The sequence below is a fragment of the Canis lupus genome, chromosome 8, assembly GCF_048164855.1.
Source record: "Canis lupus baileyi chromosome 8, mCanLup2.hap1, whole genome shotgun sequence".
Lineage (NCBI taxonomy): Eukaryota > Metazoa > Chordata > Mammalia > Carnivora > Canidae > Canis > Canis lupus.
Window position 1 is genome coordinate 47,646 of NC_132845.1, and position 70,371 is coordinate 118,016.

The 70,371-nt window shown below is 50.6% G+C and overlaps 4 long non-coding RNA genes across 9 annotated transcripts; 2 read left to right on the top strand and 2 right to left on the bottom strand.

Annotated features, from left to right (window-relative positions):
- The first annotated feature begins 15,954 nt into the window (after positions 1–15,954).
- On the top strand, positions 15,955–19,005 carry LOC140637503 (uncharacterized). Its single transcript, XR_012034594.1, has 3 exons — positions 15,955–16,950; positions 17,036–17,209; positions 17,823–19,005. It is a non-coding gene; the product is annotated as an uncharacterized lncRNA (long non-coding RNA).
- Positions 19,006–39,519: 20,514 nt separating this feature from the next.
- On the bottom strand, positions 39,520–45,588 carry LOC140637745 (uncharacterized). Of its 4 annotated transcripts, none has more exons than XR_012034774.1 (4): positions 45,240–45,582; positions 43,121–44,399; positions 42,404–42,650; positions 39,520–40,881 (listed from the first exon to the last, which is right to left on the bottom strand). It is a non-coding gene; the product is annotated as an uncharacterized lncRNA (long non-coding RNA). The 4 variants fall into 4 exon arrangements; XR_012034771.1 differs by having other exon boundaries at positions 43,204–44,399; positions 45,240–45,579; XR_012034772.1 differs by having other exon boundaries at positions 42,404–44,399; positions 45,168–45,588.
- Positions 45,589–51,129: 5,541 nt separating this feature from the next.
- Positions 51,130–61,712, bottom strand: LOC140637746 (uncharacterized). 2 transcript variants are annotated; one of them, XR_012034776.1, is made up of 4 exons: positions 60,556–61,712; positions 59,266–59,556; positions 58,790–58,956; positions 51,130–52,489 (listed from the first exon to the last, which is right to left on the bottom strand). It is a non-coding gene; the product is annotated as an uncharacterized lncRNA (long non-coding RNA). The 2 variants fall into 2 exon arrangements; XR_012034775.1 differs by lacking the exon at positions 51,130–52,489 and adding an exon at positions 57,650–58,055 and having other exon boundaries at positions 60,556–61,708.
- Positions 57,411–64,635, top strand: LOC140637747 (uncharacterized). Of its 2 annotated transcripts, none has more exons than XR_012034777.1 (3): positions 57,411–57,636; positions 59,751–60,698; positions 64,334–64,635. It is a non-coding gene; the product is annotated as an uncharacterized lncRNA (long non-coding RNA). The 2 variants fall into 2 exon arrangements; XR_012034778.1 differs by having other exon boundaries at positions 60,604–60,698.
- The last annotated feature ends 5,736 nt before the right edge of the window (positions 64,636–70,371 follow it).

The following is a 70,371-nucleotide window of genomic DNA, read 5'->3' on the forward strand; positions in this document are numbered from 1 at the left end:
AAAAAAAAAAAAAAAAAAAAAGCCACATGCAAAGTCACAGTTTGATTTTTATTCCCTTAATTAATTTCTCCCTGCCAGTTATCAATGTCCTCTTTCTCTCTTCAAAAAAATGCTTTATTATGGAATAACTTAAACATAAGCAGAGTAGAGACTAGTGTAATGAATTGCCCAGCTTCAACAATGATTAACTCCTGGCTAAGCTTGCTTCCTCTTTGCCCTCATCAACTCTCCCACCCTGACCCCTTATCACTGAACCAAAACCCAGCCCTCATATCATTTTATCTCTAATTATTTCATTATGAAACTTTGAAAGACACAGACGGCTCCTTTAAAATATAACCTGAAAGAAGTATTCCTTATCATCAAGTATCCAGTCAACGTTCATGTTTCCTTGATGTTTTTCCCTATAGTTTGTTAGTGTGAACTGGGATCAAAACCAGTTTACAACTTGATTCCATATGTCTCCTGATTGCTTTCTAATCTCTAGATTCTCCTTTTTTTTTTTTTACTGAAAAATTTATTAAAGAAATTGTGTTACCCTACAGGATTTTCTTTACATTGAATTTTGCTGATTGTGTTCTCGTGATTGTAATGTTTCCTTGTGTTGCCTGTAAAATGGTAGCTAGATCTAAAGGCCTGATTAGTTTCACTTTTTCTTTTTTCTTTGTTTTTTATTTTTGTTAAAATATTTATTTATTTATTTATTTATTTATTTATTTATCTATTTTAGAGAGAGAGTGAGAGCACACAAGTTCCATGCCAGGTATGGCACCTGCTCAGGACTCTCTCCCTCTCCTTCTGCCCCTCTCCTGCTCTCTCTCTCTTAAAAAAAACAGAAAACAAAACAAAGCAAAAAACCACCTCCCATTTTCCAGTTTCTATTTTTCTCAAGGCATTTTTCATTTGGTTTATTCATTTTTGTATTCCTTCTGGCTTAGCCTTTATTTCCAAAGTGTTTTTTATTTCCAATTCTGTTTTGATGAATTTTTCATTTTTCCTTTCAAGTTTTTCCTTTCAATTCCTTCTGCTTTGGCCTTTGTTTCCAAAGTGATTTTTCTTTTATTCCCAATTCTGTTTTGATTAATTTTTCATTTTTCCTTTCAAACCTTCCTTTTCCTGCACCATTCCATCCTTGAGTCTTTCTCATTCTGATTTATATTGTCTTTTATAGCTTCTATTTTCTTTTTTTAGTTTATTTTGAAATATTATATTTTCCAGTTACATTTATGACATTTCTGTTTTGTGGCATGTCTTTGGTATTCTTTCATTGTAGTGGTATTACTCTGTTTCTTATTCTTTCTTTCATATAATAAAATTGTTGGTATTTGACTGCAATCTTTTCCTATGACTCCTTTCTCAATAAAACAAGTTTTCCTCTACTTTCAGGAGGAAACAATGACAACAGAGAGCTTTTCTAGTTCCACAGTCCTGAGCTTCCCTTCTATTGATTTCATGAAGTAATTTTAAAAAAGACGGCGTCGTATATTCTGAGTTACTCTTCCCTGCCTCACTCCCCACCTTGGATTGGATGTCGACTTTTCTTTGCCCTTCCTGTTTCCATCTTGTTCAGTTTGGATTCTACCTCTAGCATTTTCTCCTGAGAGTAAGGCTTGGTCCTGGAAGAGTGCTTTGGTTTTGCAAGTGGTTTTATTGTTGTTGTTTTTAAGATTTATTTATTTGACAGACAGAGCACGTGGTGGGTGGGGAGGGGCAGAGGAAGAGAGAGAATCGTAAGTGGACTCACGGAGTGTGGAGCCCAAAGCAGAGCTCGACCCCATGACCCTGAGATCGCGACCTGAGCCAGAACCCAGAGTTGGACCCTTAACTGACGGCGCCACCCAGCTGCCCCTGGGTTTAAGAATTCAAAGGGCCCAGACTCCCGGACTCCCCTGCATGGTCAGATCTCCTGTAGTCTCCTCGCACTCACCTGAGCGTCAGAATACTTTCCCTGCACCCCAGCCTTGCCACTGTTCTCCAAATGGCCCACGAAAATTTCCAGTATGTTCCTCTGGTGATTTGGGGATCCTTCACTTCGCAGGAGCATCAGAAGCCCCTTGGCCTTCCTTCCTCTTCCTTTTGCACAGTTTCTGATACTGTGTGAGTCATACAAATATTGGTAGCACGACACTGCTCACTCAACCTTTGGAGTTCAGGGCAGCGCTGGTGGCTCAGCGGTTTAGCGCCGCCTTCAGCCCAGGGCCTGATCCCAGGATCAAGTCCCACATCGGGCTCCCCACATGGAGCCTGATCCTGCCTGTGTCTCTGCCTCTCTCTCTTTCTATCTGTGTGTGTATCTCTCATGAATAAATAAATAAAATATTAAAAAAAAACCTTCGGGAGTTCAAGGAAACACTGGTTGCCAGGTTTTGTTGTAGGTGTTGTTCATGGGTTTTTGGTTTTGATAATCTCGTAGCTGTGAATGAGTTAATAGTGGGATTCAAGAAGATTCAGAAATTGCTCCACCACCTAGTTGCATGACTTGGTGAATTTACTAAAGATCCTTGAATTGTATACCGAAAATGGTTAAACTTTATGATACATAAATTATATATAAATCATTATATTGATTTATATATAAATCAATAAGGTTTAAAAAACCCACAACCTTACACACAACTCTGCACCATTACCATTGACATCTTGCCAGAAGTCCCTTTGTCCCTAATCACGTGGACATCTAGGGATCACCAGATATGAAAGACAAGCCTTGGTGAAGGAGGTCACCAGGGCGCCATGCCCTGTCCCCTGTCCTGCATGAAAATGCTCCCCCAGCCCTTGGGACTAGCTCTAGCCACTGGGACTTGGTCAGGAGTGATGCGTGCTGCTTCGGCGCTGGTGTGCTGTCTCAATAGTCTTCCTCCAGACGGCAACCCTGTAGGCGTGAGTGTGCAGCCCAGGCCGGCCTGTCCAGCTCAACGTCTACCATGTACCATGATCCAGGCAAGCACAGAGATGGGCAGCTTGGAGGAAACATAAGCGATTCCAAGAGAAGAAAAACAGAACTGTCAAAATCTCTTCCACACACGCCCACCTTGAAGCTCAGGATACTTGTAGCTGACATTTGCTTTATAGAAAGTATAAGGACGGGCCCCTGGGTGGCTCAGTGGTGGAGCATCTGCCTTCGGCTCAGGGTGTGACCGCGGGGTCCTGGGATCGCGTCCCACATCGGGCTCCCTCTGCCTGTGTCTCTGCCTCTCTCTCTGTCTCTCTCATGAATAAATAAAATCTTTTTTAAAAAGTACATTGCTATAAACCCAAATAGGAAACTTTTTTTTCCATTTTTAAGACCATTATGCCCTCAGCTGGGTGTGAAAGTCACCTGCACAAACAGCTCCACCAAGTGGCCACCTTCACAGAGCCATCATGACTCTGGTCACCACTGGTTAGGTGGTGGGGACTGATTGTTCCCAGCAGAGCAAGTAGATCCCGAGACCCCACTTCTGAGTTTCTTCATGACCAAGACTTTTCCTTTTCTAATACTGGGTGGATGATTTAAAAACTACACACATTCTTTTTTGGTAAAACAGAGAGTCTGGATGTGAAGAATAGCAAGTGGAAAATAGGACAAAGTGAGCAAGAGGACCAGGGAATAAATGACAGCGATGTTGACTGTGGTCATGTCAGCAGGGAGGTGACGTCCTGCACTGATGGTGGCGGGACAGCGCAGCCTACTGGTTACGCATCGGGAACTGGGGTGAGACGGGTTTGATGGGAATCCTGTCTCTATCTGTTATTCGTTGTGTGGCATTAGGCGAGCGCCTCACCCTCTCTGAGCCTCATTTTCCTTGCGTTATTGTTTAGTTCTGAGGATTAATTTTAATAATACATAGAATTTAGTGTAGGGATAGGCACTCGCAAGCACCCCGTGCTGGGCCGGGTCCCTGCGGTGGTGGGTTCACCCCGAGAACTCCCTGTGGAGACAGAAAACCGTCCGTCCTTGCGATCCGACCTCCCTTGGCTGAGGTAAGGGACTTGGGCAGGACACTTGCTCTAGGCACTTCGTAGCTTTACAGGACTTGGAAAAGGCCAACGGAGTTGGTGCAGAGTAGAATTATGGGCAACGTGCAGGGAGCAGACCCGCCGTGGAGAAGACTCGGCATTAGCGGGAACCCGACCAGCCACGCTAGCAGCTTCACTGCCGTGACTTTTGGTGGAAGAACATGTGCACTCCGGGACCCACTGCTCCCAGGGAGCTTGCTGGCGGCCGGGACCTCGTGCGGCACACGTGCACCTGTCATCTCCCACCAGGTCCAGCAGCTGGGCGAGGCCGGGCTGAGCCTGGGGCTGGGTGCAGAGGGCACGTGGGCCAGGGCCTGGGTGCCGTAGGTCGTTTTCATCTTCCAGGCACAGAGCGTCCACGGGCTCTTTGCAAAACCCTTTTGTGGGACCCTAGGGATGATGCAGCGCCATCCCGCAGAGGCAGTGGACCCAAAGACCCCAGCCGGACACCTGGATGAGCCCGGGCCCCGCCGCTCCTGCATGTCCCTAACCACACCTGCCCACGGCCCGAGCCGGTGCCCCCCACCCTCCCCTTCAGTGACTACTAGTTACTTCGTCTCCATCCGGCCATCTGGGCGGCCTCCAGCCCCCGCCTCCTCCCTCTGTCACCAGGACACTCCTCGAATCCATGGCCACCCGCGAGCAGCCTGGAGCCTGCCTCGCCCGCCACCCACAGGGTGCTCATCGCGACCTTGACAACAGCCTCTCCCAGCTGACACCCGCCCCTTGCCGTGGGCACCGCGCTTCTCCGCAGCTCTCCAGAGCCTTCTGTCCAAAACCAGGTAGTACCCTGCTAACGCTTTGTGCCATTACAGTGGGAAAGAAGGGTGGCGCTGGCAGTCCTTGGCCTAGGTGGTGAGGCCTAGGTGGTGAGGCCCGGAGGTGAGGCCCAGGAGGTGAGGCCCAGAGGTGAGGCCCAGGCAGCGCTCACGGTGCGCACGGCCCCCCTTGGCCCCAGGCGTCCCGCAGCTGCGCGCAGAGCCCCCTGGATGCCCGTCGCCCTCCGGGAAGCCCGCCCGAGCACGACTCCCCCCAGGCGGGGCGGCGGGTCCTGCTCACTGGCTGGCGCAGCTGCCGTGCCGGAGACGCCGCCATTAGCCCGCAGTTAAGGAGAGGGCGGCTCGGAGAGGTCAGGCGAGCGGCCGGAGGCCTCCGGGGCCCCGAGACGGGGCGGACGGTCCTGGGGCTGAGGGGCCGGCGGGCTGCGGAGGGGCCGGGCCGCTCGGGGAGGCCGCTCTGGAGCCCGCGGTCGGCGGCTGTTCCCGCAGCTCGTCCCCGCCCCCCGCCGGGCTGCGCGGCTCACCCCGGGGCGCCGCGCAGGTGGGGGGCGGCCCGGCGAGGGCGGGAGGGGCCGGAGGGCGGGAGGGCGAGCAGGCGGTGACCCCGCGTGACCCGGGCCCGGGTGACCTGACGGGCTCTGCGGGGGGCGGGGCGCCCAGGCCGACGCTCCCCAAGCCGAGGCCGCGGCCGCCCGAAGCGCGCCGTCTCCTGGCCCCGGGGGCCCCGCGCCCTGCCCTCCTCGGCCCCGCTGCCCGCGCCCCGGCTGTGCCACCCCGACCCGCCCAGCCCTGGGTCTCGGGCCGACGTCGGTGCCCCCCGAGGCCGCCGAGGGCGGCTGAGGCGGCTGCAGCTCCCTTGGCCTCCGGGGGACCCCGCGGCTGCCGAGGGCCCGGCGCTGCGGCTTGAAGGGAAAGCGGGGTGACGGCAGGTGAGCTTCGGCGGCGGCCGGGGGCGGAGGTGTGAGGGGCGCAAAGCCAGTGTGTGAAGGGGAGTTTCTGGGCAGCACATGCCTCGTGTCAGGACACAAAACAAGGCGAGAGCCCAGGTGCGAGGAGAGCTGCGGGCCCACGGGCAGAAGACGGACACCTTTGTTGGCCTGGAGCGAGCTCTCTCCTCACGGAGCCCAAAATCATGGAGTTCAACTGAAAACCCCCGAATTGGCGGCGGGCCGAGTGTGGCGGGGCGGGGCGCGGGAGGGCCGGCGGGGCCTGACGGGGCCAAAGGCGGGAAAACGTCAAGCAAGGTTCACTCCCCACAGGGCGCGCGTTGTGTGGTACGTGTGCGTGGTGTGATGCGTGCACGGTGTGTGCGTGGGCATGTGTGTGCTCTGTGTGCTATGGGGGTGATGTGTGTGGTGCATGTGGGCGTGCGTGTGGGGTGTGTAGTGTGTGGTGCGTGTGGGGTGTGGGGGGCGGGCGTGTGGGGGGTGGGGGGCGTGCGTGTGGGGTGTGGGGGGCGGGCGTGTGGGGGGTGGGGGGCGTGCGTGTGGGGTGTGTAGTGTGTGGTGCGTGTGTCAGGTGTGTGGGGTGTGCATGTGGGGTGTGGGGGGCGGGCGTGTGGGGGGTGGGGGGCGTGCGTGTGGGGGGTGTAGTGTGTGGTGCGTGTGTCAGGTGTGTGGGGTGTGCATGTGGGGTGTGGGGGGCGGGCGTGTGGGGGGTGGGGGGCGTGCGTGTGGGGGGTGTAGTGTGTGGTGCGTGTGTCAGGTGTGTGGGGTGTGCATGTGGGGTGTGGGGGGCAGGCGTGTGGGGGGTGGGGGGCGTGCGTGTGGGGGGTGTAGTGTGTGGTGCGTGTGTCAGGTGTGTGGGGTGTGCATGTGGGGTGTGGGGGGCGGGCGTGTGGGGGGTGGGGGGCGTGCGTGTGGGGGGTGTAGTGTGTGGTGCGTGTGTCAGGTGTGTGGGGTGTGCATGTGGGGTGTGGGGGGCGGGCGTGTGGGGGGTGGGGGGCGTGCGTGTGGGGGGTGTAGTGTGTGGTGCGTGTGTCAGGTGTGTGGGGTGTGCATGTGGGGTGTGGGGGGCAGGCGTGTGGGGGGTGGGGGGCGTGCGTGTGGGGTGTGTAGTGTGTGGTGCGTGTGTCAGGTGTGTGGGGTGTGCATGTGGGGTGTGGGGGGCGGGCGTGTGGGGGGTGGGGGGCGTGCGTGTGGGGGGTGTAGTGTGTGGTGCATGTGGGGTGTGGGGGGCGGGCGTGTGGGGGGTGTAGTGTGTGGTGCATGTGGGGTGTGGGGGGCGGGCGTGTGGGGTGTGGGGGGCGTGCGTGTGGGGGGTGTAGTGTGTGGTGCATGTGTCAGGTGTGGGGGGATACGTGTGGAGGGTGTGATGTGTGGGGTGTGATGTGTGTGTGGGGAGAGTAAGGGGGCAGGGACCCTGATGTTGCTTATCAATGAGGAGGCAAGCATTTGAAGTGATTCTTACGGGTGTTTTCTGTTAGGCCATTCCTGTAAAGGTGCTGGTGGGAATAATTATTAGTCTCTTGGGGACCTTATTTTATTCGTATAAACTGAAGTAATCATATGTGTCTGAAGTAGGTCAACAAAAAGGAGTCGTCTGGTTTTGCTGTCTGAGCAACTCTGCGTGTCCAGTCATCAGCATGACTTTCTAATTAGAGCCCCTTCCAAGTTGACAAGTCATAACTTCACCCCCTGCCTGAAACCACGGAATTATTAACTTTAGCAGATGTCTCAAGAATGGCATGTCACAAACACAGGTACACAGAGAAATGACGCATGTTCATGGGACCTAAAGCTTTGATTCAAGTGTTTCTGCAAAGCTGAATGGACCGGAGCCATCAATATCATCTGGGAAATCATATTTCTCAGGGCTGCAAGGGCTCACACAGCTTACTTGAAGCCGAAATTAAAACAGAATGATGCTAAGGGCGAGGCAGCCAGATAGACAAATGTTCCAGTTCTACCTACACTGCATACTAACTGTGTGTCGTGGGCAAGTTTTCTGAGCCTCAGTTTTTTTGTCTGCAAAATGGAGCAAATGATACAGCCCCTCAATGTCTTACCTACCATTCCCGAACCTAAGAGCAATAACAACTGGCGTCCTTTTCTTAAGTCATTTGACAGTGAAATCTAATTGATCTTAATTAATTTGGTGGTAAAACCCTTCCCTGGACTCTTATGCACCGTTTTATGGTCTGAATTTATTTTATTTGATGTGAACATGCACGTTTTGCTACAGAATCATGAATGTGTTAGTTATAGGGTATAGCCTCAGACCACTGGGTACATAATATTAGATGTTTGGTGCACTTGTTGTGATGAGCTCTGAGTGGTCTATGGAATTGTTGAATCGCTATACTGTCCACCTGAAACTAATATTATACTGTATGTTAACCAACTGGAATTAAAATAAAAAAACTTAAAAAGCCAAAAATGTAACATTTAATGCAGTCTATTTGATGATAAAAATATACTGTTTCGATAAATATCATTAGAGTCCAATAAATAATTTTCTAAGTTGATAAATAGCATTATCAATTGGCCTGAGTAAATATATTTTGACAAAATAGATAATAAATAAATGCTTGCAACCTATTATTTCTCTAAAATCTAGAAATGTCTGAATTCCAAAACACACGGGCCCCAGGGAGTTTTGATAATGGGCTGCAGACCCGTATTTTCCTCATAGGACTGTGAGGACTGTATGAAATAATGTATGTAGAGGATCCGGAACACACTATGCTGTGCCATCTCCTTTCCCCTTTCTCCCAGTAGGGCTTTTCCCAGGTGCAGTGTCCTCCAGCAGGTAGCAGCTCAGAGGCCAGGCAGGTTCATCACACTTCTGGCTATTTGCCTACTTGTTTGTTAGTCGGTAGGCTCCTTGCGGGTAGGGGTTGAGTGTTAGTGATTCACTGCACAAAGTTCATGCTCAACAAACATTAAAAAAAAGGGGGGGGCTTAGGAGCGCATAAGTGGCTCAATCAGTTAAGCATTTGACTCTTGAGTTTAGCTCAGGTCATGATCTCGGGGTCATGAGATGGAGCCCCCCGTCGGGTGTACTCAGGTAGAGGTGGCTTGAGATTCTCTCTCTCCCTCCGCCACCCCCGCCTCCCACTTGCATGCGCCCATGTGCTCTCTTTTCTCTCTCAAATAAGTAAATAAAATCTTAAAAAAATAAGTAAGTTCAGCACTCATAGTAGACATCTGCTGCCTTCATGGCCTCCTGATTACCTGTCTTTCTAGCAAAGGTGCACAGGGAGGGAGCTGGCCTCAGGTGTCAGAGAAGAGGTGTGCACCAACGGGAAGGGCCTGCCCTGGGGAGGCAGTGGCAGGGACCCTACATCTAGGGCTACCCAGCACAGTTCTAGTTTGCTTGTTATCATAGGGTAATTGTTAACTCTCACTTTTACTCTTTTATTCTCAAATGTGTCTTCATTTGGATAATATAGATCATGTGGTCGCCTTATGCAATGAGCATCAGCAGAAGTCTCAGGGTGAGGCTTTTTTTCCTTTTTCCTCTTTCTTTCTTTCTTTCTTTCTTTTTTTCTTTTTTCTTTTTTTTTTTGCTTGGTTCTGCCTAAAATGGTAGGGAATAAGGGGTAGAAAAGACACAGAGGTGACAGTCTCTAGCAGCAAACTTGACCTCCCCCAGCAATAATTCAGGCTCTAATTTATCGACTGTGGAACATAAGGCATTGAGTGGAATGGTGCCTTTTCTTCTCTGCCTAAAAATGATATCCACTTTCTAATCCCAGGAATTTGTGAGTGTGACCTTATTTGGAAAAAGGATCTTTATAGACGTAATTAGGTTAAGATCGTGGGATGAGATTACCCTAGATTATCCTGGCAGGCCCTAAATCCAATGACAAATATTATTGTAAGAGAAGCACATGGGGTGCCTGGGTGCTCAATCGGTTAAATGTCTGCCTTCGGCTCAGGTCATGATCGTGGAGTCCGAGGAGGATCAAGCCCCACATCCAGCCCCACACTGGGCTTCCCTGTTCAGCAGAAAGTCTGCTTCTCCCTCTGACCCTCCCCCTTCTTGTGCTTCTCTCACTCTCCCTCTCTCAAATAAATGAATAAAGTCTTTTAAAAAAGAGAGAAGCAGAGGAGAGCCCCAGAGGGAGGAGGAGGCCATATGAAGGCGGAGGCAGAGACTAGAGGGATGGAACCCAGGAATGCCTGGAGCCACCAGGAGCTGGAAGAGGCAAGGAAGAGTTCTTCCCAAGAGCTTTTGGAAGCAACATGGCCCAGCCAACACCTTGATTTCGGATTTGTGTCCTTCATAACTGTGAGAGAATTAATTCCTACTGTCTTCAGCCGTCAGATCGTTTGGTACAGTGACCCTAGGGAACTAGTACACATAAGGGGGGTTGCCTAATCTCAGTTGCCTCATCTTAAAATGGGGTTAAGACTTGGGCCTACTTTATAGGGCTGCTTGGAGGAGGAAAAGGAATTATTCATGTGAATTGCATGGCACTGAGCAAGCCTTTAATAGATGGAAACTGTTAAATAGATGGAAACTGTTAAAATGGCTCATAAATGGCAGTGATGAAATGCTGCTTTCACCCAGCAGATGGCAGGAGATGGATTTGCAAACGAGAGGATTCCATAAAGCTTACAACCCAGCAATGCAGTCAGCGCCTGATCTAAAGTAGCCTAACTGGCTCACAAGCTGAAAGGGAATTAACCCTCCCTGCCTCAAAAGGAGCTTTCAGCTGTGCTGAAATTAAATAGATTGTTTGCTTTTGACATTGTACACAGCCAGACTGGCATGGGGGCAACAAAAAATATTTGGGTTGTAGCCCCCGCTCTGTGACCTCACCAGGACTCAGTTTCCCCATCTGTAAAATAATGATAAAATGAAATACAAAGGGTAACATAAATTGGAGGGTGTTGTGAGAACAAAATGACCTAATGTGTGAAAGTGCTGGGAAAGCAACATGCCATACAGCCCAGCAGGGGCCCAGCAGGGATTAATTCTGCAGGAATCGCGGGGTCATGGTCGATTTGTTCATTCGGTTATTCACTCGGCAAACATTTATTTGTGCCAGGCATTGTGTTAGGGCCTGGGAACACTGCTTCGAGAAGCTCACACTCTAGCTGGGGAGGCCAAACGCACGACAAAGGTGTGCACAGGGCATGATTTTTCTCTCAGATGCTAGGATAACATTTCCACTCTGCTTTAGCTTAAGAAACACATTTGAATGAACATTGATATTCTAGAACATTTCTATTTTCTTCTTAATTTCTTTAAAAATTTCTGCCCTTTAAAAAAACACTACCATTTATGCTTAAATGAAAGCAGAGAATTGTAGGACAGTCTGCGCAGAAAGCTGCATACATCTGTCTTAATAGCAGCTCTGAGAAGGGGAGCAGGAGGTATGTGGGAAAAGAGGGTTTCCCCTTTTATTTTCTATTCCTCTGTATCGTTTACATTTTTAAAAATCGAGCACACATTGTTTTGCCCATTTTAAAAAAAAGAACAGTAATAATATTTTTAGTAACTGTCCCCAGAAAACTCTTCTTTACTCACTTCACTAGTTCAAGCACTGTCATGTGCACTAATGATGGAGTGAATTGTCTTCCTCTTTAACAGAAAATTAAAAGGAAGAGAAAAAGCTCATGTTTGCTCTTTGCACACTGTGGGGCATCTAACCGGAAGTGACCCAGCTGTTTTAAAGCCCTTCTCCTCATCTAAGCGGTTTGCTAACATTAGCTCAGTGACCCACAGGGCCTCCTAGTGAGACGGGCTTGTAAGATGCCGGTGAGTCACACTCGGAAGTGCCAGGCGGTGGATGCCCTGTGTCAGCCAATCAAAACACCCCTAATGTGAGTCTACAGTTTTATAGTGTTCAAAAGGCTTTCTCCTGCATTATCTAGTATGACCCTTTCATGACCCTTGGGAGGTCGGGTCAGCACGGCTATTCCTGTGTTGTAGAAGGGGGATGACCGTTTTAGAAGTGCAATGACGAGCCCAAGGTGGGGAAGCTAGTCCACCGCCGACTTTAACACCACTTACACGTCAGTGACCGCTCAGGACAGAAAAGATGATCCAATCCCAACATCCGATTCTCATGTTATGTGCCTTGTGCATTGAGGGAGAGCAGGAGGGGGCATGGGAAGAGAAGATAGCTTCCTGTTTCATCTTACCCGCCCTCGCTCCCTCCCTCCCTGTGCTCTAGGAGGAACATAGGGTGGCAGGAAGAGGACCAGAGGACCCCACCAGAGGAGTAAGCAGATCACCGCAGTTCAGAGGCCAAGCTGCGCCCAGTTCTCAAGCTACAGAGTTGAAGCAGCGTGGTGGGTAGGAATGGAGGAATCGAGCTTCACTTGTGTGCAAATACTGAAGTGGGAAGCTTTTGGAATTATAAATTTGTCGAGTTACCTAAGTTCAATGCAGGCAAACTTGGTGATGTGCAGATAACGTTCACACCTTGGCCACACAGGGTACGCCAGCACTAGTAGAAGGACGTGTGTGCCATTCTGCCGGGGTTGCCGCTGGGTCATGGGAGTTCTCAATTTCACAAGGATTTCAGGGACTCCTCCTCCTCCTCCCCTCCACCCGCCAAGTACAACCACTGGATTCAGCGGATAAAGGCTAAAGGAGGTAGACGTAGCTTGGGAGGGGTCACCTAGCTCAGCGCGGAAGGTAGAGAGAATGAGGGAGCTCTCAGAGGAGGTGATAAATACATTGTGTCTTGCATCCCACAGTGATGGCGATGATGTCCATTGAGGCGTGTCTCTCTCCGCAAGGCCTGCTGTCCCTTGCATACATTTGTGCAAGCCAGACATGTGGTCTCGGAGGAAAGCAGGAGCTGTGGAGTCACCTGCCCTCTGCCCAGGCGAGGCGAGGTGCCCCAGTGGGCCTCCACCTTAGACGGTTAACTCACATCACCCTGCTTGTGCCATCTCTTCCACTCACTCACCAATTCCTCAGGGGCAGCGCCTGAACGTATTCTTCATTAAAACTCTAGCTCCTTGACCAGTGTCTAGCGTACAGAAACTTATTGGTGAGATTGTTTTTCTTTTAAAAATATTTCTAACATGAAAAATTTCAAATATATACATGTACCCATTATCCTGCTTCAACAACTGTCAATTCATGGCCAATAATCTGTCCTTTATACTCTCAATTTCCCTACTTTCTCAGACTGTTATTTAAAAGTAAATCTTAGATATAAATACATAGATGTGGGTATTTTGGTACGTATAAGACATTGTAAGGAAAGAAAAAGAAAAATTTAACTGCTAGGTCTCTCTCACTGTCTTAGAAATGCCTAGTGGGTGGGGGTGGGCAGAGTGGGGAGGAGGAGCTTTTTGTGGAAATCTAAGGCTTTTGTGCAACAATTTCCAATAATGAAAAACAACTGGAAAGGGAAAGAGGAAGGAATAGTGCATACTATGTGCCAAGCATTGTGCATTATTATTAGATTTCATCATTCTTAGAGATACAGGTGTTATTTTCCCATTTTAAGAATAAGATTCAGAGAGAGAGAGAGAGAGAGAGAGAGAGAGCGCTGAATCTAAGGCAAAGCTGGGATTGGAACCCAGCTCTGTGTGGCTCCAGGGGCTGACGCAGTGCAGACCCAACAAACCTAACCCTGTTCTGAGGCTACTAATGAGAATTTCTTGTCTTCTTCTCCCCGTTCTGAGGTTACTAATGAGAATTTCTTGTCTTCTTCTCCCCCTCATAGGAAGTCCAGCTTACTTCACAGGGTCCTGGGGACAAACCCTATTGGCAATTTCAACCATACGAGGAAGAAGGGCTTACGTGCCCAGGATGAAAAAGGGGGGCAGGGATTATGTTCCTTATCAAAACCAAGGCCATTTCCTCCTTGGAAGGTGCTAGTCTCAGGAAGTGACGGCCAGGAGTCCTGAAGTACTTGTAAATAAATTTGTACAGGGTTAAACACTGGACTACACATACAGAGTTGAGATAAGCCATTTGTGGGGAAAAAAAATCCAGGAGATTGTATTTAAATGTGTTCTTGAATAGATGAGGCTGGGTTTGGATTTGGTTGTGATTGTGAGGGAGTCAACAGAGTCCCAGTTACTTAGGGCCACACGGTAGGAGATGGGGACTGGCTAGACTGGAAGCTTAATGGCAAGTCTCAAGGGCAAATGCTGGCAACATCCATTCATTCAACATCCAAGCAAGAAGCAAAGCTGGCAAGCAGACCCAAGCAATGACGTTGACCGGGCACAATGAACCCTATAAATGGGTGAGAGAGCCACAGGCAGTTGGTCTAAGAGATAAGTTTAATGCCCAACCATCACCCTGGCTCCCATTCCCTGCTCATGATCTTCTGGATAACTTGGCATCTGCCAATTCCAGCTTTGCCTTAGATTCATTTTTCAACAGGAAAAGAACAAGCTGTTCCGGCCAGTGTGAACTTCCAGTACTCTTGAAAGTTGATTTTCTCATTATAAGTAAATACATTGGGTTTCTCATTAAAACTTCGCTTTTGCAGTAATTTGCCTTCAGCGAGGGAATGGTGAGATTTCCTTACTAGTGTGTGCTGTCTGCCTGGCAACTTTATCTCTCTTTGTAAATTAATGAATGGGCATCTATTCATAGGTTATATATCAGCCTCTGGTGTGTATGTGGTTAATACCTGGATGCCTGGGTGAGAAGGACCTGGGTGGGGAGTGCCAACAATGTCAGGTCTCCAGGCGGCAAGACAGCGGGGGGCGGGGGGAGAACTCATCAAGGCAGTGACTGCTATGTCCTGGGGTCTCTTGGGAGAGGGCTGGTTGCCCTTTCCTGACCAAAGTGACACCTCGGCCTTAACACAGGGAACTCCTTCCTGCCCCCAATGAACCAAGTTTGGATCCTCCAACTCCTCAACAGGCCTGGAAATTCCAGTTCAGTTGAGGAACATCCCTGACTTTACTGTCATGGGCATGAGACAAAGCACTTCAGGGAAGCAAAACTTTGCAGTGTCACTCCTTCACTCAAAACCCTCCCCATTGTATACACAGACCACATCTTCTTTATCCATTCATCTTTCGATGGACACTGAGGCTCCTTCCACAGTTTGGCTATTGTGGACATTGCTGCTAGAAACATCGGGGTGCAGGTGTCCCGGCGTTTCACTGCATCTTTCAGCCATTAGAAGTGACAAATACCCACCATTTGCTTCGACGTGGATGGGTATTATGCTGAGTGAAATAAGTCAATCAGAGAAGGACAAACATTATATGGTCTCATTTATTTGGGGAAAATAAAAAATAGTGAAAGGGAATAAAGGGGAAAGGAGAAAAAAATGAGTGGGAAACATCAGAAAGGGAGACAGAACATGAAAGACCCCTAACTCTGGGAAATGAACTAGGGTCGGTGGAAGGGGAGGTGGGTGGAGGGTGGGTGACGGGCACTGAGGGGGGCACTTGATGGGACGCGCACTGGGTGTTATGCTATATGTTGGCAAATTGAACACCAATAAAAAATAAATTTAAAAAAAATACCATTTCTGGAAAAAAAAAAAAGAAAACCTCCCACCACTGACAGCACGAAGTACAAACTCCTTGGCAAATTAGCCATTGAGGAAGAAGGAATTCACAAGGGATTGCCACCCTATTCTACCCAATCAAATCCCCTGATAATTGTAAGGTACGTTATTACCTAAAGTACTAAATAAACTGAGACATCTCATTGAAGATAAGACATATCTGATTGCAGGTAGGTTAAAATATGGAAGACATTTGAGTCTTAAAATCACTGACATATGGTATTTAAAACCAAATCTGGGAGTTGCAATTTTTTCCCTCTAAAGGGAGAGACACAGGGTGCTTGGGTGGCTCAGTCGGTTAAGCGCTGGCCTTGGTTCAGGTCATGATGCCAGTCCTGGGATGGAGGCCTGCACTGGGGCTCCCCGCCCCCTGGGGAGCCTGCTTTCCCCCGTCCCACTGCCCCTCCCCCGAGCTGTGCGCTCGTGCCCGCTCTCTCTGTCTCTTCACTCTCTCTCTCAAATAAATAAAATCTTTAAAAAAAAAGTAAATAAAAAAATAAAGAGAGAGATACAATTGATTTTAGAGGAAAAGGATTCTGTGGTTTAGGAGCCCACGAGGATGACTATTCATTTGTTTTCAGAAGAGCTGCCCTAATGCGCCTTGGCCTGGTAAAGTGAGGGCCAGACAGAGAGAGGGACAGACAGACAGAAAGGAATTGTTCCATATACTGAGGTAATAGGAACCGGAGCATTCCTTGGCTGCCGGGACAACGGGGCGAGGGGAGATTCGAGCAAGGTCTGGTTGCAGACCAGTGTTCTCCACACTGGCCGGCCTCTGGACGCACCCGGGAGCTTTGTGTCCACCTGCCCAGCCTCACTCCCATAGATTCTGACTTAAATGGTTTGAGGTGGTCCTGGGTATTGGCCTTTTTAAAAGTTTCTAAAAGATTCTGTTGAGACAGAGAAGGGGTGGTCACAGGAGCCTAAGGGGGCAAAGGTGGCTGGTGGGAACTTTCTGTCTGTGGAGGCGGCCAGGGCTAGTTGGGGCCACCGTGGCTAGTGTTTCAGAGGAGGCTGTTTCTTGTTCTGTGCTGCGTCCTCTCGCCCTCGCCAGCCTGTAGCGTAAGTGTGCTGTGCCACAGCTGTGGAAGATGAGGTGGCGCCCAGAGAGGACCGAGGGGCTGCAGAAGACGCACCACGGCCGCAGGGGTGGGCGCCACAGCGCGTCTCCGTGCCAGGGTGGGCGGCAAGCTCAGCGCCAAGCGGCCCAGGGACGTCTCCTCTCCACCAGAACCGTGTGAATCCTCAGAGATACCCGGCTTCCCACTGCTCACAGCAGGGCCGCTTGAGCCTTTCCATTTGAATACTGAACAAAAGGATGATTCTAGAAGGCTGGGAGACTTGGGGGTCACTCGAACCGACCCTTTAGTTATACCAAGTCTTTTATGGTCTGGTTTCTGCCCACCTTTTCCCACCGTCCCCGCATCGCATAACCCGCCCTACCCCACACGCACCCCACAGTCCTCAGAGAACGTCCATTCCCCCGTCAGGATTCAATCCAAGATGTACTTGGGTTCTGAGAAGCCCTTTCCGGACCCTTTCCTCAGGCCTACCTCCACTGGAGCGGCTCATTCCTTCCTGCTGCCCCGCTGAGTTCTGTGCAGACTCTGTGCCTCTGTTCGGAGCTGAACTGGGTCCCCCGGAAAAGCTACGTGGACACCCTAACCCTCAGCACCTCAGAATGTGACCTTATTTGGAAACAGGGTCCTTACAGAGGTAAGTGAGTTCACATGAGGCCATTATGGTGGGCCCTAGTCCAGCATGACTGGTATTCTTATAAAAAAGGGAAATTTGGCGACAGAGACATGCACACGGGGAGAGCACCGTGTGAAGCCCGGGGTGCTGCGGCCGCCAGCGAAGACATACCAGCCGCCAGAGGAAAGGTCTGGAACGCATCCTCCCCAAGTGCCTCTGTGGGGAGCACGGCCCTCCGACGCCTCCATCTCGGGCCTCTAGCCTCCGGCCCTGTGACACAGTAAGTCTCTAAGCCACTCGGTTTGCAGCGCTCTGTTAGGCCACCCCTACAAAACCCAGAGCCTCCAGCGTGTCGCTGCCTTTACGTCTGTAGGGCCACCATCCCACTAAGCTGCAAGCCCCTCCAAGACAGACACTGCTCTAGCCACCTGTGCCTCACCTAGAGATACCCAAACGCTTGTTGAATGAATCAGTGACCGTGGCGCATCCACCGGTTTTCTGAAACTGCTCTCAAACAGCACCGGGGGGCACCACATGCCCTGGGGCTTCCTCAGCTTGGTGGCTGGGGTCCGCTCCGCTGCTAGCTGCCACGGTCACCACCAACCACAGCAGCAACAACAGCCCTGTCTTCAGCCAGTTTCAGTGGCCACCAGATAGCAAGCGTGCCTTCAGTCAGTCACTGGGCAACCAGTGATGGAGTGGCTCCCAGGGCTTGATTCTGTGGTGGGAACGGGGACACGGAGGTAAACGAGACCAGCTGGGTCCCGGGTTTCATGGGGAGAGACAGGAGAGACAGAGTAAGTAATTATGTCATTACAATGATGATAAAGCGCTCGAAGGAGAAGCACAAGATACCGAGAGAATAATTAACAGAGGACTCTGCCTAATTCCAGAAAGCTCCTCAAAGAGAGTGCCGTGTGAGCTGAGGAAAGAGGGATTCAGAAGAATACACGCGGCCAAACTTCAGAGGGGCGTGAGCCCGCGGAGCAAGTGACACATGTGAAAGCCATCCACTCAATAATTACTTTTTTTTAAATAAAAAAATTTATTTATTTATTCATGAAAGACACAGAGAGGGAGAGAGAGGCAGAGACACAGGCAGAGGGAGAAGCAGGCTCCATGCAGGGAGTCCGATGTGGGACTCGATCCCAGGTCTCCAGGATCAGGCCCTGGGCTGCAGGCGGCACTAAACCACTGAGCCACCTGGGCTGCCCCCAATAATTACTTTTTGAGACCTGGCTCTGGGCCAGGCAGGTGTTCTGGGTTCCGGGTGAACAGCAGAGAACCACTGAGAACCTCACTACTGAAATGCTCACGTGGAAGAAGCCAAGGAGCCAAGCAGAAAGAACCAAGGAAGGAAACAGCAGAGCAGGCGTCAGGGCGTGAGGTTTGACCACCGCATCTGTCTCGGTCACTGCGGGGCCTCCCACCCATAGAACCGGGCCTGGCACACGCAAAGGGTTTAATGGGTTATTTGCTGTGGATGGATTGGAATCGGGAGGCGGGGCCGGCTGAGTGAGCACAGCACTAAGGGCTGAGGGTCTGCAAGGGTGCTGTTGAGCCCCTAGTGTCCACAGCCCAATTTTCCACTGCTGTTCAGGGTCCCGGTGATCCTGAGAACTCTGGTAATGAGGTCAGCCTGTGAGTGGCACAGTGACCTGTCCACGTTTAAGCCAAGATTCGTAACTGTTGACATTCTTCACGTAAAGCAGACAGTATGGCTCTCCAGAGCTTAGAAACCTCAGAAGGAAAAGTCTGTGTCATTCCCATTCTGGTGACTTCCTCCCTTGTTTAGGTCCCTATGACCTTTACTATGGGCTAGTAAGTGAGGGGAGAGCTACAATCCAGCTCCAGAGTAGATGATTCTATTGTTTGGGACTTTTTGGTTGATAGAGGAAGATTCCACTCCCCTAACCTCCTTTTAAACACATGATATTGTTCACTATAGGAAATACTACAAAAAACACAAAATCTAACGGAAAATAAAAGTCCTCCATAATCCCACCACCCACCAATGTTAAATTTTGGTATATTTCTTGCAGGCTTTTTCTCCGCAGATATACCCGGTATGTGTATGTGTAGTGTTCTTACCAAAAAATAAAAAATAAAAAAGAAGAGAGAGAGAGAGAGAGAGAGAGAGAGAGACGTTATATAATATCAATTTGCAGCTGAGTCAAGCTTAGAAATTCATATTCAACATATTTCTATGTCGGTAGATATTCATCAACATCACTATTGCAAATTTTGGCCTGGCCTAGTGTTACAACCTCCTGAATTCTCCATTTCTAATTTCTCCCCATCCTGTGAGCAATTGTTCCTCCTGAAGCTTAATAGTCCTAGTCATGTCACTCTCCTGTTGAAAACCTTTCAAATGCTTCCCACTCCTCATTTCCCATAGATGAAATTAAATGATGTCACCCCAAATTGGAGACCCTCCATGACCTGCCCCTGCCCCCAAGCTGCTTGTCCATTTTTATCTTCCATTTCTTTCTGAAATGCACCTTAATGGGCAAGGGCAAGCTTGGAGTTTCCCAAGGTCCTCCTCAGTCCTTTCCCGACCCTGCTCAAACTGTTCCCTTCCGCTCAGAACGCCATCCGCACCAACCCCCCAACTACTGGCACCCCGGGCCAACCTCTGGGTCTGGCTCGGGTGCTGCTGTCTTCAGGAAGCCTGTTCTTCTCCAGTAATTGTCCTTGGCACTGAGCCATGTGCTTTTCTCATCGCAGGGAAAAGAGATGGTTTACTATATCTGTGTCGCCGCTTAAAGCATACTCTGCTGCTTTGGATGTGCACGTGTGTGAGCGTGCAAACGTACATGGTGCTAAACTGTGCAAACGACGGTTAGTTCCAGGGCAGATTTGGAGTCTAAGGCTTCACTCCCACAAATGCCCTTCTCATTTCTGTAAAGTATTTGTATACATCTAAATATCCACGTGGGTGTGTGCATAGAGACAGGTGTGCAAGTGTGCACACGCAGGTATGTATGTGTGTGTATATGTGTGTATCAAGATTCTTGCTGGAATCTTTTCTGGAAGCTGCCACTTCTAAGGTACAAGCTAATCTTCCTACGACATTTATAGGTTTCAGTCAACCATGGCATTTTATTAGGGAGCTTGCGGGGGAAAAGGCACCTGAGTCATCCCCGGCATAAACCTGTCCGCCTCAGTCGAGAACCTGGCTCCTCCTTGGCTTCATGCTATTAAATTGACAAATAGCCCTTAATAAATCCACTGAGCTTACATAACTCCGTTCTGGCACCGTGAGACCTGACAACAGGATGGTATGCCGACTATGGGTAGGTTCATATTTAACCAACTAGATTTCCTGGGTTAGCTCTTTGTGCAAGCAGTGGCATTCAGGGGCCAGACTCCCTTTAATATCTGAGAAATTGGATTTCCTCAGATTTTAGAATTAACCCTGTAGGAGTTCACCATTTCAACACTGCAAAAATAGTAAGGAGCACAGGAAGGAGGTCGATAGGGAGACTTTTACCCAAGAGAAGTTTAGAGTTTCAGTAGAACCCCTCTTTGGAACTGACTTCTTTCAGGGTTATTAGGATGTGAACGTGTACTTCCTTTCCTCCCCCCTCGCCCCCAAGGCTGCCCTGCCAAATCGCTTGGCTGACCTTCATCCATTGCTGATCCCATAAGCTCCATGCCCTACATGGAGGAATCAGGGCACACGTGGTCATCTTCTGGCTCAAGCCTTGGCTGCCGATGATGCAAGTGCTGTGGAGACTTTGCCCGACACTGACTCCTGTCCGTTTTAACTTTCTCTTTTCACTCTAGGCCCTCCCTGAATGATCTCATCCACTCCTGTGGCCTTTAACGCCACCTATATGATGACCACTCCCACATTTATATTTCCCTTTCAGATCTGCCTTCTGAGCTCTGTCCCATGTTCCAACTTCTTGTCCCTACTTGTCATCACCATACGCATATCTGCCCAGCACCACAGACTCCACAGGTTTAAAATGAATTTATCAGCTGTTCCCTAAACTCATTCCTTCTCTTTGGTTTCCTATCCAGAGGATGACCTCACCTGCCATCTAGATACTCAAGGATAAAATCTGGGATGTGTCCTCATTGACACTCCCTTTCACTTCCCCTGCACCCTAACTGGACAATCGTCAAGCCCTGACAGTCTGGTAATCTCTTGAGGAGTTCTCAATTCTGTCCATGGCTCTGCATTTCTCCTGCTGGCTCCCTGCTCCCAGACACTAGAGGATCTTGCCTTGACTGCTACAAAAGCCTTCTAACCAGTTCCCCACATCTTTTTTTTTTTTTTTTTTTTTGAGAGAGAGAGAGAGCACACAAGAGCAAGAGTGCCAGAGTGCCAGAGTGAGTGAGCACTAGTGGAGGAGCAGAGGAGAATCCCAAGCAGGTTCCACACCCAGTGCAGAGCCCAGCGTGGGGCTGGAGATCATGACCTGAGCCAAAATCAAGAGTCAGACACTTGGCCAACTGAACCACCCAAGCAAACCCCACCCCCATTTCTTGCATTCTCTAATCTAGTTCCCACATAGCAGCCAAGGAGTTTAAAAAAAAAACCCAAACTATCTAAATATGTTACTCCCCTGCTTAAACACTGTCCACGGTTTCTCAGCTCTTTCATTGAAAAATTCAAAGCTTTTGCCATGGCTCACACTGCCCTGAATGGCCTAGTCACACCCTCCCCATCAATGTCACTCAGTGTCCCCATGTCCCTTTTCCTGTCTTCTTGTTGCTCTTGCCACACAGGCCTACCCAAGTCCTTAGATGCCATGGCTGGACAGAGCTACTTCTATTCCTTCCTCTTTGTCTGGCTAGTTCCCATTCATCTTTCTAGGTTTTAACTGAAATATCCCCTGAAGCCTCTAAGATCAGATTAGCACCTGATTATGCTCGTTTGCACAGCACCATGCTTCTCTGTACTGCTGATCACAATGGCTATTATTTGAACAATGATTTGTTTGATATTAATTCCTTTTCCTAGTCTGTAAGCTTCATAAAATTAGGACCTGTATCTTCTTTTTCAGTGATGTCTTTTAAGCACCTAGCACAAGGCCTGACACTTAACAAGTGTCTGAAAAGTATTTGCTAAATGAATAGAAGATGCTCTAAGTCGAGATCTTTCTGACATAGTGGAACATATTAGCAATTTCTGCCAGTGTCCTTCTAGTTCTGAATGACTAGCTTTACTCGTTTGTGTATGGGTTGGTTTTAACTTTTCATTGAATGGACCAAAGGCATTTGCTCTAGCCAGATAACGCACTGGGCACCCAGAATCAAAGTTGAATTAGACTTTGATGCTGCACAGAAGGAGTTTACCAATTAGCAGGGAATACATCAAGTTTATATTTTCTGTGGGAGGATACAAGAGAGATTTGGGGATTTTCATAGAAGTAAGAACACCTACACCTGTTACACTCGATGAGATCATTCATCTAAGAGTAGGCAGGGCGCCAGAGAAAGGGTTATGGGCTCTCTTGGCTGAGCCACTGTGGCTGTGGCCAGGTTAATTACACTCAGTACAGCCCAAGGTCAGAGGGCTGAGTTGACTCATTCTGCAAAGAGAGCCATCAACAGGCCACGCAAGGTCAGCAGGTTGGGGCTCACCCACAAGGCACAGCCACGGAGAAGGAAGGGTGCTCAGACTTGGCTTGTCAAATGCCAGACTGGCCGTGGTTGCATCTCCTGGCCACCACAGACCCCCCGCAGCTGCAATGTGCAGACTTAGGACTTCCCAGCAAGTGCTGAGTCAAGGTCTGCAGGCAAAAGGTTGAGCAATGAGCCCACTTTCGGGCAGAGCTGGGTTTGTATCTGGCACTGTTTGGAGGCCCACGATTCTAAGCAACTGTCCTCAGCTTTCTGAGACTGTTTCCTCTGTAATATATGAGATAGTTGCATATCCGTCACTCACCGGGACATTGGTGTTCATTATCTGTCACTCAGTTATAGCTGACATACAATACCAGTGTCGGGTATGCGACGTACTAATTCAGTATTTATATACATTACAAACCGATCGCCCGCTGAGTGTGGTTAGCGTCCGTCACCATACGTAGCACTACAGTATTGTGGTGAACCCCTGTGTTCTACTTTCCATCTCTGTGACTTACTTATTTTCTAACGGAAAGTTAGTACCTCTTAATCCCCTTCACTCATTTTGCCCCCTCCCTACTCCCCTCCTCTCTCACAGCCACCAGCTTGTTTGCTGTATTTATGAGTCTGTTTCTGGTTTGTTTTGTTCATTTGTTTTGTTTTTCGAGATGCCACAAATAAGTGAAATCACATGGTTTTTCTTTTTTCTTTATGACTTATTTCACTTAGCATAATACCTTCTAGGTCTTTCCTTATTGTGAATGTCAAGATTTCATTATTTCTTAATGGCTAAGTAGTGTGTGTGTGTGTGAGAGAGAGAGAGAGAGAGAGCGAGTGCTTCATTCATTCACTGACAGACACTTAGGTTGCTTCCATATCTTGGCCATGGTAAATAATACTGCAGTGAACTTAAGGGCACAATATGTATTTTTAAAATAGTATTTTTGTTTTCCTTGGATAAATATCCAGAAGTGGAATTGATAAATTGTATGGTATTTTTATTTTTAATTTTTTGAAGAAAATTTGTACTGTTTTCTTCAGTGACTGCACCAATTTACATTCCTGCCAACAATGCACAAGTGTTCCCTTTTCTCCATCCTTTCTAACTTGGTATTTTTTTGTCCTTTTGATTCTAGCCATGCTGACAGATGTCAGGTGATCTCTCATAGTGGTTTTGAAATATGTTTCCCTGATGATTAGTGACACTGAGCATCTTTTCATGTGCCTATTTACCATCTGTATGTCTACTTTGGGAAAATATCTATCCAGGTCACCTGCCCATTTTTTAATTGGATTGTTTTGTTTATTTGGTGTTGAGTTCTATAGGTTTTTAAAATAGGGGATCCCTGGGTGTCCCAGTGGTTTAGCACTTGCCTTCGGCCCAGGTTGTGACCCCGGGGTCCTGGGATCGAGTCTTACGTCGGCCTCCCTGCAGGGCGCCTGCTTCTCCCTCTGCCTGTGTCTCTGCCTCTCTCTCTCTCTCTGTGTGTGTGTGTCTCTCATGAATAAATAAATAAAATCTTTTAAAAAAAGTTTTTAAGTCAACAAAACTAAAAGACAACCTACAGAATGGGAGAAGATATTTGCAAATGACGTATCAGATAAAGGGCTAGTTTCCAAGATCTATAAAGAACTTATTAAACTCAACAGCAAAGAAACAAACAATCCAATCATGAAACGGGCAAAAGACATGAACAGAGATCTCACAGACGAAGACATAGACATGGCCAACACGCACATGAGAACATGCTCCGCATCACTTGCCATCAGGGAAATACAAATCCAAACCACAATGAGATCCCACCTCACACCCGTGAGAATGGGGAAAATTAACAAGGCAGGAAACCGCAAATGTTGGAGAGGATGGGGAGAAAAGGGAACCCTCTTACACTGTTGGTGGGAATGTGAACTGGTGCAGCCACTCTGGAAAACTGTGTGGAGGTTCCTCAAAGAGTTAAAAATAGATCTGCCCTATGACCCAGCAATTGCACTGCTGGGGATTTACCCCAAAGATACAGATGCAGTGAAACGCCGGGACACCTGAACCCTGATGTTTCTAGCAGCAATGGCCACAATAGCCAAACTGTGGAAGGAGCCTCGGTGTCCATCGAAAGATGAATGGATAAAGAAGATGTGGTCTATGTATACAGTGGAATATTCCTCAGCCATTTGAAACGACAAATACCCACCATGTGCTTCGATGTGGATAGACCTGGAGGGTATTATGCTGAGTGAAGTAAGTCAATCGGAGAAGGACAAACATTATATGTTCTCATTCTTTTGGGGAATATAAATAATAGTGAAAGGGAATAAAGGGGAAAGGAGAAAAAATAAGTGGGAAATATCAGAAAGGAAGACAGACCATGAGAGACTCCTAACTCTGGGACACGAACTAGGGGTGGTGGAAGGGGAGGAGAGTGGGGGTGGGGGTGACTGGGTGACGGGCACTGAGGGGGGCACTTGACGGGATGAGCACTGGGTGTTTTGCTGTATGTTGGCAAATTGAACACCAATAAAAAATAAATGTATTATTAAAAAATAAATAAAGTTTTTAATATATATATTTTGAATGTTAATCTTTTATCAAATTTCTCATTTGAAAATATCTTCTCCCTTTCAGAAAGTTGCTTTTTCATTTTTTATGGTTTCCTTTGCTGTGTAAAAACTTTTTACTTAGATGTAGTCCCAATTATTTATTTTTGCTTTTGTTGCTCTTGACTGAAGAGACAGATCCACAAAGATGTCGCTAAGACCGATGTCCAAGAGTTTATTGCCTTCGTTTTCTTTTAGGAGTTTTATAGTTTTAGCTTTACGTTTTACATTTAGGTCTTCAATCATTTTGATTTTATTTTTGTATGGTCCAGTTCATTCTTTTGCATGTCACTGTCCAGTTTCCCCAACACTATTTCCTGAAGACTGTCATTTCCCCATTGTATATGCTTGCCTCCTTTGTCATGGATTAGCCAACCACATAAGCATGGGTTAATTTTTGGGCTTCTCTTCTGTTCCACTGATCTACGCGTCTATTTTTGTGCCAGTACCACACTGTTTTGATTACGACAGCTTTGTGGTAGAGTTTAAAATCTGAGGATGCAGTACTTCCAGCTTTGTTCTTCTTTCTCAAGATTCCTTTTGCTATTCGAGATCTTTGTGGTTCCATACAAATTTTAGGATTATTTGTTCTAGTTCCATGAAAAATGTTTGTTATTGGTATTTGATAGGGATTGCATTGAATTTGTAGATTGCTTTGGATACTATGGACATTTTAAGAATATTAGTTCTAATAATCCATGACCATGGCATATTTGCCTACTTATCTCTGTCACTTTCAATTTCTCTCATTAAGTCTTACAGTTTTCAGAGTATAGGATTTTTACCTCCTTGGTTAAATTCTTAAGTATTTTACTCCTTTTGATGCAATTGTAAATGGGATTGTTTTCTTAATTTCTCTTTCCAATAGTTCATTAATATATAGAAATGCAACAGATTTCTATATGTAAATGTTGTATCCTACAACTTTTACTGAATTGATTTATTCTAATAGATTGTTTTTTGTGGAGTCTTTTGGTTTTCTGTATATAGTATCATGTCATCTACAAATAGTGGCAGTTTCACTTTTTCCTTACCAACTTGGATGCCTTTTATTTTTTTCCTTGTCTAATTGTTATGGCTAGAACATTCAGTACTGCTGAATAAAAATGAAGAGAGGGAACGTCCTTGTCTTGTTCTTGATCTTAGAGGAAATGTTTTCAGCTCTTACCATTGAGTATAATGTAAGCTGTGTGGGTATCATATATGCCTTTTATTAGGTTGAGGCATGTTTCCTCTATACTCAACTTGTTGAGAATTTTTATCATAAATGGATGTTGAGTTTTGTCAAGTGCTTTTTCTGCATTTGTTGAGACAGTTATATGATTTTTATCCTTTATCTTGTAAATGTGGTATATCATGTTGATTGATTTGCAGATGTTAAACTATTCTTGCATCTCTGGAATGAATCCCATTTGGTCAGAGTGTGTGATGCTTTCAATGTATTGTTGAATTTGGTTTGCCAATCTTTTTATCGAGGATTTTTGCATCTATGTTCATCAGGGCTATTGGCCTAAAGTTTTCTAGCATGTCTTTGGTTTTGGCATCAGGATGCTATTAACTTTGTAAAATGAAGTTGCAATTGCTATTTCCTCTTCCATGTTTTGGAATAATTTGGGAAGGGTAGGTATTAACTCTTCTTTAAATGTTTCATAGAATTCATCTGTAAAGCCATCTGAACCTAGACTTTTGTTTGGTGAGAGCTTTTGATTACTGATTCACTTTCATTATTAGTAATGGGTCTTTTCACATTTTTAATTTCTTCATGATTTAGTCTTGAAAGATTGCACATTTCCAGGAATCTTTGCATTTCTTTTAGGCCATCTAATTTGTTGGTGTATAATTCTTCATAGTATTCGCTTATGATTCTTTGTATCTCTGTAGTGTCTATCACAATTTCTCCTCTTTCATTTCTGATTTTATTTGGGCTCTCCCTTTTGTTCTTGATGGGTCTAACTAAATGTTTGTAGATTTTTCTTATCTTTTCAAAGAACCAGATCTTAGTTTCATACATCTTATTTATTTACTCAGTCTCTATTTCATTTATTTCTGCTCTGATCTTTATTATTTTTTTCCATCTACTAATTTTGAGGGGTTTTTTGTTCTCCATTTTCTAGTTCTTTAAATGTAAAGTTACATTGCTTGAGATTTTCCTTGTTTCTTGAGGTAGACTCGTATTTCTATGAACTTCCTTTTTAGACTTGTTTTTTTTGCATCCCCAAAATATTGGAACATTGTGTTTCCATTTTCATTTTCTCAAGGTATTTTTTGTTTTTCTCTGTCACTTCTTTATTGACCCATTGGTTGCTTAATAGCATTTTGTTTAGTCTCTAAGTATTTTTGTTTTTTCCAAGTTTTCTTCTTGTAATTTATTTCTAGTTTTATACCGTCATGGTCAGAAATGATGCTTGATATGACTACAACCTTTTTTAAACGTATTGAGACTTGTTTTGTGGCCTAACATGCACTCTATCCTGGATAATGTCCCATGTGCACTTGAAAAGAATGTGTATTCTGGTTTTGGATGAAGTATTATGTATGTATCTGTTAAGTCCTTTTGGTCTAATGTGTTGCTTAAACCTAATGTTTTCTTATTGATTTTCTGTCTACATAATCTATTCATTGATGTAAATGGGATAATAAAGTCCCTTACCATTATTGTATTGCTGTCTATTTCTTCCTTTATTCCTGTTGGTATTTGCTTTATATATAGGTGCTCCTATGTTGGGTGCATAGATGTTTATAAATATTGTCTTCTTGTTAGATTGACTCCTTTACTGTTATACAATGCTTTTGTCTTTTGTTGTAGCCTTTGTCTTAAAGTCCATCTTGTTTGACATAAGCATCCTTCCCTCAGCTTTCTTTTTATTTCCATTTGCATGGCATATATTTTTTCCCATACTTTTACTTTCACTCTGTGAGTCCCATTAGGTTTGAAGTGAGTCTCCTATTGGTAGCATATAGACAGGTCTTATTTTTTTTAATCCATTCAGCCACCCTGTCTTTTGACTGGAGCATTTAGTCCATTTAAATTTAAAGTAATTATCAAAAAAATAAAAGTAATTATCAACAGGTATGTACTTATTTCTATTTTGTTAATTATTTTCTGGCTGTGTTTATAGTTCCTCTCTCTTCCTTTTTTACTTCTTTCTCCCTTCCCTTGTAGTTTTTTTTCTTTAGTGTTATATTTAGATTCTGTTCCCCTTTGTATATTCATTATAAATGTTTTCTTTGTGATTACTGTGAGGTTCACAGATAACATCTTTTGTATATAACAGCCTGGTTTAAGTTAACAGTAACAGTTTGAACACATGCCAAAACTTTATATTTTTATCCCTGCACACACATTTTATATTTTTGATGACACATTTTACATATTTATATTTTATGTATCCCTTAACTAACTACTGTGTTTTAATTTATTTCTACTTTTCTCTTTTACCTTTCATACTTGCTCTACAAGTAGTTGATCCACTGCCTTTATTATTTATTTACCTTTGCCAGTAAGATTTTACTTTTACATGTTTTCTTATTATTAATTAATGCCTTTTCTTTTTAGCTTAGAGAAGTCCCTTTAACATTTCTTATAAGGCCAGTTTAATGGCAGTTAATTCCTTTGACTTTTGCTTAGTTGGAAAACTCTTAATCTCTCCTTCAATTCTGAATGATAACCTTTTTGGGTAAAAAAAACTCTTGGTTGGCAGTTTTTCCCCTTCAGTGCTTTGAATATGCATGCCCTCCTTTCTGTCTTGCAAAGTTTCTACTGAAAAATTTGCTGATATCCTAATGGGGTTTCCTTTTCTATGTAATGTGCTGCTTTTCTTTTACTGTTTTTAAGATTCTCTCTTTATCCTTAAATTTTACCATTTGAATTATAATGCATCTCAGTGTGTTTCTCTTTGGGTTCATCTTATTTGAACCTGGACCTAGAGGTCTGTTTCTTTCTCCAGGTTAGGAAAATTTTTGGCCGTTATTTCTTCCAATAGCTGTTCTATTACTTTCTTTCTTTCTTCTCTTGTTGAGACCTCTGTAATTCAAATGTTATTCCATTTGATTCCTAGAGGTTCCTTAAGGTATCTTCACTTCTTTAATTGTATTCTTTGTTTCATTTTGCTGCTTTATCTTGGTTGTTCTCCATTGTTTTGTTTTCCAGCTTGCTGATATGTGTTTCTATTTTATCCATTCTGCTGTTGAACCCCTCTAGTATATTTTTCATTTCAGTTATAACTTCCATATAGTACTTTTTAAATATTTTCTCTTTGTTGAAGTTCTTGCTATGTCTACCATTCTTCTCTTGAGCTTGGTGAACATCTTTATGACTATTACTTTGAATTCTTTGTCAGGTAGGTTGCTCATCTCCATTAAGGTCTTTTTCCGGGGGATTTGCTTGTTTCTTGTTTCTTATGTTCGGAGGAACATATTCCTCCGTCTCTTCATTTTGTCTGTCTCTCTGTGTTTGTCTATTATGTATTAGGCAAAACGTCTACCTTTCTCAGTCTTGAAAGAGTGGTCTTGTGTAGGAGTTGTTCTGGGTGGCCCAGAAGTGCAATCTGCCCTGGCCAAGAGAGCTAGGCACTCTCTCGACATCCTGCAAGTGGGCTGTGTGTGTCTGCGGGTATGATTGGGCTATTGTTGCTGTGCAGGGAGGATGGGGCTCAGGGCACTCATCTGGCCTGGTTTCAGCTAGATTGCTGTGTGGGGTGGGCAGGGCTCTGAGCACTTGTCTGGTCTTTTGTGGCTCATCTGCTCCAGTAGGGTGTAGCTTGGGGCACTTGCCCATCCAGGATATAGCACAGGGTGGGCAGAGTATGCCTTCTGAAACTAGCAGGCAAGAGAAAAGTCAACAAAAAAGGCATCTGTCTGCTCCATTACTGGCAAGTAAGGATGAGATTGCAAAAATGGGGTCTCCCAGCACTTCCAACCCTGGATAAAGTTCCCACAGGTTCCTGCCTCTTTGGTAGCAGCTTTAAAATTAACAAGTGGGTTCCCTCACTGATATGCTAGGTGCCTTCCAATTTATTGCTTTTGTGCTGGGTCTCAGAGTGAGTGGGTTTGTATGCAAACCCCCCTTTTAAGAGCTAGCTCTGCGTTCCATATGGTTCTGATTCTTCCAGTCTTAATCCTCATTGATTTTTCAAAGCAAGATGTTTTGGGGGCTGTTCTTTGTGGTGCTAACTCCCAGAGTTGGGTGTCTCATATGGGGCAAAATCCCCCCACTCCTTGAGGGAGAGTTTTGTATTTTGGGATCTCTCCTGATCATGGGATCACTGACTCTGGGGTAAGGTCCTGGGCAAAGCCATGCCTGCCTCTCCTACTCTTCTAGATGAACTTCTTTAGTCCTTTGTCTTGGAGATCTATTCTCTTAGTTCTCAGGTCTTTTTCAGGAGAAAATTGTTCTGTATGTAGCTGTAAATTGGCTGTGTCCATAAGAGGAGGTGAATTTAGGGTCTTCCTACACAGCTATCCTGAACCCCCTCTGAAAATCATAATTTATTTTTAAAAGATTTTATTTATTTATTTTAGAGAGAGCGTATGTGTGAGTGAGGGGAAAGGGAAGGGAAAGGGAGAGGGAAAGAGAGAATCTCAAGTCAACTCCATACTGAGCATGGAACCTGACTCAAGGCTTGATCTTAGGACCCTAAAATCATGACCTGAGCTGAAATCAAGAGTCTGATGCTTAACTGACTGAGCCATCCAGCTGCCCCTGAAAGTCTTAATTTCTGGCTAAATTAAACATAGCAGACAACCTTTAACTGTCAACTCCTTCAGGGATGGCTTTGCTGCTTAGTCACTTTGCCCAAGGTCCGACCCCTTCCTGAAGTAACCCGTAGTCAATGAGTAGTCAATGCCTGTCATCTCTGCCCAGCGCCAGTAACTCTGAAGGTCATTCTAGCACTAGGGAACCTCTTGGCCTCATCTGAGGCTATCATCATCAGGCCTGCATTTGGCTTGAGTCCTCCTTCTGCATTTTCTGTTCCCTTCCCCTCTTTTTTTCAAGTGTTCATCCCTCAGATGCTCCTTAATAAATATCCTTCCCCCTAAACTCCATCAGAGTCCACTTTCCTGGGAATGAATCTGTGACGTAATGGCTCACCTAAGTGAAAGGTCTAGGGCTATCAAGCACAGCAGAAAGTTAAGCTAAATATGATATCTGCCCTCTCAAACTTTAATAGTCAAATGAAGGGGAGAGATCTTATATAATGGTGATACAGTAATCATGCTCAGATGGGAGGTACTAAGAAAAGAAGGTGGGGTGAGAGTTTATAATAGGTGACATGGCCTGAGGAGACCTCCCCAAGCAAGGGACCCATAAGGTGACTCTGTAGGATGAGTAGGGAGGTGCCAGGTTGGGGGACAGCCTATTGAGACCAAGGGGAGAACACATCATACGAAAGAGTTGTGTTTGGAGCAACAAAAAGGCCAGGGTAGCTGGAGCATAATGTAGCAAAACTTCAATGTGAGAAAAAGCTTCCTTTTATGGCTCCTTCCTTTCTTCACTTCAACCACTCACTTGGAATCCTCCATCTTCATGTTGCCTGCTGGGTGCCTGAGACTTCTCATTCTTAGTCTCTTTCTTTCTTTCTGCATAGATCTGCTTCTTTTCTGACCCTAACCCCCTTTCCTCTGCCCCCAAAGTTAATCTGTTCTACACCCTTTGGATCCCCTTGGACTTCTTCACTGAATCAAAAAAACAAAAAAGAATGACAATGTGTGCACCTTCTCAGATCATCTAGTTTCTTAGGATCTTTTGGAGCAATAATTTGGTTGCAGGTGTGTGGAAAGATTATGTAGAGAGAAAACGGTGGAGGTAGAGGCTGGAGCCAACTGGAGAAAGAAAAACCTTTGCTGAAATTCCATGCCAAAGGGGATTAGGTATAGGAGCCTGGTTCTGGCATGGGGGAGATGGACCAGAACCAGGAAACAGGTCAACCAGAGGCCTAATTATCAGAGTGCCGGAAAGTGGAGTGTGGGGGCAGAGTCAGCTGGAAGGTGGTTTATCTGTGGTTGAGTTGCTTTTTTATAGGAGCCAGCCCTACCCTGGCTCCACTTGGGAGCTGCAGCCTGAGGCCCTGCCTTGTCTGCAGGTGTGAGTAATGCTGAGAATGGCGGGTACATGGAAAAGGGGAACTCTCTGGAGCCAGGAACCACACCTGTCTACGTTTTTCAAAGCTTTATCACCTTTGCAATTTAAGCAGTTTCATTTCCACTGAGATTAAAAGTAAGCGTGAGCAATTAGATAAATTATGCCTGATTGAGTACTCCCTAAGGAAGTGTGAGAGAATAACCTTGAACTTCATCCCACCTATCAAATATCCTGGTCATAATTGCCTTCTTTGTATTTTTCTTAAGAGTTTTGAGGTGTTTTTTTGTTTATTTATGTATGCCAATGTTTTTGTATACTTAACATTTTTGTAAAGAATACATATGTTTTTGTAAAGATGCTTATATGTTTTTATCTGGCAACCATTCAATTCAATGACCTCTGCTCACCGTGATGTTTAGGTAGGAAATACTGGTTTTGCCTTTCCTTGTGCTGCAGGGCAAGACACCAGGGGTTTGTTTTCTCCCTGCACAGGTAGATCCTCCTGCCAGCAGCTCTCCATGCCTGTCCCGGCTTCCGTCACCTCCAACGTCTGTGACTCCTATTCATCCTTCAATGCCAGCTTCAGCTCAACTTTCTCTAGGGAGCCCTCTGACCTCCAGGGTCTCTGCTGGGTGCCCCCCCTTGGGCTTCTGTACCTTAGATGGAGTTTCTTCAGGGCAGTGTTTACCCTCTGTTGAAATCCTTGTCTGGCTCTTGTACCAGATCTGCACTTTTGAGACTGAGTTGCATCACTGATGGGCTGCGAAATAACATAGTGGGTCATGACCAGTATATTCAGGTTTTGTGGTCTTTATTGGGGGATTTTTTTTCTAGGTTGTATTGAAATAGTAATAAAACCATGTTTGCTACTTGGCTTTATTTTTTTAGTTCTTTTTTTGTATATTTTTTTATTGGAGTTCGATTTTTTACTTCTATGTAGCAAGTGAGTTTTGTTTCATAAAGCTTTTGTTTCATTCTGTGTATGCATGAATCTGCATGCACAATTGTGACTAAGACAGACATAGGCCTGGGCACTTTGGAGCACATGGTGTGAAGGAGTGTTTTTCTCCAGATTCTTAAAAGGTGACCTACAGTAAGAGAAACATTTTATATCATAACATTCTTACATGGTAAGAAACACATTTTATAATGTAAAATGTTTTATACTGCATACACACATGCATTCACAGTTTTCAAAGCATATGTATTGGACTTTGATATGTACACCTCGCATGAGGTAGCTATTTTTAACTCATTGTAGATGTGATGAAATGGGGATTGAGCAATTAAGTGAATTACAAAGGTCGTACCTCTGGTAGAAGTTGGAGCTCTGACCTTAAAGCCAGCATTCTGATCTAGTACTCTTTCTCACTCATGTAAATTTTTATGCACCTACACACAAAGTCAAGGTAGCATGAGCTCTAATAGCCTATCGATCTATCTATATATATATATATGACTGTAATTTGTTATACATAATACATATTTTAAAGATTTTATTTATTCATGAGAGATACAGAGAGAGGCAGAGACGCAGGCAGAGGGAGAAGCAGACACCCCGCAGGTAGCCTGATGGGGGACTCGATCCCGGGACCCCGGGGTCACGCCCTGAGCCGAAGGCAGACGTTCAACCACTGAGCCACCCAGGTGCCCCTGTTGTCTGCAATATTGTTCAAGACTCTAACCGCACAGCGGTGGAGTGAGGTGATAGGCGCCAGCCCTGGCACTTGGGAAAGCAGCTTAGCAGATAAGGGCGTTCAGCAAATAGGGCTTTGCCAGTAGAGAGCCAGCGTTGTTACAAGTCCATTTTTTGTCCACCAAGAGAAGCTCATTATTTTGATTTCAGACTCGACTAATAGAAGTAGAATATGTAGGAGAGAAGTGATTATCTTGTTCTTTTTTAAGAGCTTTGTATTTAATCCTGGGCAGCACACTTCGAAACTAATGACAAAAGATAGATTGTTTTTAGGAGAAAATGCCCTGAGAGGTGAGAGGGCTCAGGGTCGGACCACAGGAGGATGGAAGTTTGGGACCTGAGGAGAGCCGACTGGAGGTGGGGGTGGAGTGGAGCGCTTCAGATACGTGATGGATTATCTGGGGTGGAGGGCTTGACTGACATCAGGTGGCCCCGAGGATGCCAACCGTGTGGGGACCGAGTCCCACGTGGCAAAATTGTGGTAGGCCTTTGTGGGGTTTGCCTGCAGGGGGTCTGGCTTTCTTTCTTGTCACAGACCCCACATCTTGTTCAGGGAATAGCTCCCTCTTACTCTAGGCCAACGTGGTCGTTTTGGCGGGCCAGCTCTCTTCCTTCGTCCAGGTGATCCCACGGCTCTGGCCTAAGGTGATCGGCATACCCCTTCCTCTCTAGCCACACTGATGGGTCTAAGAATCAGCTTGTGACTCAGAGCAGTTTGATGGGAAGCACGTTTTGAATTTCTATGAATTTGCTGGTAAAAATCTTCTCTGCTCACTGGATTCACAAGTGCATGCATACACCTATGGGGGAAGTCAACACAAAGGAGCATGCAGCCCAAAGGGGTAATGCTACGCCCTAACTTTTTCATTCTGAGCCCCTGGAAGCAGCCATGCCTGACGTCCTCTAGATCGTTCAGTTAGGTGAGCCAACATGCCACAATTTTGTTCCCTGGTAAGTGGACTCAGATGGAGCCTGGGGTGTGGTATATTTATTGGAGAGTGTCCTGGGGATGAACACTTGAGGAAGGGGAGGGAGCAGAAGCCGCAGAGGGAGGACTCAAGCCAAACACAGGCCTTACAACAGCTTCGGCCATGCCCTGAGTTAGCACCCAGACACCTATACTCCAGCAGTGATTACTCATGGGCTTCGGGTTACCCCAGGAGAGCGTGGAGCAATCCCCGAAGGGGTTGAGGCTTAAAGGTTGCTGGCTGGCGGCTCTCCATCAGCTGGTGCTAAATGTCCTTCAGTGGAGGGGCATCTGGTTGGCACATGGAGAGTCCACCACACAATGTATTCCTTAATTACTCATTTTTTTTTTTATAATGACCATTTCAGCTGGACTTTTCTGTCCCTGGCAGCTGAAGGAATCCTGACAGGCAAACAAGGAAACATTCTCTACAATCCAGAGCTGTCCGTATATGTACGGGGCTGCCTTGGCAGGGAGCAAGCTCCTCATCCTCAGAGGTGTTCAAGCAAAGGCTGGCAGGCCACTTTGGAAAGGAAGCCTCATGTGCTGGAGGGAAATCTGAGCTGCGTCAGCTTTCATTCTACGGTTCCTTGACTCCTGGTCCCTGAGGACAGGCTTGAAGAGATTCTGGTTACTTCTGGGCAGGGAACGTGGACATCACGTGGACGCATCCCATGGACATCAGAGCATCCCAGATCAAGTCTCATTGTGTCCTCTCCCTCCCAGCTGATTTCACTTGACTGTGGGCTTGGGAATTTGACTTGAGTTTGGAGATGAAGGGAGTGTTTCCTGGTTTGCTAAGGAAAGACACTTTTTTTGTCATTAGAAGGAATCCTAACTGACTTTCCCACAGACTGCTTTCACCTGCCATGCCCAGAAAGGCAGATGCCGTCCTCCGTTCATGTGATCTTGGGGCCTCTTGGTCAGGTTTTCGTCCCTCTATTTCTGCCTCTGAGTTCCTCCTGTCTCCTGGTCTCCAGCCTCTGACCTCTCCTGTCACTTTGCCGCTCCCCAAGTCGGCTTCCGCTGGCTGCTGTGAGGTCACCCGCCCTTTCGTGCCAAGGATCTCACACCTCGGCCTCATGCACCTGCCACGGGCCCAGGGTTGGATCTCCCCACTTGTGTCTGAGCCCTGGGCGTCCGGCCCTGGGCCTTGGGTGTCTGGCTCTTGCCCGTCTGGGGGATCCCCCTCTGCCTGCTTGGACTGCCTGTGATGTGGCTGTTTCTCCAGCCCGGAACCCCTGCCTCGGCGGAGTGCCTGCAGCCTGGGCAGGGCGGGTACGGGCACCTTGGTGCGGTGTGAGGAGAGGGCCCTGGACTCGGGGCCTGGAGGTTCAGAGTTTGAGCCCCGAAAGCCTCTGCCATCACACGGATCAGTCACCCCGTCTCTGAGCTCTCATGTCTTCACCTGCTTCCTGCTCACGAAGTCGCGGTAGGAATCCTCATAGTCCTCGCTACCCTTGACGGGGTTTTAGCACGTGTCAGGGCCTAAGCCTGGCACTTAATATTCCTCTTGATCCTCCTAACACAACGCTGTAGGGATGGATGGTGTTTTTATCCTGATGAGCAGATGAGCAAATGGAGGCCAGGGAGACTAAGTAATTTGCCCACGGTCACGCAGCAGGGCTAAAACTCCAACCCTGACTCTTGCCATCTACACCTTCACTGTAAAGTGAGGAACACAGAAATGCTTTCTAACAATGAGAAGGCTCTTCTGCACATCGGCACTTACCATTATTTTAAAATCATCCACGAATCTCTCCGGGTCTCAAAGGTGCAAGGACCGTCGACAGGGCTGGTGCTGACTGGTGCTGGCAAATCGCAGACAGAACCGTCTTGGGTTATCAGTTCTTTGCATCTCTAATTTCTTCGGCCTCAAGAATATAGAGGGAGAAGACTCGGGGAAGACTCCCTATTACTGGAGATTCACTGGACACTTGAATGTGGAGCCTGATCCCAGGTCAGCTTTGAGGAAACAAAGCTTGGCTGCAATCAAAACGGCCAGTGTGTTTGCATCATGCAAATGTGCCTGTGGTGGCCTTTGCCCTCATCCTGCCCTGCAGTGTGGGGAGACACGGAGGGGCTGGGGGGTGGGGGACCCTAACCACCTGCACGCTGGCGGCAGCACTTTCTCAGGAACAGAAACAGATGCGAGGAGAAGTTGGTCCTACTGTGCGCTCAGAGGGGGCTGGAAAGATTCAGGCGATGTTGCGGGAGGTTGGCAAGTCCGAGCTGCTGCACCTGCTAGGGCGCTGGCCTAGCCAAACAGGTTCTGGGGCTTGGTGGCCCCAAAGAGAAGCTGCCCGGAAGTTGGGTGCTGCTGCTGCTCCCTCGCAGCGAAGGAAACCTGATTCAAAAGCCATATAACCCCTCAGGGAAGACAGCTCAAGGTGCGAAGGCCTCCTAGCTTGTCCTGAGAACCTCGGCACCAAGAACCACAAACAGCAAAGTTAACAGGTCAATTTGTACGCAAAGGTCAATCCTGAGGCATCTGGAATCTTTAAATTACAGGACTACATTGTCTCGGTTCTGCTGTAGCCTAGACACTGTTAACCTTTTCCTACTGTGATTTTTAGGTTTCTCCTCTAGAAATTGGTTGTATTTAATACACACAAGTCTTCAATTTCCCAAAGAAAAATCCATTAAAAAGAAAACAACGTCCCAGTCTGGGCAGGTTCTGCAGCCGCGAAGTGCGGGGCGGATGCCAGGTGGTGGCGCCAGAGAGGCCGCGGCAGGAGGGCCTGGCTGCTGTCGACCTAACCTTAAACCTAACCCTAACCCTAACCCTAACCCCTAACCCCTAACCCTAACCCTAACCCTAACCCTAACCCTAACCCTAACCCCTAACCCCTAACCCTAACCCTAACCCTAACCCTAACCCCTAACCCCTAACCCTAACCCTAACCCTAACCCTAACCCTAATCCTAACCCCTAACCCTAACCCTAACCCAGAGACCCGGGACCTTCAGTGTCCGTGGGCCAGGCCCTCATGTGCAGCCAGGCTTTGTCCACAGTGACCCAGAGTCTGGGAGGGCGAGCAGGGCCCGCCTGCTGCGGAGGCCACGCAGCTTCTCTCCGGGAAGACCCCAGCGGGCGAGCGGCTGCCCCTGCCCTGCTCACCTGCCTTGCTCGGCCCGGCGGACCCAGGGCTCCCCCCACACCCCCCACTCACACACTGTCTCCTCCTCTGCCTCTAGGGATGGCCTGTGTCCCTGGCGCCCACGGGCCTTCCCGGGTGGCCCCTCCCGCCCTCTGGGTCCCCACGGCGAGCACCCTCATCTGCTCAGGGCAGCGCAGCCTGCAGGTGGAACAGAAGGCCAGACGCCGCGTGTGTCCCCGAGGCCGGGCCGCAGCAAGGCTGGGGAACTTCAGCCTCGTGAGCCCGTCACAGCCCGGGGTCGGGCCTTCGTCACCCTCACTGCGCGGGAACCAAGGGACGCCTTGCAGGCCCGTGCACCGAGGCCCCGCAGCGGCCAGGGCCCCCCGGAATTTGGGCCCGCACGGCCTGCCACCAGGACCTCCCCGCCCTTGACCCCAGAGCAGAAGCCCTCGCCCCCAGTTGTGTGTTAGAATCTGAAGAACTTTTAAAAAGACCAAAAAAAAAAAAACAAAAAACAAACCCAGAGATTGTCACAGCCAAGGGAAGCCTAAGGGGACAAGATAGCTAAAGGTGCTGTACTAGGTGGGATCTTGGCACAGGAAAGCGACGTTAGGAAAAAACTATGGAAATTTAAACAAAGCATGAACTTTAGTTAATATCGATGTATGAAAATTGGTCTATTAATTGTGACAAATGCACCATACTGACGTCAGATGTTCACAGTAGTGAAACTACGTGTGGTGTAGACAGCAACTCGCTCGACGACCCTCATAGTAATTCTGTAAGTCTAAATCTGTTTTAAAATAAAAAGTCTAGTGGCGCCCGGGTTGCTCAGCAGAGAGCGTCTGCCTCCGGCTCAGGGCGTGACCCTGGGGTCCCGGATCGAGTCCCGCGTCGGGCTCCCTGCAGGGAGCCTGCTCCTCCCTCTGCCATGTCTCTGCCTCCCTCTCTGTGTCTCTCATGAATAAATAAATAAATAATAACAAAATAAAATAAAAAGTCTATTTAAAAAACCCCCACAAAGCCTGGGCCCTATGTCAGAGCAATTAAATGAAAGCGGAGACCCCCTGGAGGTGAGGGCCAGGCATCGGCACCTCTTCAACAGCCCCCAGCGGTGCAAGGCTCCTGGGGGCCGAGCACTGTCCCCCCCTCCCCGGGGGCCTCAGGCCGCAGGAGCGCTGGCTCCTCGTCCTACTCGTTGCTGTTCTAGCGCGGAGCTCGGAGTGGGGCCGAGGTTAGGCGTTCCCTACGTGTTTGATGAGTGAACCAATGAATGTTAACCTCTCTCAGTTCAACCTGACGTGACCAGCTCTGCAGAGACAAGATGCTGTCGGGCAGCGCCTGTGTCCCGAGGGCTTCGGGGCGGTCTGGACGTTGCAGCCGCTGGAGGAGACGCCTGCCCTCGGGCAGGCATCGCCCTGACCCGCGGAGACCAAGGGAGGCGGGAAAAGGAAGCAGACTCGGAAGTGGCCACTTTGCGAGCTGCAGACCCAGAGGAGACCTCAGTAAAGAGGAGTGGATTGAAGAGTTTTTTCTTTTTTAAAAGATTTTATTTATTTATCCATGAGGGACACAGAGAGAGAGGCAGAGACACAGGCAGAGGGAGAGGCAGGCTCCATGCAGGGAGCCAGATGCGGGACTCGATCCCGGGACCCCGGGGTCACACCCTGGGCTGAAGGCAGATGCTTCACCGCTGAGCCCCCGGGCGCCCCTGAAGAGTTTTGCTTTTGCTGGTTTTCTACAAGATGTATTTCCTGTCATCCAAGGTCCACCTTGCCCTAGCTAAAGTCCCCTGCAGAAAGGGTGGGAACCTAGGCTGTGGGGACGTGAGCGGCTGGGGCCCGGGCGGGGTCCTGGCCTGGGGCTGGGGGACAGAGGCCGCGTCGGGTGTGGAGGGAGCGGGGGCTCCTCCTGGATCTGCGGGGGCCGGTGCGGCCTTCACGGGAAGGGTTACAGCTCCCACTGGGCTGCCCTAATTCTGCGCCGGGAGCTTCTCTCAGGGCTTCACTTGCTGGAGGGTCTGTTCACGTTCACAGGCTCCTCCTGAGTGATTCTCCATGTCTCCCTCCCGTCTTGTTGGGGATGAAATGAGGCCTAGAGGGAGGTAACCTACCCCAGGTCACATCAGGAGGAAGTGGTAGGACCAGAATCCAGCACCTGTAACCCGGCTCAGAGCGTGTCCCGCTCCCCGCCACCCCACGGCTGGCAAGGGGCACACCGCCTAGCTTTGCAGGAAAAGCACCGACTTCAGAACCGGGCCAAGCGAGGATCCAACCTGGCTCTGCGACCCTGGATGTGGCACTTAACCCTCCCAGGCCCCCTTTTCTCAACTGTAAAGCGAAGCTCCCAGCCGGGTTGCTCCGAGGGTTAAGTGAGATCGTGTATTTAGCCTTTCTCATCTCCTTTCTCCGTTCCCAAGCTTATCTCCTTCTCATCCCCTGTTCCCATTTAGCATTCACATTTCTTTATCTTTTCAAAGCAAGGGAAGAAAAGCAGAGGTTTTCCAAGTCTTGATCTATTCTTCTGATGGGGCAAAAACTCAACTCTCTCTAATGGAGCTGAATTATCGGAAATATACCCCCGTGCGTGTTTATGTTCGTGTTTATACAGGTGCCCGTCTGACCACGTGTGCGTGTGACCGAGTGTGCGTGAGGATGAACGGCTAGGTAGGCATAGATATAGATCCAGCTTTACCGGCTATAAAAGATCCTTGCTGGTGTGGCCTGGTGGAAAAAGGCAGTCACCCAGTGGTGTCATGAGCCTAAGGTAGAAGACAGTGGGGCGAGATCCATAATTTCAACAGGGCTCCAAAGGTGGGGAGTGTTCAGTTTGGCTGAAGGAGTTAGAGCGGGCTTCTCAGAGGAGGTGACACCGCGTTGGAGGGGCAGGAGTTGGTGAGGCAGAGGGCACCAGCCTACGACATGGAGAAGACTCTAGAAGGAAATAGAAAGGACACATTGAAAAAAAAAAAAAAAAGAAAGAAAGGACACATTGTGGAACTGTGGGTCACTGCGTCTGCGGGAGATGAGGTCCCCTGCAACATGGGGGTGAACCTGGGCCCTGACGCTAAGTGCATGTGTCATTTCCTTGGATCACCTGGATGACGTACGTTAGTACACCCATTTACAGAGGGAAGTAACGTTCAGGGACTTCAAGTCACCTGCCCTAAAGTCCATAGTTAAGAAACGAGAGGCCCCGGTACCCCCTGGTCTTCCACACCGACCGCAGGCGGGCGAGGGAGCAGGCTGATGTGGGAAGCAGGGCCAAGAAAACAGGAGGACTGAGCTTTAGTGCTAAGTGGCCTTGACGGTCCACAGAGGTGTTACGGGTTTAGGGGAGATGACGCATTTTCAAGTGCTTTAACTGGGAAGGCACCGCAGATGCTTATGCACCAGAACGCAGGGCAGGAAGTCACCTCCGCCTAAGTTTTGAGAGAGCATCTAGCACAGTGTGCAGACCAGGGGCTTCCCTGGGAGACTGGGGAGTGCTGAAGTGTATGGACGGCGGCATCAGGCAGGCCTGAGTCCAGCTCTTGTTCTCTTTACATTCGCTGGCTTCGTGGCTGTGGGCACACCCCTTCCCTGGGCCCCGGGTCCCTTACCACTGAAAAGGGGGGCTGCACCCGGGGGGCCCCAGGGCCACACGGTCCCATCCCGGGTCTGCCCTCCCCAGATGTCGCAGCTGGGCTCAGGGTCACCTTCGAGATGGCCTCCAGGGACCCCACAGAGAGCTCCCCAATCTTGGGAAAGGAAATATAACTTAAAAAAGGAAAACCTTGATTGAACTGTTCGGTTATAAATACGGTTTATGGAAAAATCCAGATGATACTGAAAAATATAAAGTCCATACATAAAATGTAGAGGATGCAGAAACAATATAAGAATGAATATAAAGTTTGTCTAGACCTAGATGCTACTAATTGTTTGGTATGTGTTACTAAACATTTTTTTTAAATTTTTTTTAAATTTTTATTTATTTATGATAGTCACACAGAGAGAGAGAGAGAGGCAGAGACACAGGCAGAGGGAGAAGCAGGCTCCATGCACCGGGAGCCCGATGTGGGATTCGATCCCGGGTCTCCAGGATCGTGCCCTGGGCCAAAGGCAGGCGCCAAACCGCTGCGCCACCCAGGGATCCCTTACTAAACATTTTTAATAAGAATAAATATATGTAAATCAGTATTTAAAAATCTTCTTTTGTATAATCTTCTCTGTCATTAGTTAAATATAATATAAATGATACTCTTTGCATGTAGAAACTGCTTTTTAAAAATTCTAGTTGGATTCCTTTAACTGATCAAAAATGTTATTGAAAAATTAGTTGAGCATTTTTGATGTCAGTACCACCTGTTTCTGTGTTAATGATTTGCCAAATAGCAAGTAATAAGCCTGTTAGGTTGTGTCACGAATTATTCTTAAAAAATCTTTGCAACTTTCTGAAAAATCAGATACAAACCTGGTCAGTTAACCTTGACTTTACATCTTTAGCATTGAGGTGTTGCTGACCTCAATACTTTATGAAAAGCTCGTTCTCGCCACGATGCTCTCTTTACTAAGAGAAGCCGGTCCGGGACAGCGCTTTGGGGAAGGCCGCGTCTGCTCCATCAGCCAGCAGAGCCAAGCTGTCCATGTCCGTCTAAAACCTCCTGTCGGCGGCTGGAATTCTGCAGCTGTCTTCCCTTCGTGCCGTGAGCGATCGGCTCCTGCAATCCAAGAATAGTGCAGTGGGTGAGGGGGCCACGTCCCTGGTGGGTGAGGCTCCGGAGCGCGGCCGCCCACGCCGCAGGTAACGCCACGGGAAGCCGGACGAGGCCTTGGCTGCCCGAGCTCCTGCTCCCAGCGGTGCGAGTCTGGTCGGGGGAACCCAGGCTCTGCTGTGACGACAATCCCGCCCCCGTCTCACGAGCTTCGCGTATGAGCACGTGTCGCCCACTCGGTACCCTGGTCGCCAGGTGGGCCCTGCTCGTCTAGTCGCTCGGGGACCCGGAGGGACAGAAGCTTCATTTCACCTTCACCGTGTGCTTCGAGGACAGGAGGCAAGTTCTTCAAGCTCCCATCCCGCTGAGCTCCAGGCAACTTCTACCAACACTTTATGGTGTCAAATAGGTCACTAGGCTACATCTAATTCCAAAGGGGCAGAGAAGAGGGACCCTGCCACCCCCCGGACATTTACCCCTAAAGCCGACCGTGTGAGCTCCGGCAAGTCAGCTGCCCTCTGTCCGCCTCAGCTTCAGGGTCTGTAAGAAGGAGGGTTACCTGGCCCCGTATCCCGAGATCCATTCGTCAGGCCGCCTGTCGGTGAGGGCCGCGGTGTCCGCGTAGAGCCCCGCTCCAGGCCCGGCCGAGTGGGCCTCATCCCGGCTGAGTCCCGCCCTCCCTACGACGTGGGGTGAGGTATTCAGCGTCCTCTGGACCCCGGTTTCCTGATCTGTAAATGGAGATGATAATGGAGCTGGTGTGCAGACAGCGTCCGTGTTATACGGGTTACGCAGGGCCAGCAAGGTGCCAGAACAGTCCCGGGCGTATCCGAGGTGTCCTGTGCTTGTTGGTCTCATACTGATCCACCCTGAAGCCACTTCTTCAGTGAATATTCACTCCGAATCTTCCTAGTTAGCTGTGAAAGCTCTTATGAGGACTGAAGGGCAAGCAGGTGGCAATCTACGTTGCAGATGGCGGGGTCCCCACGGGAAGTATAAGGGGAGGAAGTAGTGTTTCTGGAGGGTTGAGTTTCTGCTTCCAACGACTGAGCACCGACTGTGTGCCCGGCTCTATACTGAATGCTTCCACGGCGACCCGAAGAGGTGGTCCTCCACATGAGGAAACTGGGGCTTCAGGAGGTTAGGGACACGCCCCAGGTCCCACAGGGGGTGAGGGGTGGGGCCTTGGAAGCACAGGGTGCAGGCCAGGGTGCAGTTAGACTTGCATGGAAGCCTTTGTTCGTCCCCCTGAGCATGTTGTCAAGGATCGTCCGCTCGTCCTTTCACCCGCTCACCTCCCTCCTAGACTGGAAGTCCCTCAAAGGCAGAAGGGGTTGCCCTTAATTCTCGGGCCTCTACGTTCCTCACACCAACCAGTGACACCACAGGGTGACCGTTAGGGGGAAGAGAAGGAAGAGAGAAGGAAGCAAAGATGGAGTCTTGGATTTAGATCCCCGCGGCGGCCTGATGATCTCCAGAACGTCACCTCGTCTCCTGAGACTTTCGCTTCTGGACCTGACTCTGCTGCACACAACTTTCCGTCCAAAACGGCTTCACAGCCCCGTCTCCCAACACTCACGATGTTCTGGACACTTGTTGACTCGGAGCTACCAGCACACTCAAGGGTGCTTATTATCAGTTTAGGCCACTTGGCTTGTCTTCGACTCACTTCAAAGTCAGGGAAGGAAAGATACCATCCAAGACATTTACGCGTCTTTCTTCACCAGGGCGAGAAGATTCCATTTGCCTCAGGTTCTGCCAAAGAAGGAGCACAGGGTGAGAAGAGGGACGGGACTCCGCGGAGCCCCTGGGGCGCAGGAGCCACACCGTGTGCCCGGGAGAAACCCCTCGGACCAGGGTGCTCCGGGGAGGCAGGGCCCGCCCGACCTCTGGCAACCAAGCCCCGGCGACAGGCTCGCGGGGTCCTGCCCGTGGGCTGCCCACACGGTGGGCACAGGCTGCGCCCGACCTCCCGCAGCGCCGGCCTGCGGAAAACACGCGGGGAGCAGAGGCGGCTGCGGCCCACAAGTGGGCACGGGGTGGGGTGTGCAGAGCTGAGGGGGGCAGCTGGGGAGCAGCGGGGGAAGCACCTGGAGCCCTGGCCTGCCGGGCCCTGCACCCCCGCCCCTGCCGCCCGCACTCACTATGGTGCCGACTGCTCGGGGCACCCCTGGGCTCCCTTACTGCCAGGAGCCCGGAAGGACTGGCACCCCCCCGCCCTGCCACGTCAGGGCCTCTGGCCGCCGCCCGCTGCCGAGACTCCACCACAGGCCCCGCTGAGCTGCAAGCCCCTCCCAAGGCTCCCAGGCCCTGTGTCGGGGCGGGGGGCAGGGGGTACCACGCGGCCTCCCCATGCCTTCGTTGGGATCTGTGCTCACCTCGGGCCCCACACTTATCTCGGGCCCTGCACCCATCCCAGGGCCCCACACCCACCTCAGGCCCTGCACCCACCTCGGGCCCCGCTCCCAGCTCGGGCCCTGCACCCATCTCAGGCTCTGCACCCGTCTCGGGCCCCACACCCACCTCGGGCCCTGTGCCCATCTCAGGGCCTGTGCCCATCTCAGGCCCCGCACCCATCTCAGGCCCTGCGCCCACCTCGGGGCCGAGCCTCCACAGCCACCTGCCCGCCTCACACACGCGGCTGCTGACCCCGCGATCTTCCCATAGACCTTCCACGGCCCCGGCTCCAGGGCTGAGCCCCGGGCCCCAGTCGATGGCCACAGCACACGGTCACGGGAAGTGTCCGAACCCCCGGGGTGCTTGGGAACACCCAGCTGCCTTCCTTAGCTTTGGCGCACCTCTCGACCCCCGAGGCTGTGAGGTCCCGCCCGGGAGCCGCCCCTGAAAGCACCGAGGGGCCTGGGACCCGAAGGCGGGGCCTGCGTCCGGTGCTGTATCCTGCGGAAAGCTTGCGCCGGCCCAGAGCATCCGTCCAACTTCCATCTGGTACCAAGTCCCTTAAAGGAGCAGGGACCTGGGTTGGGCACCGGTGAGAGAAGAGCCCACAGTTAACACTATGGAGGCAGACCAGGCCTCAAAATTTGGCCCCGCTGCTTTGGGGCTGTGTGACCATGGGCCGGAGCCTCAGCCTCTCTGGGCCTTGCTTTCCTGTGTGTCCTCAGTCAAACCGCTAGGGTTGGTTGTGAGGATTAAATGAGATACTATATATGCCCGGCAGAGTGCCTACACCGCACAGGCGCTCAGCAGGGAGAGCTAGCCTCAAGTGGACAGTCGCGTCCAGGACATTCTGGGAGCTCGGGGCGTCAGGACCCCGGCTTGGCTGCGGGGGATGTAGGGAGCGAGAAACTGCCCCTTTGAGGAGCTCAGACAGAGCACCAGTCAATGGGCAAAATGCCGTGAGGGAGACGTCACGGCCAGAACATATAAAGGGTGTTAGGAGAGTGGGAACCAGAAGGCTCAGCGAGGTGCCCGAGGGGAGCAGGACGGTGCCGGGGCAGGGGAGCAGGGCCCGGAGAGCAGCGAAGGGACACGGGGGCAACCAGAAGGGCACCCTCGGCGGGGGCTCCCGGCACCCAAGAGGAGCGTGAAAGGCCTCAGGGAGGCAAAGCACCTGGGACGGGACTCGGGCCGGATGTAGGACAGCTGGGTTCAAGGTTGATGTCCCTCCCCTTCCAGCCATTGACAGTCGGCGAGGCCTTGCCCTCAGAGATGTCACTCCCCATCAGTAGGACACGGAGGGAACCCTCGCTCCTGAACGCTGCCGCGCTTGTGCAGACTCGGGTGTGTGTGCAGCCGTGCCCCTTGGGCTCTGCAGGGCCCCCTGTGACCCAGGTCCTCCAAGGGCATCGTGGGAGCCTCCTCAGCAGGGCGCTCACTGTGTGAGTCATGTGTGTCCTTGCCATCCCTCCTCCGGCAGGTCGGGAGCACGCTCCCCTCTCTGCGGCCCTGGGCCGAGGGGCTGGTTCACACTGGCACGGGCATGACCCCCTCTGAGTCTCACTCAGCGGAGAAGCTAAGCGCGGTCGTGGTCTTGTACATGTGTCCCGGATGAGGGGCTTCCCAACGCCCAGGAGACCCTGGCAAACCTGCACGGCTTGGCCACCCAGCAGACGGCCGAGCTGGGCTGCAGGCCTGCGGCTGAGCTGGAATCTCATCTGGGCCTGTCCGCCTTAGCACCCCAGCTCTTAGCCTCTGCACGGGAACTCAAACCAGCAAATGCTGTCAGATGGTTTCAAAACAGAGTAATCGCCGACTTCTGATTCATCCCCGAACCGACTGATGAGCCTTCCCGGTCTCTAGGCTTACCCGCTCCCCTTCCGCACAAGGAGCGTGGCATTCGGTCTTGGGCTGCGACGCCCATACTTCGAATACTTCAAATATTGTCCTGTGAATAGACTGTAAACAGAGAGGCGAGGGGGAGGAGGAGAGGAAGGGGGGATGAGGCTCGGCCACCAGCACCTGTCCTCCCGGGACCGCAGCCGAGTGCCGTGTCGGGCTCTCTGCTCCCCCCCACGCCGTCCCCTCGCCTCCCTCCGGAGCCGGGGGCACCAGATCCGAACCCTCGGCCGGCCGGCCCACCCGTGAGCCCTGCAGCTGGACAGCAGCTGTGAAATGGGAGTTGGGGAGGGCTGCTCGGCTGAGCAGAAGCTGTCAAGACCCTTGCTGTGTGTTCCAAAGCGCATTTTAAACCAGCGGCACGGTGTGAGGCTGGCGGCCCACGGTGAAGGATGAGCAGGATGCCTGCTGGGCGACAGGCAGGCGTGATGACACAGGGGCCAAGTGCTATTTACTCCCTGGGAACAGGTGCTACCCGGGACTCGATCCGTCCTGCCTGCCTTCTCTGCCCACATGTCCCAGGCCCGTCAAGGCAGCTCCTTCCAGGCCCCCCGCGGCCACAGCCCCCCGCCCCGCCTCGCACTTGGCCCGGGGTGCGCTCGGCTCACCGGCGCCTGGAAGATGCCAGCGGCGGGCGGCTCCCGCCTGGGCCTCGTGCTTGCTGGAAGCGGCTCGTTTTACATAAGCCGTTGGCGCAGATGTCAGGTGACAACCGCCTTTCGGCCCTGGTTAACCTACAACCATCCTATCTGCGCCTACGCGGATGCAACAGAGGGCGGCCCGGGGAAAGTCCTGGAAGGGGGAGGGAGAAAACTCTGCAAGCAAGCGTGTTTGTGCACCAGCACACTCACCTCTGGAAAACACCCAAGGCTGCGAAGCACAACTGACTTCTCTGCGACGGGAGAAACTGAGAGCCGTGCAGACGAGCTCCAGCTACCCCCAGCTGGCCTTTCCTCCCCTCATTATATGTTATTTCCTTAAAGCTCTGGTTGGTAAACATGCAACAGTCCTTTGTTGATTCACAAAACAATACAGAAGTCGGTTAAGACATTTCTCTGCACAGTTGGATTAAGGACAAATAAAGAAGGGGAAGTGAGCAGGAGGCCCGGAGGCCTTGTGGGGCTCATGAACCAGACCACATGCTGCATTCGCCCCGGGCCCTTCCACTCGGACCCTGTGACCCCCCAGAGCACGCCCTGCCAACTGTGACCAGCCCCTCAGCCCAGGGCTGCAGAGAGGGAAACATGCTCCAACCGGCCGGTGGAGGGATGACAAGTACACAGATGACCGCAGCACGTGGCCCGGGGTCACAGGGCCTTGAGCGAGGAAAATGCACGCTGTGGGTCCGGAAGAGGACAGGACCGCGTGAGGCTGGGGAGCTGGGCAGGAGACGGCCCCTCGCGCTCCCAGTTGGGACCCTCAGACACTGTCCTCACTGGCATCCTGCCTCCAGGCTCACGCCACCCCCAGGGCACCCCATTCTGCTGCCGGAACGGTCCTTCCAACTCCAGAATTGACAGAGTCCCCCATTCATTTGAAACCCTCCCCGGCTCCTACCACTCCGGGATAAAGGACGCGACCCCCGGTCACCTAGCCGCCCTCCCTCCCGGCCTCACCACTGCGTCTTCTCTCCTGCGGTGGGAGGCCCTGCATCCCTGTCCCCCCTCCGGCTGCCCCCCGGATCCCCCTCCTGGTCGTCCCTGCACGTGACTTCTTCGCAGTGTCAGTCATGCCATCCTCTGTGCTCTCTTCCGCTTGCTAGAGTTCTTTGGATTAGAGTACTCCACGTGCGTGCCAGTGTTCACATGAGCCTGGAGCCTCTTAGGCAAGAGTCACACGTAGTTCAAGGCTGTACCCCAGCATCTAGCACAGTAACTGGCGCTTAGTCATGCTGCATACACGTCGGTTCCCTCCCTTTCCACCAGAGGAAAGCTGACATCCTGCTTGGGCCGGCCATGCCCCGCGTCCTGAGTGCCTGCCTCTCCCTTTCTGGGCCTTTCCTCTGTAGTCCTCACCACACCCTTTTCCAAAGCCTTGTGCTCCTTCCATCCTCAACAGCCTCCTCCCACTGCAAAAAAAAAAAAAAAAAAAAAAAGAAAAAGAAAAGAAAAAAGTCCTGGTCTCGGGTCTTAGGGGAAGATAATGTCTTCCAATGATTTAATTTTATTTGTTCTCTTTCTGCAGCTCACGGAGCTCACAGCTTGACCCTCATTATAGAGGTATTGAGGCCTCAATCTGGTAGGTCAGCAAAGAGAACCCACAGAGGGGATGGGGTGGGGGATTGATTGTTTTTGATCGCCTGGTATCTCTCATACACCAGCTCCTTTTGTCCCACAATAACCCAGTGAACAGGGTATTTTTACCTTCATGTCGTAGATCAAGACACTGAAACTCAGAGGCAGCAACTGACTATCCCAAGGTCACTCAGCCGATAACCAAGGGAGCCAGGATTTCAACCCAGAATTCTCTAATTCCAAAAGGCTTGACCCTTCACTGTAATGTGGAGGGAGAGTCTGTGGAGAGGGAGTGTCTGACGTTTCTTAGTCAAACTTCACACACACACAAAAATGGAAAGCCACCGTGCTGATTGTTTCTTCACCCTACAAGTCCCAGGTTGAAATCCTGGTGCTGCCAAGAGGCCCGTTTCCTCCAGCCTGCCTGGTTAGGAATGCATTTTATTGCATTGCACGGTCTGGAGTTGTTTCCTATGTATACATCTTTTCATCTGAATCCAAAGGCTGTAAACATGTTCCCCAGACAGGGTCTAGGACGGTGCCCGGCACATGGCAAGGAGCCAACCAGTAAGTCCCTTTATTCCAGACAGTTCTTGATTTGCAGAGTCAGAGACCCAAGTTCCACTTTCAACTCCTTTTATGACCTTGGACAAATCACCACCGTTTCTCTGGCCTTCAGTTTCCTTATCTCTAAAGGAGGCTGGCTCGCAAGATCTATACTATCCGACACTTCTCTCCTCCGTGCTGGGCATGGCTCTCAGCGCTTCCCATCCACTCACTCGTTTAATCCCCACAACAGCCTAGGAAGCGGATCTCATTTTATAGAAGCAGGAAAGCAAAGCACAGAGAGATGAAATGGCTTTCTCAAGGCTACACAGCCAGTAAGTGGCAAAGCCCGGGTTACAGGCCAGCCGTCTGCTCCCAGAGACTATGCTCTTATCATTACACTAACCTCCTCCCCTAGAGTCCTTTCTACACGACGTAAACGTCCCCTCATTCACTCTACAGTCATTTCCTGACCCTCTACTCAGTACCAGCCACACGTCTGCATTGCGATGGGCACCAGCGGCAAGAACCCAACGGGCTCCCAATTCTGCCCTTGGGATCCCCATGGCGGAGTGGGGAGAGGTAGCTGAGTGACCACAGGCCATCGAGGTATCCTGAACGTCTGTACCAGCCACAGCACAGGCACATCCAGCATATGTGCCCCCCAAATAGCCCTACACTGGATTTCTCAGTAATTACTGTGTTTTATTTTCTTGTGGATTCACATTATAACTCAGAGGTCCTCTGTCGGGAACGGGGATTAAGCGCTGCTGACCTGTGGGTGCTTCTGACCTGCCATCTCTAGTTAGTCGGACCCACCCGCTCAGGCCCTATCACAGGCTCCTCCCAGTCTACGTTCAGTTTCCCCTGTACCCTCATCACCCAGCACCACCCTGCACACGACTTTCCCGTCCAGGCCGAAGCCCCTCTGTTCCCACAGGCATGTCAACTGTCTCACCTTCCCTCGCCTGCTGCAGCCCCACGCATCCTTCTTGGCTCATCCTAGAGTCCACCTCCATGAGGCCTCTCTTGATTCCCTAACCCGATGCAATCACTCCCTCCTCACCCTCTGTGCAGGGTTCAAGTTCCTCACAGGCAAGAACATGTTTTATGGGCGATTCTCCTGGGCATGCATCACAGCAATTCCTGGTGCAGAGCAGAAACTCTGAGGCACAGTACAAGGTACAATTAACTTGCCTGCAAAGTCCTCATTTCTAGCCTCTACTTAATGCTTCTGTGATGTACTCAATTTTTTTTTTTTTTAGTTTTTGTTTCTTCTGATTGTTAAAGAATACAGAAAGATGTAAAGAAGGCCTAAATTATCCATAATTTCTACCCATCGGTGATAACCACTATTGCTCTTTTGGTAGATTTCCTTTTTTTCTCTACACATGGAGCACACATGGAAATAAATATACTATAATTATTTATTGTAATCTTTCACTTAATATTTTGTGAATATTATCTTTGATAAAATGGTTTCTACAGGATTTTTTTTAATTGTTGAGGTATAGTTCATGTACAATAAATGCCCCCATTTTAAGTGTGTAGTTTGGTGAGTTTTGACAACTGCGTACACTTGTGTAACCATTACCATAGTCGAGATTTGAAACATTTCCATCACTCTCAATAGTTCCTGAACACCCTTTTGAAGTCAACCCTGATGTTACCCTCAGGCCTAGACAACTCCTCATTTGCTTCTACAGCCTGATTTTTAATGACCACGTAAGGTTCCATCATATGGGATGCCCTAATTTGTTTGGCTGTTGCCTGACTGTTGGACCTTAAGGACGGTGTTTAATTTTTCCCTGTAATAAACGACAACCCAATGAATGATCTCTGGTCACGCCTCTGATTATTTCTTTGGGATAAGTGCTCGGACCTGGAATTGTTGGATCAAAGAGGATGTGCAGTTTCAAAGCTTACGATAAATATTTGAGCAAGTCACTTTTAATGCTTCTGAGTCTCGGTTTCCTCATTTGTAAAATTGGAATTAAAAATTCCAACCCGAAGGACTTGTGAGGATTACCTGGGACAAGCTATAGATACTTTGAGTAACTAGTAAACTGATCCACAGATGCTTGGGAGCTGAGTAGGAGGAAGAGTCTCTCTGATCTGATCTTGACACTCGCCTCTGTCCTAAGTGTTGACCTTGAATACGTTAGTTAACCTTAGCCAGCCTCAGTGTTCTCATTTGTCAAATGGGAATAACATGTTCCATTCTCCTAGGGTTGTAGGAAGTTTAAGCGAGATACCCCACGTAAAGGCTTAGGATAATTCCCGGCTCATAGCTGCTCAGTAATTTGCCGTGATTAGTTCTGGTCGGAGTTCTTGGTTACAAATAAAGGGGCACCAACTCTGGTTGACTTAAAGAAAATAGGAAGTTACTGAAAGGCTATTGGGTGGCTTACAGAATCGACAGGAAGGTTAAAGAAGCAGGTGTGGAAAATGGGCAGGAACGGATGTAGACTGGGCAGCTGAGAACACAGCCTGGCCTCGCCCCAGGAACCGTCGGATTGTGACCGGGGGCTGGCACTGCTGCTGCCACTCAGACTGCGGCTGGGATCATCTCGGCCATCCCCCTGTCTTTGTGTCACTTGCTCTAGATTTAGAGTTCCAGACCGAGGCATCTGAACGACTGCGCCCACCATGCAGGTCGGAGCCCTGGCTGCCGGCGGACGGGATGGGAACTGCTTGACTTCTTCCAGCTTCTCCAGGAGGGAGGGAGTTTCCGGCTTCTTCACCAACCTCACAGAATGACAAAACTCTCTGAAATAGAAAGCAGGCTCAGATGCTGGGTAGTTGAAAATGATAAGTCCACTATGCTATTATTTTTATTAACATAACTGAATCAATATAAATAAATAAAAATGTATCCTATAAATACATGCTAAGTCTATAGGGCACATCATTTCAATGAAACTTCTTGATGAGTGCTCTGATGAAAGATAGAGCAAACTTGCACATTTGGATAGTGTCCTAGTGGGTTTTCTTCCCACGGGAACAGGTCTGTACAGACTTGTTTTGGTTTTAAGGACACAGGGAGAAGGACAGAGGACACAGGAAGAAGATAGACTGATTTACTGAAAATGAGCACTCTTGAGGAAACACTTAAATCCCATTGTTCATTTCCTTTTGGTTTGATGTGATATAATTTTTCACTAAAACTGGTGAAGTACAGTCACTTAAGATGATGTAGAAAATCCATAGGTGAGGGTTAACCTGGGGCTGGTTTGATTTTAGGGGGGATCAGTTGGACATAGTCAATAGCGATTTCAATCATTACTCTTTTTTAGAGCTGTGGTTTATTCAGCCCTTTTTTTAAAAAAAAATTTTTTATTTATTTATTCATGAGAGACACACAGAGAGAGGCAGAGACACAGGCAGAGGGAGAAGCAGGCTCCCTGTGGGAAGTCCGACGTGGGACTCGATCCCGGGTCTCCAGGATGACGCCCTGGGCCGAAGGCGGCGCTAAACCACTGAGCCACCCGGGGATCCCGTTATTCAGCCCTTAATGGGAATTGCCTTATTTAATTATCACAATCACCCTGTGGGAGAATTCAGAGGCTCAGAGGATAAGGCCAGTGTTCTCAAGGTCACTGTGTGACCTTTTCCACTAGTGAGTGAAAAGTTTGGGATTTGAGGCCAGGTTCTACCTGCACCGAATCCAAAGCTCTAGCTACAAGTGTAGCAGAGGACACAGCATGCACATGAATGTGGGGAGCTGGGCAAGGCCACCGTGTAAACGGGCGTGTTGGCCAGGTGGACGGAGCCTGAGGACAGAGGGTGAGAGGTGAGCTCCCCAAGAGTGAGCTCACACATACGAGTACATCCCCAGGGCCCCAGGGCCTCGGGCCTAGCTAGGGTGGTGGACTAGCCGTTGGTACAAGAGACGTTCTAAAAATGTGTTTGTTCTGCCTTAAAGACTTTCCTATTGTAAAAGATTAAATGAATATGTGCAAATATATAAAATATCCCCCTCTCTCCTCCCCCATCTTGCCAGGCTACCAGTGGTACCAGTTGTTATGCATCCCGCCAGAGCTCTCCCTGTGCACTCACAAATATAAGGTACTCGGCATAGATCTTTGTATTTATTACATAAATGGTATCATACTATATGTGTTGTTCTAACATTTCCTGTGTTCGCTTAACAATACGTCTCAGAGATCTTTCTGTGGTGGTATATATAGTTCCACCTCATTTTTTAACAGTTGCATAATTTTCTATAGTGTGACCACTGTATGAATATATCATAATTAACACTGTCTGTTAAAGATTTGAGATGCTTCCAATTTTTTTTTTTTTTTGCGATTAAAAAAACAAAAACTGCAATGATCCACAAGTGATTTGCAGCTTCCGAAAGCATATTCAGACTGATAGCACGTATCAGCCTGTTCCACCGGCTTACAGGTCTGTAGGTCTTCGAGATTTGAGACCTTACGGAGAAGCCTGCAGGTTTAACTCTGCTCCGGACCCTCCCCTGGCAATCATCTCTGACCAGATCCCTTCCCTTGAGTTCGTCGCCTTTTTCTCCTGTTACTTTTCACTCTGTACGCATCTTACTCACTCCCTATTGCTCTGAGATATAATTATTTCTATCTTTGTGCTTTTTCCTACTGGATTGTGAGCTCCTTGAAAGCAGGGACTACATTTTCTTTGTTTCTAGGCCCGGGCCTGGCACACGGTAGGATCAATAGGTATTGGTTAAATGAAGCTGAACCCCTGTGCTGAACACACCAGCAGTCCCCTCAAGACCTCTAAAGGCAGGGTCACGCTGTCTCATGCCACATCATACATACTATACAACGTATGTGCTGTCACAGAGAAACGAAACCGTTCTAGGAAATACTTGGATTTACCAATGATTAGAAGACATGGATGAAGCCCTTCTTTCTTGATCTAAAGAGAGTTGTTATGAATTCTCTGTATTAGTTTCCTAGAAGTGCTGTAACAAGGTTCCGCAGACTGGACGACTTAACAGAAATGCGTTGCCTCCGTTCCAGAAGCTAGAACTTCAGAACAAAGGTGTTGTGGCATTGCTTCCTTCCAAGGGGTTAAGGGAAGGTGTGTTCCAGGCCTCTCTCCTTGGCTTGTGGTTGGCTGTCTTCTCTCCATGTTTCTTCACATTATCGTCCCTCTATGTCTGTCTGTGTCCAAATTTCCTTTTCTCAGAAGGACACTAGTCCTGTTGGGTTAGGGACCACCCTCATTTTAGCTTGATTACATCTGTAAAGATCCTCTCTCTAAATAAGGTCGTGTTCTGAAGTGCTGTGGAGGTAGGTTGAGTTAGGACTTGAGCATATGAATTTGGGGGCAGGGAGACAATTCCATTCCTTACACTCTTCTTTTGAAAACCTTTTTTTTAAAATCATATCAAGGAACTCTGATCCGGCATCTTCTGGGACTATGAAAATTAAATTATAAAAGGTCTTTGAGTATGCAATTTGCAGAGGACCAAGCCTTGTGAAGTGTCTGCCCCATTCTGGGCCCACAGCATCTGGAGCCCAAGCTCTCTCCTCCCTTGAGGCTGAAGGTGCTCCACTCACTGCTAATTACACTGCCAGCCATTCCCCATGGTCTTGAAAATATTTCTCCGAGGATATCAAATCTGGGATCCTGTTGCTGATAAAAGCTTTCAGTTTCACAAGAGTTTGGTTCTTCAGGCATTGTTTTCAGCTCAGGACCAATCTGGCAGATGAGCTGTGTGTCATCTACATGTACTTGATTTAAGATGAGGCCGTGCGATGGAGCCTAGCTTGGGGTCCAAGGGGGACTCCTGCCCTAAGTGTGGCTTATGGGCCCCTCCTCCGAGGCTCCACTCTGGGGCCTCTCTCTGATCCAGCTCTAATGCAGATGTAATCATCTCTCTTCACCTGTCTCATTCACTGTATTCCCTTAACAGCTGACACTGGGCAGCTGATTTTTCTGAATTAGTCAACAAATCCCAAACTGCTTGCGTAAGAACCCTGCCTCCAAGATAGTTCATGGTTTTAGCAACTAGGCCAACTGAGGGGAAAGGAGCAAGAGAGTAAGTCTGGCATCGAGCAAGAGCCAGGGAAGGTGTGCATGTGGGATTGAGGATGGGAAGGCTGGTGGAAATGGACGTGGAAGTCTCCCAAAAGGCTCATGTACCCACCCACCCGCCCACCGTCCACCACCCACCCATTCACCTACTTCCCCATCCATCTACCCACCCACTTATCATCCACCCACCCACCCACCCATTCACCCATCTGTCCGTGCATCCACTTATCCATCCACCCAGTCACCCAACAACTATTTCTAAGCACTTGCTATTGGCAATTGGCAGACACTCTGCGGGACATTAGGAACGAAATGGTGAGTAAGACAGAGTGCCTGTCTTCTCAGGGCTGACATTTAGTGTGGACACAAACAAAACTCAGATAAAATAATGCATAAATACTGTGTTTGGCACTCCATACGCTACACACATGAGATGAAACCCAAAGCAGGAAAAGGGGTGTGTTCACTTCAGTAGGGTCTAAAGGGAAGGCTTTGAAGAAATGATACTTCAGCAAAGGCCTACTTGAAGTGAGGGAGAAAATCATGTGACTATCTGGGAGAGAGCAGGTCAGGTGAGGAGAAGGGAGATGCAAAAGCCCCGGGCAGGCAGGTACCTCGAGCAGAGGGAGGAGGCCCATGAGGTGGGAGCAAAGGAAGGCAGCAGCAGATGATGACAGCATAAAGACCTGCTCTCTTCTAGGGCTTTAAAAAACCTCTTAAGCAGACAATTATTCAGAGCTTACTACATATTAGACTTTGTTTTAAGGACTTGTGAGCTATTCATTTATTTCTCACAAAAGAATATTCGGTATTATTAGCATCCCTATTTTATAAATGAAGACACGGAGGCACCAAGATTAAACAGCTTTGCCCAAACACGGCTGGTAAGTGACGGAGCCCAGATGCATGGCCCAGGCACACTATGTGACCGGGGAACACGGCGCCGTCCTTGGGTAGAGACTCAGCTCTGGTTAGCACCGCGGGAGCCACCTGCTCCCTCACGTGCTCCTGCCCCATGTGCTCCCCCGCTAGTGCTTCGAGGAGCAGCTAGTGTTCATTCACTCACTCAACAAAGGGACGTGCTCGTTAACCTCGCCGGGCACACACGAGGGCACTGGGCACACAGGACAGACAGGAAGACGATCGAGGTGAGAAGGCCGGAGAGCAAGGAGGCGATGGCTGGGCGCTCAGAGCCATGAAGGAGAGAAGCGCAGGACGTTACGAGGACTCGGGGGGCGGGGGGCATGTGTCCGTGCTTGAGCGGCTCAGGACTTGCAGAAGCCTTGCTAGAGAAAGGTGACCCGGGCCCGGTCGCCCCGCCTCCTGTCTGGTGGAGGGAACCTTGTCCGCAGCGAGCGCCACTGCTGACACGCCTGTCCCCACACAGCACGTGCCAGCAAACCCACTCGAAACTGTTCATGAATCACTGGTCATTACTCCCCTTCCCCAAACGTGCCCCGCTCCCCTCCCCTCCTGCCCGTCCCTCCCCCTCCTGGGGGCTCAAGTGTTGGAGCCCCTAAAAGGTGGCCGCTCTCCCCAAGGGAAGAGGCCCGGAGAGCTACCAAAGCTTTCATGGATGGGAGAGGACTTCAGATCCGCCAGCCTCTTTCGCAAGCCCCCTGAGGTCACGGCACGAGGGCAGCTCTGGTGAGGGTGACTGGGGGTGGGGAAGGCCCTGCCTATGCGTCAAGCTGGTCCTGGAAGGGAGACAAGCAGGCAGGAAGGAACCAGGAGGCCTTGGACGCACAAGAAAGGAGAAACCGCCGCAGGGTCCAGGAGAACCCCTCGGCCCGGCCAGCCCGGAGGCTCTCTATGCCAACAGCAAATCCTGGGGTGCTGCAGCCCACAAGCCCTGGCCCTCACTTTCTTCCTCAGAGAGGAAAAAAAAAAAGGTAAGGAAGTGGGTAGCTCTCAGAAGACTGTTATAATTTCAAAGCAAAAAGGAGTTGTTTTTGATGTCCGCCCAGAGATACAGCAGGTCCCAGGGGGCTACGCTTGTGGTTCCAGTAAAAGGAGCGATGTTGACATGGAATTCTTGGATTGGCCTCATTTCACGAAAAACAAGCTGCCAAACCAAATGGGAAATGGAGTTCAGCAGAGAAGTATGTGCTGACTCCCCCGCGCCCCCTCCGCCCCGAGTCGGCTGCCAGCGACCATCCGCACACGACTTAGTTCTCCGACCAGAGTTCCAGCATCGGCGACTCTTGCTGGCAGGTCCCCCGGTGCGCAGGATGCACAGTTCGCTCCTGACGGGCTATTTCTCAGCAGGGGCAGCTCGTGCCCACGGCCGTCACTTCTCCAACTTCCTGTTCTTTAATGGAAAAGAGAAAATGCTGGGCAGAGAGATGATTGGAACCAGATGAGCTGCCCTAAGGTGCCCGGGAGCCGGACGTATGTGAAGAAGTGCAGACTCGTGGCTCCCACTTGCCGGGTCCCCGGCGGGATACCTGCCGCTCCCCGGGTCTGCTTCCGTGCTAGGTCCGGCCAGCTCCCGGCGCGCCAGCCGTGGAGGGGGAAGCCCGGGCCAGGCCTACCTCGCCCATCCGCCAGCTCCGGGAGCTCGGACAACTGGCTTAAGCTCTTTACGCTTGGGCTCCCTCAGCTGTCGAATGCACATGAAAGACCTATATTGTAGGGTTCCTCTGAGGATTAGATAAAAGCATTCACATAAAATGCTAAGGCATCGTGCTCGTACACAACCACTCAATAAACTGCAGTGGCTCTTTTTTTATCACCATATCGGTCAGTCAACGTAGCTAGTTAAGATTCTTTATTTATTTTTTTAAGATTTTATTTATTTATTCACGAGAGACACAGAGGGAGAAGCAGGCTCCTCGCGGGGAGTCAGATGCGGGACTCGATCCCGGGACCCGGGACCACGACCTGAGCCAAAGGCGGACGCCCCTAGTTGAGATTCTTTTTTTGTTGTTGTTGTTAAGATTCTTTTGAATATAAAAAGTAAGATGAGGACTAAAAGCTGGCTTGAAAGAAAGATAGTGGTGCTACAGGAGAGTAGGAGGTGCCAATTCTAGGGATACAAATTACCTTGTGAAACATGGGGCAGGAGGCAGAGTTGAGGCTCGTGGGTTGGAATCAGAGATTGCAAACGGGGAACTAAGACTTCGCACTCTATCCCAGTGGGCCTCTCAGACCGGTGTCGGCCGATAGAATTAGCTGTGACCACGGGAGTGGTCTAGATCTCTGCAGGGCCGCTGAGGGAGTAAATTGTAAATTACTGATGCTATTTATATAAATTAACCTAAACAAATCCAATGAATCTATCAAAATTATCATGTGAGTAGAATAGAAAAGCCCTATATGGCTGCCAAGTTGGACAGCATCGTTCTAGACACAGCTTCCCTCTCTTGCACACACGTGTGCACCCCCCACCCGCTTCCTCTCCACCCTCGATGCCTGGTCCAGGCGTCGACTACCTCCCAGCCCAGGGCCCACTTTCGACTGTCATGACTCTGCTTGGCGGTTCCAAATCCTAGGGGAGTCATCTGATTGACTTCACTTACCTCTTCATGCCATGCTGCAATTAAAGGCCCCTCTGGAAAGTCCTTTGGGGCCAGGGTTCCCCGCTGACCACGGGGTCGAGGGACCTTACACCCTCTCCACGAGGGCCGGGGTGGGGGGGGTATTCCCCGGGAGGGCGGTGTGGGGCAGGTGGCTCTGGAGCCTGTGCCTTTTGTCTGAGGGTGGCCGTGATCCAGCGGTTGGCGTCCATGCCTCCGCCCGGCCCAGGAACTGGATGGCGAGGACAGGAAGAATGACGGTACCTTTCCCGGGCTTCGGAGGTGATTCAGGGCCTGTTTGTGAGGAAGGCCCAAAGGTCTCGCATTAGCTAGTGGATCTGGGAGGAAGCAGATAAAGAAGGAGCAGCTCTGCCCGGTGCCCGCTGAGCCACACCCGAGCCTGGGGTGCTCTTCTAAGCTGGGTGGTGACAAATGACTGAAGACTTGAAAACACCAGGTTTGAAAAAAATGTTTTGTTTTTCCTCCAGATTCCTGGAGGCACCGGGAGGCAGATTGGCATTGGCCAGAGAACAATGGGCAACTTGGGGACTCTGTGTCATTGTCAGCCCCTGGCTTCACCCGGTTGATTGAGCTTGACAAGCCTTCGCCGTCAAGCCTCTGGCCAGGCCTGTCCCGCAGCTGCCGAGTCTGGCCTTTGTGCTCCCGGCCAGTTAATTGCTTTGCCGGAGTCTGAACGCAGGGCGTCAGTGGGCTGTTGAACTTCCTAAATCAAACATCAGACCTTATTAAAGGGACAGTGACAAGCCACAAACTGTGTGTGATAATAGGATCCTCAGCAAAAACTGGGGGCGACAGCGCCCACCGCCTCCGGGCTGCCCCGAGGAAGACACTGCGACAAGGTGCCGGCAGCACAGACGTGAGCGGACACGAGGGGGCCGTGGGGGCTCTCCCTGCCCCTCCTGCCTGGCCCCTGGCCCAGTCCGCTGTCCACGCAGCACCCAGAGGAGCACCAAGGCTACTCTGCTGCCAACTCCTTCTGAGGACCCTCGGTTGCACTAAGAAAACCCCCCAGCTCTGACCCCTGAGACCCGGCTCGGGGCCCCCCACCTCTGTGGCCCTCTCCCTGCTCACTCAACCTGGCCTCACAGGCCTCTCGCTGCACTTCCACCTGAAACCCAGTCTCACCTTAGGACGTCTACACTGACAGGTCCCTGCTCTTCCGGAATGTTCTTCTCCTAGATCGGTTTTGCACGGCTGGCTCTTATTCCCAACGCACCCTCAGGTCTTTCCTGATCATCCAATTTAAAGTATTTGCTCGGTCACACGACTCACCTGGTGTTTTTGTTTGTTTGTTTGTTTGTTTGTTTGTTTTTATCGTAGCATTTACCCTTCGCTGCCAGACATTCTTCCAGCTGTGCGTTGACTTTCGTTCTTCCTCAGTTAAATTAGCCTCTTCAGTGTAGAAGGTCATTCAGGTGAGACTTTGCCTTATTTGCCTTAAAGGTTGCGATTTCCAGGACTGCACAAAGCACAGCTCAGTTCTCGGTTATTGTCTGGTGATCAATGATTAACTTAGGATAGACTGGTACAGGTTGGCAGGTTTGCAAAGATCCAGGGTTTTATGTTGTGTTTAATTGTATGATCTCGGTGTTAATTTAATTTTTTAGCAAAACTAAAGGACTAACCCTCTAACGTCCCTGACTGTGGGTTTTGGATCTTTCTGGGCTCCCTTTCCTCTGCTATAGACAATGACTCCCCTTTCACTAAACTAATGTGGCTCTTCCGAAGTGTACCTAGGTTCACTTTTTAAAAATGCTTTGTAAATAAATAAATAAATAAATAAATAAGCTTTGAAAAGACTCATTCTGGATTGAGTACAAATCCAGACATAGCCCCAGATATTCTCTTGAACTTTAGCATCTAGATGTCTTGCAGGTTCCTCCAACTGAGCGTATCTGAACTGAGATCGGCAACTTGCATGCTCTTCCTGCAAGTCGCTCTGCCTCTTGTTCTCTGCCTCCCAGAGCAGCTCAGTCCTCCTTCCAGGGCCTTCCAGGCCTGATCCTCAGCGCCCACCTCTCCCTCTCCCTTCCTGCTGAATGAGTGGATTCCAGCCCCAGCTTTCTGAACCTGTCCAAATCCATCTCCTTGTCTCCATCGCCAACCCTTACCACAGTCTAGGCCCTTTGATGCCTCGATTCGGTTACTGTAACAGCCTCCTTCTTGGCCTCCTTGACTCCGTTCTTTCTGCCGCCGCCAGTCCACTCTCCATTCCACACACATTATCAGTTAAAAAGCAAGTCCTAGCATCTTCCCCTCAGTGGTTTTCCACTGTTCCAGAATGAAAGTCAAAACCCCTTTGTGCGATCTCCAAGGCCTTGATATTGCTTATCTCACCAGGCCCACTTCTTCCAACTTCCCTCCCTTCTCCATCCCCAACCTCTTCCTGTTCCCCAAACTCTACGTGTCTCTCCTCTTCGGTGCTGGTGTCCACGTCGTCCTCTCTGCCCAGAACATTCTTACCCCTTTCCTTGCCTGAATACCTGTCGGTTCCTTCGATCTTGTATATGCATCAGAACTGCAGGTGCTCAGGTCTTAGGTGCTCCTGCTTCGCACACCGGAAATGGTCGCTACTACTCTGCTGCTAACAGCAATGAAATTAGGAAGAGGATTAGAATATGAGACAAGGCCTGGGGCTCAAACAGGATCAAAGTATATGGCTTTCTCAGGTCCAGTATCCTTCTACCTTGTTGTTTCTCCATCCTGAGGGACTGCCCTCGCTGGCGCGGTTCCAGATGGCTCACGGCTGCGTCTGACATCCCAGCCATGCAGTCAGTAGGGCGGTTGCTGTGGACTGAATATGTGTGTCCCCCTCCCCAAATTCATATGCTGAAATCCTAATCTGCACTATGATGGTATTTAAAGATGGGGTTTGGGGAGGTAATTAGCCCTGAGAGCAGAGCCCTCATGATGGGATTAGTGCCCTCTCAAGAAGAAACACAGGAAAAAAAAAAAAGAAGAAGAAACACAGGAGTGCCGTCCCTCCCTCCCCCCTCCCCTTCCCCCTCCCTCTCCCTCTCCCTCCCTCCCCACACTATGTAAGGACACAGTGAGGAGAGAGCCAGGAGTCTGTAATCAGAAGATGGCCTTCACCGAGAGCCCAGCCACGCTGGCACCTTGGTCTCGTACTTGTAGCCTCCAGAACCGTGAGACATAAGGATTTGTTGCCTACGCCACCGGCCCATAGTATTCTCTTGCAGCAGCCAGAGCTAAGTCGGGGCCAGAAGAAGTTGAGGGAGCAGGAGGGCGTCACCTGGGGGTAATGACATAATTACAGCCCAGAAGAGAACCGACTGCACCACCTGCCAGTATTTACGGAGCACCGAGCTAAGCCAATGCCTTCCCTCATTTGACTCTCCCCACCACCTTGCGGGGGCAAATGCTTATTTATTATCCTCCCTCTCATTTTTAAGCAAAGGATGTTTTATCAACAAGCCAACTTTGCAAATCTGTGAAATATAATGAAGAGCCAGTGAGCCCGGCACACCATGTGATGGCAGCTCCTTCTCAGAAAAGTTTTCATGTGACGTGCACATGACTTTTCTATTTGTTAACAAACACGGCAAGGAATTCCGGCACTTTCTGTTCTTATGTAGCTATTATTTTAAACTTAGTTTTATGATTGTCCAAGTCATATGTGCATGTAGTTAAACAGTCAAAAGATGCTTTGATACAAGAGGGGGGGCCTGCCTCGGTGCTCCCCACTCTTTCCCCAAACTATGCCGTGCAGCTTCCCGTGGTCCAGAGACAACCGCTTTCGGCGCTTGCCCCCCTTGACCCCGCGTCTCTCACTAACCGGCGGGTACTGCCATCGGTGCTTTGTCGATCTGACGCCTTCTCCCTTGACTTTCTACCCTGAGAAGATGAGGATTTAGCTGTGACATCTGGCCACCGCCCCGTGTGCAACCTACGCACATATTTTCTCTCCCTATCCTCCTAGCCCTCCAGTATAGATCTCACCCACTTCCTTTTAGCCAGGTCAGTATTTTCAAAGCTGTGTCATCAAGAACACTCCGCGTTTTACTTTTCCTGCACGATTTTTTATTTCCCCTGAAGTCATTTTCTCTTATTTTAGGATTGCTGAATTTTCGGCGTATTTCTGACCTAGCCTCAAACCTGTCCTCGATGGCAGAAACCTCTTACAAATGTTTTCAAACACAGCTGGCGTCCTATCAAGTTCATCTTTTTGAAGCAATCTCCCTGGGGGACTTCTGATCGGCTCTGATCTGGACAGGGGCCCCCAGGCCTGGGGGACAGCTGTCATCCCAAGATCCCCCCCACCCGCCTGGGCCTTCCTTGCACCCCTCTTAGGCTGAAACTCCTTGTCTGTGGGCCTCATGCTCTCCTCTTTCCTGTATTATTCTTTTAGCTGGGAGTGTGGGCAAGAGGCCATGGGAGATTTGTGTTTGTTTTGACCATATGTGCCACATGTTTCACGTGCCATCCTTAATAGGAATTCTTAGCCTCATGTCAGAGATGAAGCAATTGAAGTTTAGGAATATTAAGCAACAAGGGGCTTGTTCTGTGGCTGTAGGAGGGTCTTTCCCCAGTCGCAGCACGTGCCACGCTCGCTTTCTGACCTGTTTTCCCTCGTGAGCTGCAAGCCGCCTGGGGGCCGGGGACTCTCCCCTGCTCCGTCCTGCCCCTCCAGTGGCAGGGGCATCCTAGGTGCTCAACGATTGTTTCTTAAGTGAATTTGTTGGGTCTGATTTGGGGAAAATTATTTATTACATCCCTGCAATATGCATTTTGTTTCTAAAATCCCAAACCTCAACTCTCTGCACCCGCGGTTGTTATTCCCCACCCCTGCCCTGGTGTGCCGATGGCCATCCAGGAGAGAGCTAAGTGTCTTGCCTGCACCTAAAAGAGCTCAAAATAAATTCTCGGCACAGGTCTCGCTCGTGCTTTGCCCCTGAATCACAGAACACCCTTCCACACTTCATTTGTGTGAGGTGCAATAGCAGAATCACAAAATATTTTTTCCCTGAAAGAACAACTCACTCGACTGAAGGCAAATGCTATATTTATGGTATTTCTTTCCTGTTTTTAGGATAGCTCATGGAAACTGGATCGAACAAAGGAATTATTTTTATGAGGATAAATCTGTGTGTACCGGGTGGCGTTTGCTTGCTGCCCATTAAGTCTGAACGTTGCAGCTTGGAAGAAAACAACGCTCTCTGATTAACAAAAACAACCTGAAACAGTTCCCTTCAGCCTGCCGCCTCTGTATTATGTTAAACCCTAATGTAGCAAACACGCCCCGGTGCCCGGTGCCCTCCCAGAACCCAAACCTCCCACTGCTAAAAATAGCCCCCGGGCTTTCCCTGCGGCTCGAAAACAGGAACAGCATAACTTGTTTGCCTCATTATGTGTTCTGCACAGGGATCCAGTCCCTTCTAACATCCTGGCCCTCACACAACAGGGGCAAATCCTAATCTGCTGATTACGAGTCCAACAGGTCCAACAATAGGAAGTGAATTCCACACCACCTCGGCTGGCCTCGGCCCTTAAACAATGCCCGGCTCAGCCCGATTCCCAGGTGGGGGTAAGGACCACAACCGCCACCTGCAGAGGGCCCCCCTCAGTGTGTGCAAGGCCCTGTGGGTGCAGAAATAGGCGCTGTGTGTGTACTAACCCCTTCAACCCTTAGCCTCCTTGAGGGGAAGTCCCATGGTTAACCCCATTTCATAGATGAAGGAACTTGCCTGCTCACCCCCGACGGCATGGGTGGCGTCCGCGCCCAGCTGGGCTTGACTAATGAGCATCACGCAGCGTGACCTCACCTGTGCTTCCACCGGCCGAGGCGGCTCGGGCGTGGAGGGGGCTGAGGGAGGTCTTGTCTATGCAGCCAAAGTCTGACGGCGGCGGTTGGCCCAGGAAGCTGAGGGCGGGACTACCCCCTCTCAGTCTGGAGGGCCTGTCAGGGTCGTCTGTCCTTGAGGATCTTTCCTTCTGCAGCGTATCTGACTAGGTCCCGCCCAACTCCGTGGGAAATCCAGGCTTTGGAGTTGGCCAGGCCTGTCCCCCAAGGGGGGAATGAAGGCCGAGGCCCATCCCAGAGGCCGGGCTAGGGGAACGTCCGCTGCCTGGGCCAGTGGCTGAGAAGGTGCATCTCGCCGTGGCCCCTGGCGCCGTGCAGCTGCCGCGTGCCACCTGGCACCTTGTCGCAGCAGGTGGGGGGACCCGAGGCTGCAGGCAGGCCGTCCGTCAGTCCGGCCAGCATCAGGGCCCTGCCACGTGGAGGGAGCAGGGCTGGAGGGCGTCCCCAAGCCAGCAGCAGCGTCTGGGTGAGGTCTGCAGCTCCCAGCAGGCCGGCCCGTGTGCGACAGTCGTGCGCTCTTGTCCCGGGCCGGGAGCCTCCCGCGGCCAGAGGCCCTTGGGGCAGGCCCCGAGCATCCCACGGGCCCACCTCTCCGAGCCTCCGGGCCCCGCAGACAGGCCGAGTGGGCAATCCTGCCCCGACAGGGAGGCCGGGTCCACAGCTGCTCGGGCACCGCGCCGCCCGCCTCCGAGCGCAGGCCGGTGGGGCCGCTGGGCCGCAGCTACACTGCCCGGGCGCTGCTCGGTCTCTGGGCGAGGAGCTGTGACATCCCTCATGCCGGTTAACGAGCGCCTGGCATAGATCCCCTCATTTCAGGGCCTAAGCTGTCTCTGGGCTGTGGACACTAAATTAGAGTCGGATAAATCTACTCCCCTGACGGCGGAGAGTAAACTTGACGTACAAACATGCATCTGGTCCTCATGGGAACATTTTTTTTTTTAGATTTTATTTATTTATTCATGAGACGCACACAGAGAGAGAGAGAGAGAGGCAGAGACACAGGCAGAGGGAGGAGCAGGCTGCATGCAGGGGGCCCCATGCGGGACTCGATCCCAGGACCCCGAGGTCATGCCCTGAGCCCAAGGCAGGTGCTAAACCACTGAGCCCCCCGGGCTGCCCCACAGGAACATAGTTCTAAGCCAATTGTGGGACATGCAGAATGATGCTGAGAGGCTCCTGGTCGACCATCATTCCTCGTCCACTCGTGATCGTCCTGGAGGGCCTGGTGCATGCCAGGCGCCTTTGCAGGCAGCGCGGGGGGTAGGAAAGGGAGCTCCCGACCCCGTGGAGCTTATGGTGCAGTAGGAGAGGCTCAGGGCCGACAGGTACCGTGTAAATACGTCCCTTAATGTCCAGTGGCGACAGCTCCTACGGAGGGAGGTACAGCCACGTGGGGACGGGGCAGCGCTGCCCCGTGGACGCGTCAGGAGAGTCGTCCAGCTTCCCAGGAGCCACATTTAGAAGAGGAAAGAAGAAAAAAAAAAAAAAAAAAAAAAAAAAGAAGAGGAAAGAAAACGGGTGAAACTAATTTTAATGAAACGTTTTATCTAAACGCATACACATCCAGAATGTTACTGCAGTAAATATAAAATCCATCAATGAGATATTTTAGATTCTGGTTTTCTAAGTCTTTGAATCCCGCGTGTATCTTACGCTGCCTCCGTAGCGGACCAACCGCATCTCCGTGCCGCTCGGGAACAGGGCGCAGGGGCCGCTATCGTGGGCAGCACGGGACTCGGGAAGGACAGGAGCCGCATCCTAGACGGGGCGGCCAGAGACCACGTCTCTCCTAAGGAGGCGAGACCCTGGTGCAGGTCCGCATGGAGCGAAGGAGCGAGAATATGGTTACCGGGAGAAGAGAAAATACCAAGAGCCAAGGGAAGGGCGTCTGGGAGGCGGATCCGCGCTGCCCGTGGTTGCTCGCCCCGTCGACCACCGTCGGGTTCCGAGGCCGTGTGGCAGCGGGTCAGGCCCAGCTTCTCCGGCTCACCGGTCTGGGCAGGTGCCCCGCCCCCGAGCGCCAGTCCCGCGCCCACCTCAGTCTCCCACGCTCACCCCGCGAGGCCCTGGGGGTCAGCACGCCGACCTCCCGGGCTCCGCTCAGAGACGCTGGTGCCCCTGCAGGCGGGTGGCAGGCCTGGCTCTTCTGGCTGGGCGAGCCCTGGAAGATGCCGGCAGCTGGTCGCAAATTGGCACCAGGGTCTGCAGAGACCGAACACCGGGGCGCACCCGTCAGGCTGGCTCCGGCCCCACCCTGCCCGGGGGCTAGTTCCGGGCACTCCCTGGGCCTGCGTCGCCGCTGCTGAGCCGTGTCTGCTTTGAAGTCGGAAATTGCACCCCAAGTCCTCCCTGCTTTAAAAAAATCCCAACAACTACCACCACCAACACACCTCTCTGTGTGGCCTGCCACGCGGGATTCAGGTGGTGCAGTGCTCGTCACGTCCCTAGGGCTGAAGGTGCGGAACCTTCCGGATGCTGCAAAGTCAGGGAGGTCCTAAGGCAGCTGGGCCGTTAACCCCTCAACTCCCTACAGTTCAGGTGCCAGACTTCACCTCATTTGACCCTCACGTCCTCGCAGGGGGATTCGTTTTGCTTTATTGTTAAGTCTAAAAACTGTGGCCACAGACATAGCACAACGCACTTGGCCGCCTTCAGGCCCGCGGTTCGGTCGTCTTAGGTCCGTGCGGTCGTGCGTGTCCAGACGCTCTTCCTGCGGCCAAACTGAAAGTGTACCCGCTGAGGGAGAGCTCGGCCCTCGGCCCCCCGCCCACGGCCTGGCGGCCCTCCTGCTGCCCAGCCTCACCCCTGCAGGCCCTGGCCGCTGGCAGCCGCCCGGTGTCATCCCGTGGGGGAGCGCGCGTCCTTCCACTGTGGGGCTGGGTGACGTTCCGTCGCTTGTGTGCACCAGACGCCGCTGAGCTGCCCCCTCGGCCGGCCGCCCGGGCTGCTTCCACGCTCTGGGCGCACACCCGGGGGGCTCGCTGGGCGCTGTGGCACTTCTTCCACTTTCCGTTTTTTGGCGGAACCGCCGAAGCCTCCCGCACAGTTGGCGGCACCGTCCTCCGTTCCCACGGGCGGCGCACAAGGGTTCCAGCTTCTCCACGGCCTTGCCAACATTTGTTATTTTCTTTTTTAGAGACAGTAGCCACGCTCACTAATGGGTGCGACGTGGGACCTCACTGTGGTTTTCATCCCCTGGTTTGCTTCCTTGCGATCGCCATCCTGCAGCGGAGAGGGCTGAGGCTTAGGGCGTGAGGGTGGCACCTTGCCCGGGCCCCGCAGCCCTCCTGCGGTGAGGCCCGCCCGCACCACGTCCTGTTCCCGTGCGGCTGCAGCCCACGACCTGGAATGCGGCCCTGGGCGCCAGGCAGTCACCCGTCCAGCCAGCCCGCCGCCCCGGCCCCCCGGAGGTGTCCCCCTGCTGTGCCTCGCCTTCCCCACGTGCACCAGAAGTGCTCGCTGAGAATGCCACTTCCTGGACGGCTGCGGGGCGAGCGGGGGGCGGTCACCAGCCCGTGCGGGGAAGGCAGTGCCGGGCCTGCAGACCCAGCCAGGCGGGCATGGGGCACTGCCCAGTGTGGGGAGGGGGGCGCACCACTAACTAACTATTCACACGAACCTGTGCCCGAGGGCAGCGTAGTAAGTGCGCCCAGGAGGAGGCCAGCGGGAACCGGTGCTCCAGTCTCTTCCCCCGTGTCCACTCGCAGCGGCCTGCACTTACATAACAGGTGGAACAGCCCCACACGGCTGAAGGAGGGAGGTCAAAGGACCTGGTCTAGCATTTTAAAATTCTCGGCGAGGGCAGCTGGGGTGGCTCAGCGGTTTAGTGCTGCCTTCGGCCCAGGGCTCCGACGCGCCCAGGAAGAGAACCGTCTCCAGCGGGTTTGGCCTAGAAGATGCCCCGCGGCGGGGCTGCCTGTTGCCGGGGGTCGGGGGGCAGCAGAGACCTGGGGTTCTCACCGTCCTGCTTCACGGCGGAGAAACGAGAACACGGCACCGTCCAGGCGGCGAACGGCCACCGAGTGTCTGGGCTGCGGGGACGAAGCGCCACGGACGGTGCTTCTGAAACCACAGACATTCGCTCTCTCCCCGGCCCGCGGGCTCCAAGCCCAAGACCAAGGTGTTGGTGAGGCGTGGTTCCCCCGGAGCCCGTCTCCCTGGCTCGCACTCGGGACCTGCTTGCGTGTCCTCACGTGCTCTGCCCCCGGGTGCACATCCCCGATGTGTCTCTTGTGCCCCAGGCGCCCCCTTGTAAGCACACCCATCGTAGTGGGTTAGGGCCTAACCCCAATGGCCACATGCGAGCTTAATCGCCTCCTGAAACACCTTCTCCCCAAATACAGTCATGTCCAAGGTACCGGAGGTTGGGGCTTCATGTGTGAATATTGGGGTGACACCATTTGGCTTAACTGTGCTTTAAAAAATTCCCTGTCTACCCACTTGCCCTCTGTAAGTAGCATCACTTCCTGTCCAGCTCTGGGAGCCGCAGACCCGGGTTCAATCCCTGCTTCAGCGTCTCCTAGCGGTGGGGCTTGAAGCAGGCTGTTAACACCTGGGCCTCAGTGTCCCCATCTGTAAAATGGAAATAGCCAGGGCATCAACCTCGGAAAGCGTTTCAGGGATTCAATGAGATCGTACAATACGCACCACAGTGATCCGCACCTAGGGGCGCTCGTCCATCACAGTGATCCGCACCTAGGGGCGCTCCACAGGAAAAGCGACCCCGTCCACCCTTCCCCGGTGTCGCCGTCCTCACTGGCATCTCCACACTGAAGCCACTTCCTTCAGGAAGCCCCCCGACATTCCACGCTTGGGCTTAACGACCTCTCTCATACCTGCCCCATCGTACACCCCACGCCCGGGGCTGCGAAGGTGACTGACGTCCTCCGCAGGGGGTCAAGACGCAGGTCCTCACTGCGGACCATCGGAGGTCGGCATGTGGGTCCTGACCAGCCGCTGGGAAACATCATAGAGAAGGAAGGGAGGGCTGGGGTGTGCGGGGGGGGGGGGGGGGCGGGGGCGGGTGCCGCAGAGCAGGAAGGTCCCCCCCTCGGCACCGCCGACATCGGCTGGTAAGTCTGTCGGGTGGGGGCTGCTGTGTGATGGGAGTGGCCAGCAGCCGCCCGTGCCGCTGCCCCCCAGACGCCACCATGCTCAGGTGCCATGACCCACAGTGTCTACAGCCACCGCCTGCTGCCTCCCCGCGCTGGAGAACCACGGCCGCACATCTAACGCCTCCACCGGCGGCTCCGGCCCTGGCATCCTTC